This window comes from Eleutherodactylus coqui, chromosome 5, assembly GCF_035609145.1.
Source record: "Eleutherodactylus coqui strain aEleCoq1 chromosome 5, aEleCoq1.hap1, whole genome shotgun sequence".
NCBI classification, from domain to species: Eukaryota; Metazoa; Chordata; class Amphibia; order Anura; family Eleutherodactylidae; genus Eleutherodactylus; species Eleutherodactylus coqui.
In genome coordinates, this window is record NC_089841.1 from 276959413 (window position 1) to 277014687 (window position 55275).

Below are 55275 nucleotides of genomic sequence, written 5' to 3' on the forward strand. Positions count from 1 at the left end.
TCCCAAACCCAGGGGTGAGAGAGCGTCCGTGTCCAAGGCCTGTTTCTCCGCTCCTCGGGAAAAAAAAAGCCGGCACTTGGTATTTGCGCTTGACGCAAATAGGTCTATTTCTGGTACCCCCCATTTCGTCACAAGCAGGCTGAACACCTCGGGATGGAGCTCCCACTCTCCTGGATCCACTTTCTTTCTGCTTAGAAAGTATTTTCGGCTGTATTTTCGGCTCCTTTTATGTGAAAGGCCGACAGTGACTTGGTTGTGAGTTCCGCCCACTGAACGATTCTTCCCGCCAACTGCTGCAGTAGAGGATTCCTGGTGGTACCCTGGTGGCGAATGAGTGACACTGTCGTCATATTATCTGAAAAGATCCTCACATGCTTCATCCCTAAGAGCGATTGCAGGCTACGTAGGGATTTCCACACCACATTAAGTTCTCTAAAGTTAGATGAACCAGATCTCTCATAAGCGTCCTAAGTACCCTGTATATGACCGCCTTCAAAGTGGGCCCCCCACCCTTTGGCGCTGGCATCTGTTGCGATTATTATTGCAGGGTCCAAGTTCCATTCGGATGCCCGTGACAGGTTGTCCGATGACAACCACCAGCGGAGTGAAGATCTGGCTTTAGCAGAAATAGAGATTGTCTGGTCAAGTGAGGACTGTAACTTGTCCCAATTCTGAAGGATTAGTGACTGGAGACCACGACTATGGAACTGGGCCCAGGGAACCACACCAATACACGAAGTCATTAGCCCCAGGATCCGCACTGCGTCTCTTACTGTTACTTTAGATTTTCTATATAGAGTGGAACATTCCTCCAAGATAAGCTGTTTCCTTAGAGGAGGAAGGGACGAATTTTGGAGACTGGAATCCAGAATGACTCCCAGGAATTTTTTCCTGGTTTCCGGTTCCATGTTGGATTTTAGATCATTAATAATCCAACCCAGGTCCTTAAACAGTTGAAGCGTGAACCCAAGTGTGACCTCAGAATAGTCGGGGAATCTGCCACCAACAGGAAGTCGTTCAAGTAGGGGACGATAATAATCCCACGATTGCGCAAAAAGGCAACCATTTCTATCACCACCTTGGAAAAAATCCGCGGAGCAGAGGAAATTCCAAATGGGAGGCAAATAAACTGAAAGTGACAGATTTCCCCTTCCATTCTCAGCGCAAACCTCAGGAACTTTTGCGAGTTGGCGTAAATAGGGATGTGAAAGTAAGCATCCTTTAGGTCAATTGTAGCCATTACATTATCCCTGGCAATTAGGGGAGTTGCAGTTCTGATAGTCTCCATTTTAAATTTCCTATACTCAATGAATTTATTCAGTTCTTTGAGGTTAATTATTGTGCGGTGGGAACCATCTGGTTTGGGAACCAGAAAAAGGGCGGAATAAAATCCCTTCCCCCGTTCCTTCTTGGGGACGGGGATAACCGCGCCAAGATCCAGCAGGTTCTGTACACCTCTGAACAGAGCCTGCTCTAGGCCTGGAGACTGGATTGAGGTTACAATAAATCTGTCAGGGGGGCAAGATTCTAGTTCGATCTTGTACCCCTCCGCCACCAGGTGTAGCACCCACTCGTTAGTCGTTATGTTACGCCAACTAGTGGCAAAACGAGTCAGTCTACCGCCCACCGGGTACGAAGATGCGGGCTGAGAGACAACAATAAGAGTCTTACCCCTTCCACCCTTCGGATAGGACCATCTTCCGGTCTTCCCTTTCCCAGCGTATGTTGTAGACGAGGGACGTGGAGTGAAGGGTCTCTTGGGCGGTCTGATGGCTGGCAGTCCCTGGTTCTTGTCAGCTGCTTTTTCCAGCAGGCGATCCAGGTCCGGTCCAAAAATGCGTGCGCCCCGAAAGGGTAGGGTACACAGCTTGTTTTTGGATGTTAAGTCCCCTGACCACTCCTTTACCCAGACTGCCCTTCTGGCGGTGTTGGATAGGGCTGCCATGCGAGCTCCGAAGCGGACCATTTCCATAGAGGCCTCCGTCAGAAACCCCGTTGCCATCTGTAGCAGAGGGATGCCGCTCGCAAACTCTTCCCTGGAGGCTTTTTGGTCAATTAGGGACGCAAGCTGATCCAGCCAGACCGCCATGGAGCGAGCCACAGAAGTGGCCGCGATATTGGATTTTATAATAAGGCTGGACGTGGACCAGGCCTTACGCATGGTCATGTCCACTTTATTGTCCAAGGAGTCCTTTAAGTGGGACGTATCTTCAAATGGTAATCCAGACTTCCTGGACACCATAGCGATAGCCGCATCTACTTTCGGCATTTTGTCTCCCGCAAATAAAAGGCGCTCCTTGAACTCCCTAGGGATTAGCGGAGCCTGATCCACACAATCCCACTCGTTCAGGATTAGTTGTTTGAGTGTGGCATTTACAGGAAACGAAGATTTCCGTTGTGGAAGCAATCCCGCAAACATATCGTCTTGCGCCGTGCGGGGTTGCTGATCATCATCTTCCACCTGCATGGTTCTACGTACAGCTTTTAAAAGTTGATCCATGTCAGCGGTGGAAAAAAGGTACTTTTTCTCCTCCTGCAACACTTCCCCAAGATTATCCAACTCCAAATCTTCCGCCATGTCATAGTCGGACTCTGACACAGCCGGAGCAGACCTTCATGTAACCCCTGAGGGCCCAGGTTGGAGGTCCGAGAGGGAGGACTGAACTTCTTCCCGGACGACCGACCGAATTTCGGACATAAGGGAAGATTTTTCCTCCTGCAGAACTTTTGCAGAACAAACGGCACATAATGTTTTGGTGTAGGAGTCATCGAGTTTGGCCAAGTACACTGGACACTTTTTACTCCTCCTCCAAGCCTCCCTAGGTTTTTGAGTATCCCTGTCCTGAAATGACCAGGGACAACTCTGTTAGTCAGGAAGTGTATGTAGTGCATGTGTCTGTAGGTTGGCCCACTGGACCACTTACAGTTTGGAGATTCTCTTGGTCCTCTCTGGCAGACATCCTGCGCTTGTGGGATCAACTCCTGTACTTAGGATCGATTCCCCGGTGTGAAGAAACACCAGCCGTCTTCCCTGGTACAGAGGAGCTTTTAAAATTGAATCCGGGGCCAGCCGCACTAGGCCACGCCCCCTTACAGAGCGTCTGACATCACTGCGTCACTCCCTGTGCTCCACCGAGGCCACGTCCCCTTGAGACACGCCGCTGATTGGCCATGAACGCAGAGATGACGGCCACAGTGGTGCTGGAAAGCCCGTACTTGGACCCAGGCCCACGCAGTCCCCGGTTAGCTCCCAGATGAGGTACTTCCCACTGGGGCAACTGGGGCTGCCAGGAGAGATGCCGCTGCTCACCGGTAAGCCATGGAACCTCCGGCATGGGACAGCATCGCTGGAGCTCTGCCGCTGCTGTCCTGAAGGGACAGGAAAAGCACTGGTGTTTGGTGGAGGGGAAGTTTCTTTTATGCTCTGCCTTTTCCTGTCCCATCAGGTCAGCAGGTGAGGGACCTCCAGGTGTATGCCGTCATGATGCCGGAGGGAAAGTATTATACTTGACATTTCGATATACATTTTCAATTAGCAATGTGTACTTCGTTACCTTTTATTTGTATTTTTTATAAGGGTCCTTTTAGACAGGATGATTGTCGAGTGCTTAAGTGCCCAACAGTTGTCACTCCTGTACTTTCACACAGGAGCAATATTGATTTAGTGAATCAAGGCGGACCGGGCCAAATAGCTCTTCCAACCTCCGGCAGTAAACAGGCCAATTGTCTGTTTTTCAGTTGCTGGCAGCATTTAAAACTGAACAATTATCATTATGCTTTGCTTGTGCAAGAAACTGATAATCGTTGCGTGTAAAAGGGCCCTAGGTTCTCTCATTAAGTGGCTACTGGGCAGCTCTTCTGTCATGCATCTCCCAGTGGAGGAAAAGGAGTTGTACGGGCTAAACAGACTTGTTCTCTGCAGTCACACCTCACATCAGCAATAGCTGACAAATCTAAAGCATATGGATAGCTTTGCTGTACTTCAATTACTTATTTGTAGGATAGTGGTCTCTCGAGTTATAGTACAATATCAATTTATGCCAAATTGCACATTTTAAGTTGAAAATATTGTAATTTGAGGCCCATGAAAAATGATTAATTGGTTCAGAAAGAACAAAAATATTCTAAAATAAGAAAAAGGGGAAAACTAAAAGACAAGTAGACTAAATCAGACGAAAAAGAGCTGCGGCAGCTGTAAGTTACTGCGTATGGAGAGGACAGGAGCTTCAACATCCTGTATAGAACACACAATGTACCAGAATGTAAGTCGAGCCACCGTCACCTAGTAAAAAGCAGTAGAGAACATGTAGAAATGGAGAGGCGCTACTAGACAGCCAATTAGTGCAAACACTGGAAGCTAAACAAGAGTTTAACCACTAAGATGCCCGTGCCGATTGGCTGATCTTCCAGCTCAAATCACCCGTCCCTGATTGGTAGTGTGTGGTGAATGTGGTTTACACGACGATGGCCCATGAACGACCATTGTATGTAGGAGATATTGTAAATTCAGCAACTTGAGGGATCCCTGAACTTGTAGTGTATTACATTTCTTTACGCTCTACATGTGAGACTAGTACAGTAAAACCCCTTAGGACATCCACCTAAAATTGCAGTAAAACCAAAAAAAAAAAAAAAAGTGTTCTAGAGGGGAGGTGCTCTAGAACATTGTTTCTCAACCATTTCAAGCCAAGTAGCCATAAGTGATTAAAACATCCACGTGCTCTCGAGGAGGTGTCCACAGCCTCTATCAGGACTTCTGACAAAAAGAATGGAGCGGATTGCAATGCTTCCCAACAAGGCACTAGACCCCAAGAATCAAGATCCAACAATGGTAAACCCCATTATAAGGGAGTCTGTCTAGGAAAGAGGACAGTGCTCAGTTGTCTGGTATACGATGGACCTGGCATTGCATCATGGCTTCCATTCAGTGGTGGGTAACAAAAAGTGGGACATTTAGCATGCCAAGGAGGATTGTTTTTTGCCTTAAGCACCTTCGGTAGAGCCCAAAAGAAATACAACCCCACAGACCTACTAAATGCATAGGCTATAGGGGAGACCCTGCTATATACAGACCAGCACTGTACTGTCACACTTATGGCTCAGGGATCCCAACTGCCAGAGATCAAAGGATCTTGACAGTCACAAACCCTGAATGCACAGATGGACAATCTGGTATTGTGCCTATTCAGAGATTATACCAGACACCAGCATAAGCATGCTCATCCAGGGGTCTGGCCCGGCATAGGTAATTTCAGTACAGCCTCCGCACTGACCTGACAGGTCTTCAACAGCTGATCTCATTATTGGGTAGCAGGTTGATAGCCATCAGGCTACTTTAGCATCTTCCATTTGGTCCAAGTGTTCTGCTGCTCAATGTACAAAGGATAAGACTGGGTGCCAGTCTGCCAGGAGTTGCGGTGGTTCGTCCGTCAGGACAGCGGTGTGACACCCTAAGAGTTGTGTGGTGGACATGAAGGAGGCCCAGCTGCTGCAGCCTACTAGTGATGGATGCCCTTTTCAGCCACAGGGTATTGTATGTGCAATGCAGGCCGAAAGCCACTGTTCTGGAAGAATATGGCCGGTATGCAGAGTGCATGCTAGCAGGGAGAATCTGTTGCAGGAGACATGGTCTACATCAGCGTTTCCCATCTCCGGTCCTCAGGGACCCCCAGCAGGTCATGTTTTTAGGATGTCCTCAGTGTCGCACAGGCGATGTGATTATTGTTGGTGCCTCCGACATTGTCAGAGTTGTTCTTACTATAGCATATCCTGAAAACCCGAGCTGAAATGGTCTTTTTTGGCTGGTTTCCTTCCTCTGCCATGACCTGCGAAGTAAAATATTGATAGGACTAGGAGAAAAATAAAAAGCAGAACCCGTCACCTCTGTGTAAGTTATCTTTATTAGGTTTTCCATCTGACATTCCTTCTTTGGCAATACTCCTCCCACCAATTTTTGGCATTAGCAGAATGTTTATACACACAAGGTTGAGAGCAGGAACACAATGGGCATCGCACAAACACAATAACCTTGGTGCCCACTACAGGAAAACGGCGTCAACATAAGCATTTACTGATTTTTAATCTTTTCTGGTGCCAAAACGGCAAAATCCAGAATCCACAAGTTAGGAGCAGATTATCAAATTACACAGAACAAATGGTTAGAAAATCAATAAACGAAATCTGCAATTAATGCAATCAACACAAATAATAGGTCCCGTTTGGGACAGGCCGGGCGCACCGAGTACCAGTGAAAGCATTAGGCATTTTGTTTTCCCATTCATTTTTTTGTTTTCACAACAGCACGGCCGCCTTTACCGCAGTTAGCGCAGAGTCCTGAGCGCCGCACTAGTCGTGGTACAATTGATATCAATGGGCTTTCGCAGACCTGCGCTCCAACATCGTGCTTTTCTAGCGTTGTCCGTTGCATTTTTCTGCATTTTCGTGTTTAATGCACCACCTCACCCATCCCAATTATGGGGTGCATTAAAAAGCGCTGTCAAATGCCACGTTTTGAGCAGTGCATCTGAACGCATGTATGAGAGTGGTCTTTGGGTTGTTTCACATCTGCGTTGGAACCTTCAGCCAGAGGTTCCTTTGCAGATCTGGTTGCAACTACTGGAAGAGAAAGCACTGCATGCAGCGCTGTTTCTTCCATCCCAAAACCTGGCAGCTGGGTGGACCCCATTATAGTCAAGGGGGCCACCCGGTGCTGTTCAGTTCCATCCAGAGAGAGTCCTGGAGATTCCTCTTTCCTACCCCGAATGGAGCAGCAAAGCAGAATCTCTAGTGCAAGTGTGAAACCGCCCTTACCAAATTCAAAGTTTTCTGCTCTTTTATATGTATAACTAAGGGGAGGGAGAGTCGGCCATATTTTTCACAATAGGTTTCACATTGGGAGCTTTTTATAAATCATTAGGAACCCAACACGGCAGACTTTGGATGCCCCTCATTAGCATGCTTCGAATAACCCAAACGTGACTTTTACAACATGTACCAGTGTGCACGATGTCATCCAGGCCTGCACTTCAGTTTTGGGTATTCAGGTTGTACAGTATTCTATGTATATAGGAAAAAGCTAACGTTAATTGAAAGTAGTCCAGACATCTACATTACATGTCAAAGAGAAGACCACTGAAGTAACCCAGAAGTGAAATGTGTCAGGGTCATCAAGTTCTCGTTGATGCAAGCAAAGTCTAAAATTCACGATGAGCCCTTAAAAGGGGTTTCTCATAGGAAGTTATGGCACACGAGTACGTTATGGCATGTCAAAGAGTGAAAGGCTCGGCTGCTGGACCTCCAAGGATAGGGAGAATGAAGCCAACATGACCATCCCAGCCTCCATCAGGCAGCAGCTGCACAACATGGGATGAAAAGTGTCAGCTTTGTGTAGCAAACAGCAGAGGAGCCAATCAGATTGGACCTCCACAGTGAGTGATGGCATATAATAGTGCTATGCCCTAGCTTACTATGGGGGAGGGCGGACACCCGCTAGTGGACCATGGGGATAGAAGCATAATGTATATACCCACCGCCGATTCTGCCAAACGCAAACATTATTGCTGTAACATAAATGGTACTTCCTGCCAGACTTCACACTTATTCTGTCCAGCACCATAAACCATTAAAAACAAAAAGACAAAAACAGACAGAACTTACATTAATTTCTTCATTTTCTTAAAATGTAGAGAAGAAAAAAAATCTTACAAAAAAACATTAAAAAAAACACATAAAGACGTAATTTATTCATTGAAAACCATGAATATAACGGGAGTCATTTGGGTTGTTGATTGGTTAATCAGATGCTACAACATAAGGAAGTGAAGATTAAAAAAGGAATAAGAAGCCGTCACAGCAAAGAGGGACAATTAAAGAGACAGTCCCGTGCGTCACAGGAGGTCGTCCCGGTCGCTGTTAAATAATGGGGTCCAATGAGCTGCTTTTTGATAAATGCCTAAATTGGCAGATTTTTAAAACCTTTTCTTGGACAGTAAATGTAGACATTCAGGAGGTAGAGAAGATGTAGGTTGAGCTAAATACTCAATATCAGGTAAAGCGCCTCGGGCCGTCACCGGCGCCGTTCGTTCTAAGTGTGATCCATTTAGTGCCTATACAGATCGGCTCACAGAAGGGCTCCTCAGACGGCCTAAATATATTCGGAAACCTTTCTGGGGAAAATTGTAAAACCACTTCTCCCTTATTTCTGGAAGTGCCTTGATAATCCGCAGGAGCAGTGGATAGAGCCAAGTGTGGTGAACTGCCCCTCGTAGTGTAGAAGCTCCGTCGTGCCGGCGGCGGCTACTGACCAGTTGAGTAGGGCCAATTGAAACTACTTCCAGAAAGAAGCATGTCCCGAATAAGTGTCTCTATGGGAGTTTTTCCAACAAGCCGCATAAAAAACAGCTGGGAAATGAGGGACGCAGGTACAGCTCTGAGGGCCGGCAAGCGCAGCAGAAGCCTTCCAAAACGCTGAGGTTGGGAGGGGTACTGGGCGCGGACATACTCCGTGAGGGCCACTTGGGCTTTTTCTTGCAAGCTCTCCACATGAGCTGGATCAGTAAGACCACAGGCATCTAGGGGAAAAAAAAGTTTAATATGACAAGTTCTGAACACGAGAGATTGTCAAGACAAGATGATAAGAATTGCAACAAGTTAAAGCAAATCAGGCCGGCTGCACACGACTGGGTCGGATTTTGCAAGCAGGAGCCCGTGTCCGCGCGTACCTGTCTCTCCTTCCTGATCTGTACTGCAGATGGCAGTGGCGAGCCGTCAGACATGCGCAGCACTGGTTTTTTTTATCTGAAGGTTTCTTTCTTGCGTCGCTAGGCGATGATACGGGTACCTGCGACTTATCTGCAATGTAAATTGCGGATGGGCTGCAGGTCAGACGGCTTCCATTGACTTCAATGGAAGCCATCCATGTGGAACCCACGCTAAAAGAACATGCTTTCATTTTTCCTCCGCTTGCAGAAATCGTAATTAGTTTCCGCAAGTGCGTAGGAAAAAGCGTTTGTGCACTGAAGGTTGAGAACAGTATTTGCTGTGGATCCGCAGTTCGGACGCCGATCGCAGATTCCGCAATGCAAATCCATTCGCATGCAGCCGGCCTAAGAAAATAGGAAATTCTTATCTATATGTATAAAATTGAATGTATGTCTGTGTGTCTGTTTGTCCTTTATGCGCTACTACACCATTCATCCGATCGCCATTAAACTTTGGGAAGTTGTTGAGTACACTCCTGGGAAGATTATAGGCATAGTACAACTATCCTACGATAAATGGCGCGCATGCGTGCGTCGTCAACAGTTACGACCCCCCACGTAGATCGTTGGATTTCCATCATTGCCACGAATTCTCTCACTTCCCGATGTTGTAGAAACATGAAATTTGGCCCGAGCATTGATTATGTCATAAATAGGAAAAGTTAATAGGTCCCAACTCGATTATTCAATTGTAAGCGCCAAAGAATTAGCGTCCAAATTTTACGTATAGAATCTAATTTTCTCACTTCCCGATGTCATCGAAACTTGAAATTTGGCACGGGCATTGATTATGTCATAAATAGGAAAAGTTAATGGATCCCACCTCGATTATTCAATTCTATGCGCAAAAGAATTAGCGTCCAAATTTTATGTACGTAATCTAATTCTCTCCCTTCCTGATATCCTTTTTTATAAAGGAAACGTCGCATGGTTGCCTCCCCGTGGTGTTTCCTGGCTAACGCAGAGAACTATGCAAAATGGTGAATATATTTTTTTTCCTGGTATCTCTAAAGTAACCACGACTTCATAAGATTTTCCGTGTGAACACCAGATAAACACCAGTACCAAATTAACTCGGGCGAAGCCGGGTATATCAGCTAGTTTCCAATACATTTTTTTCTTTGTAACGGGAAGAAGTACTTTACCGGAAGTGAAGAGTGCAATGGCTTTCAGACAAGCATACTCTGCAGAATCCACTTGGAGACGATTTAGCTTTTCTACCTGGTCCTGAAAAACACGTATCTGGTCCATAAAGGAAACCACCCGGTCGGCAGACATAGGAGACGAATGGAATCCAGCAGCAGCCAGCAATGGTGCCATGTGTAGCGGAAGGGCTGACTGGGCCGCATTTAACACAAACAGTTCACTCCAACTCAATCTCAGCAGTGACACTTGATCCGCCATGGCAAGCTCTGGGAAGTAGGGGATGTTCCGGGACCACTCCACCGTGCTAAAGAGTAGCCTGGCAGCCAGTTCACAGATGTTGTCAATGCCCATAACACTGCCCTGCTGAGCATACTGGGAACCATAGCGGGACGTAGGGTAAGGCTCGGCTCGAAGCAGCTGGGAGATGAGTTCAGAAACTGGCTGTCCATTAAAATATTCTGCGCCTCCGGATGCTGTAGTGGGGCTGGCGCTGGAGTGAGTCGGTGGGATTCTTCCCCGCTGGACAGCTGGAAACAAATAGAAAAGGGGAAATGGAACAATGTCATCAATTGGTAAAACAAGCTCCCATTTTATTTCATTTCAGGTAGAATGAAGACCCCCTTGGAGCTACTTTACACAGTTTATCATTCGTGTCATGGTGTCTCCTCTATGGTCGCCGTTGTAGCTTAGTCCAATTGCTTCTGCTCATAACTTAAATAATTCCTAATACACTGCGATATGTGATGAGAGTCTGATCAGTGGGGGTGTCACAAAAGAGAATGGGGGTCCAGTCCCAGTATCCCCCCTCACTGCACTCCCCGAGTAGAGCGAAGGCCGCTCCATTCATCTTCAATAAGACTTCCAGAGTCAGCGGCGTACAAGTGCTCAGCTACCTCTGTGGCGGCAGCGGCCATGCATGTGTAGTTGTCGCTCCATTCAATGTGATTGTGCTGTGGGTGGGAGAAACATCCCTGCAGTGATGAAGAGGGGGATACAGGTCCCTCAGAATCAGTGGCGAGACCCCCAACCAGACTTAATCACCCATCTTATAAGAGCGAATTCGGTTACCCCTTTAAAAGGTATATCTCAATCTGCAAAGGGTTTCCAGTTCTTCGAGTCTTACCATCCGAAAATGAGACAAACCACCGTCAGAGAACTCCAGTAACTGCGCTAAAACGACACATTTCATCCCCAAAGTGAAAGCCAGTTCTAGGTAAGATTTGCAAGCAGAGATTTAACACCCAAAAGAATTAACAGAACAGTAAAAATTGCACTTTTTGTAGAATGAGAATTTGTTTTGTTGCAGAGACTGAAATGATGAATGGACAGCGGCTTCAGAGCAGATCTCATGTTAGAACTACCTAGATAACGAGGCGTCACAGCCATTTAATAAGGAATTGAATAAAAAGGCATTTCCCTTGAGTTCCGGCAGTATTTGTGGCATCGCCCCTCGGGTGGGATCTACATGAACAAGCCCACGGCCCATCAGCGCTCCGCCGCACATCCATGACACCCAGAAAGCCCCTGTTAATAGGCCACGTCTGCATTGTCAGAGGATTACCACCAATGAATAAGACTGGCAGAAGGATTTGGATAGACGTAAGCGGATTATGGCAACAAACAACTCTAAGCTGACCTCCGCCTGCACAAAGTCCAAGCAGCAGCAAGAGCCAAAGGCTTCTTGTAGGTTCCATAATATTGCATTCTGTCTCCTCCTAGCGCTACCAACCCAAGAATCCATCTGAGGAGCAAAGAAGCAAACTGGTATAAAAGACAGATGTGTACTCAGGACTAAGAACAGAAGTGTAAGAGTCCCGGCAGCACGAAGGGGGCGAGGCCGAAACGTCCTTTATAAGGGCAGGATGAACCGCCTCTTGGACCTGCACCCTTCGTGCTGCTGGGACTTTTACATTACTGGATTTTTCTGAGACTTGGGGCTCCTTTCCACTGGCGAGGTAATCGCACGTTTTCAGTGCGAAGCGAGAGTGCGAGCTCGCAGGAAAGTCCCACACATGTTCCAGGACAACCTTTCCACCAGCGATGTTTAAGGGTAAGCTGCGAAAAAAATAAAAAAGCGCAGCAGGAGGATTGCTTCAGCGTTTTGCACTTTTCTGTCGCCCATACGGTGCAATGGCACAGATTCTCGCATCGCAGCGTAAAAACTTGACATTTTGCAGCATTGCGATGCGATTTTAACATTGCGATTTTCTTGCAGCAATATCACCATCGCCAGTGGAAAGGAGCCCTTAGGGTGGACACCCACTTGCGTTTTTTTTTCTCACACGATTGTCTATGGGACTTTCTAATTTTAAAAACGCATCGCACAAAAATTGCAAAGCGCCAATCTGTGATGCGTTTAACATTAAAGTGTCCCATTGACAATCGCGTGGAAAAAAACACGCAAGAAAGACGCAAGTGTGTCGGAGCCCTAAGGATTCGGTCTCTCCTATAACTCGGCTGTTGCGTTATTTCTGCCCAGCCCCATTTGATTGGTGGCGGTCCGGGTGCTTAATGACTATTCTCAGTCCTCCCCCCTTCCTTTAACCCCTTAGTGACGGAGCCAAGTTTTGGAAATCTGCCATGTGTCACTTTAACATGGAATAACTCCGTAAAGGTTCTGCAGATCCCGCTGATTCGGATGTTTTTCCGCCACATGTTGTACTTCATTTAGGGGGTAAAAATAGACTGATAGAATTTGTGTAGATTTATTAAAAGTGCCAAAATTGGGAGAAATTTGAAAAAAAAAAGTCATTTTTTCACATTTTCAACTGTAATCTCAAATATATGCAAACATACTGTACAAATTGTTGATGAGATATACATTTCCATCTGCGTACTTTATTCTGGAAGCACATTTGAAAAACTTTCGTTTTTTAACCATTTAGGAGACGTACAAATTTAACATTACTTCTCAGCATTTTGAGGAACACTTTGTTTTCCTGCACCAAGCCAAAATTACAAAGCCTCATCAGTGTCAGAATGATAGACACCCCTACAAATGACCCCATCATAAACTCCACCCCTTAATGTATCCACTGAGGGGTCAGGAGGATTTTAATGTCAGTTTTTTTCAGGAATTAATTCAATTTAGAGGAGAAAAAATAAATTTCGTATTTTTGCAAATATGTCATTTTAAAGACATTTTTATTCCTATAGTGCACATAAAAATGAGGATTGACACCCCAAAATGGATCCCCGTTTCTCTTGTGTTCAGAAACACTCATTGTGGCCCTTATCTTATGTCCGGATGCACAACGGGGCCCAAAATGTAAGGAGCAGCCGGTGGCTTTCAGAACAGACATTTTGCTTGAAGGCCTTTGCGAAAGAAGAATCCACGGTAGCAAAGAAGATGCAGATAAAATCCAACGTTTTATTCCTCAACGTTTCGATCCGTGTCAAGCAGAGTTACATCTTAAAACACACCCGTTATATTGCCAATTAAAAACAGATCTACTGCAGCTGGATCTAGCACCCGATACCTGCAAAGCATAGGCTTCCATTCTCCATGGAGTCCGGCTCCTCCAGCGTCATAGACTAGATACAGAGCATGCGCGGGAGTGTATGTATCCCGCGAGACTTCGGCCCCAATCAGCTGATGTGACATCATAGTACTCAGAAGGCCGCTGTCTCCTAATCTCATAGTGCGCAAGTGTGGGCACTTCTGGATCCCGCGAGACCATAGCAACAATGGCCAAACAATACATAGAAAGAGTGCACCTCTGGAGTGACGAGCCATTAGAATACCGACCAGACATGCCATGTTGGAACATGGGAATAGCTCATATGGAGTATCTTTAAATATGGGTATTCTAGTAGTATAAGGATCACTGAAATGAAGATAATCATAGGTAGATATAGTGTATCCTAGAGCTATGTGTAAGAATAATCTCTTACATAAAAGAACCACCATAGTCAGCCAATATGCAGAGTCCCATGGAATATCCACAACATATAGTGAGACCTTATATCATAGTTTAAACCCGACAATCAAATTAAAAAAACCTTTTTTTTTTTGTACTGCACACATATAAATGAAGACTTTCACCCCAAAATGGATCCCCTGTTTGTCCCGTGTTCAGAAACATATCCATTGTGGCCCTAATCTACCTACAGGACACACGGCTCGGGCCTATAATGGAGGGAACACCCGTTGGATTGCAGGGCACAACTGAATACATTCCGGGCCCCATTGCCCACTTGTGCAGAAAAGAAATTGACTCCCTAAATATAACCCCCCCCCCCCTCTCCTTTTTGGCATTCCCTAAATATTAGATAAAAGTAATAATGTGAACTGTGTGGTGTGTCCGAAGACAGGGGGAATTACGGAGGCTGGTTGGGATGGGTACATGGGGCAATAACACCGGGTATCCCCCTCCTCATGCTTTTTGGGGGTATTTCGTGACCTCAGTGGCTGGGATGGGGTGTAAAAAGTGGCGCTCTGTGAGTCTCCGTAAGCTTGCTGAGGTGCGGCGGTCTCACATAGAAGGCGCTCAACAAGCTGCTCCTGGAGCTGCAGGAAGGCGAACGTTCCCGGGGCTTCTTGTAAAATACGTATCACAGGTAGCGGTCTGAATAACGCCGGGCTCACATGGCCGGATGTGGAATCTGCTTGCGGAGGCCTGCAGCGGATCCCAGCTGTGAGCCTGGCTGTGACCCTGCGTACGGCCACGTAATGTACTGCGCATAACTGCCTACTCACACAGGCGGTCATGCGCAGTACCTTTTTTTTGTTTGTATTTCCCGCACCATCGCTTAGCGATGACGCGGGTACCCGCAGCCCGTATACAACGTAGTAGCGTATGGGCTGCGGGTATATCCGTGACCATGGAGCACAATGGGCTCTATGCTGCAGATATCCGCGGTAAAATAGAACCTGCTGCGTTCTCTTTTCTGCGAGTGGATTACACAATTCCGACCCGTTAATGTGAGCGGAATTGTGTAATCCAATGCGATTGATCTGCGTATTACCGCGGATCAGACACATGCGGAATCCGTAATTCCTATCTGGTCATGTGAGACCGGCCTAAGGTAGATCGCTACCTTTTTATCACGTGACCGGGGACCGCCCAATGAGGCCACCCGTCACTGCCCCAGGCTCTCGGCCACCGTTGGTCGCTGGGAGTAAGATTTTAAGTGTTCTGGGCTCCCCGACTCCTACGCATGTGTCCGGTGTTTTTCCGGCGGTCGCATGTGCAGAATCCGGGAAAGTTCACATAGGAGGATCACGTCGGGGTTCAAATACGGAGGCCTCCGGTAAAAAGTTTCATCCCCTCTCGCATCGGTGAGGGGAGATGAAGCTTCACCTTTTTTTTCACTTTTACGTGATCGCCATTATCCATTGGATAACAGCAAACACGTGACCAGGAACCGCTCACCGCGCCCGCCGTGAAATCTCCAGGCTCTCGACTAAGTTTTGTAGCCAGGAGCAGGGATATTTAAATTACCCTGGTAATCCACGGCTTTTGCGCATGTCTCCGCCATTTTGGCGACGGACGCATGCGCAGAAGCTGGGGTAAGGTCCGCGGATAAATCTGGGGGTCTTAGGTACGTCATTTCATCCTCCCTCACGGATATGAAACGTAAGCTTTTTAAACTTTAAAACTTTTTTTTTTTTTAACACCTTTTCTTTTTTTACACTTTAGATCCCTGTTCTCCATTGGATCACGTCCCCGGTGACATCTCTCTGCTCCTGGCTACACATGGTAGCCAGGGGGAGGGGGAATTTAAATTTCCCGGGGCTCGAGCCCCTCTCTGCACGCGCCTGATAATTGACAGGACATCGCATGGATCCATTAGGTAAGGTGACACTGGCACTTTAAAAAAAAAAAATTTTTTTAACTTTCTTGCGATCTCCGCTATCCATTGGTTTGCGGTCCTCGGTGACTTCTCCTGTTTTCCGGCTACCTTCAGTCGTTGGGAGCCAGGAGATTTTAAATTTGCCGGGGCTCCCAGCCTTCTGCACATGCGCATGACATCATGCGTCTGGCTCGCAGGCGCAGAAGAGCGGCGGTGGGTCCTGGAGGACCAGTGCACCGCGGGACACCTCTGACAAGGCAGGTGAGTAATCTCAGCTGCCCTGATGGATCCGATCTATCAGGGCAGCTGAATAACTTTTTTCCACTTTTCTTGCAATTGGCGCTATCCATTGGATAGTCCTGCCCGCAGCCCAGGATGACAGCTCCATGCTGTCGGCTACCTGCGGGCACCGATAGAATGGAGCGGTCACGTCCTCAGCTAAGAGGGCATTAATCCAAAAAAGATGCATGTTTTTACGTCCTCTAGGATTAAAGCCCACTTAGCTAGGACGTAAAAAGGCAATAAGGCCATCACTAAGGGGTGAATAGGCCCAGATGTTTCATTGCATCTCTGATGGATACGGTCGTTGCTTGAGATAGGGACAAGACTAATTGGCTGAGGTCCTTACTCTTATACGGGGGAAGCCGTGATTCCTGGGTGCAGGAATCTAGGAGTACTCCTGGATAGATCTTCTGCGTACCAGGATTAGGTCTGACTTCTATCTGTTTAGTATCCACCCCAAGTTGTCAATGTGGACAAGTCTGTGTGGATGGTGTCTGCTGATTTTGGCACTAGCAGGAAGTCGTCCAGATAAGGATTTGCCTTCTCCTAAAGTAGGCTATCATTTCTCTCACGACTTCCGTGAAGACTCGAGAATTTTATCCCGGACCGGGCCGAACATGTATTCTCCCTGGAAAGGAATTGCGCAGTTTGTTCTTCGAAGTCACATCTGCCGACCATAATTTAGCCATAGCGCTCGCCTTGCGGTGTTACTCAGGACTGCGGTTTTCGCGCCACATCTGACAGATTCCGCTGATGCGTCCGCTAGCAATCCTGTAGCCATCCTTAGGAGGGGAAGGCAGCTGGCTAATTCTTCTCTTTTATTGAGGTCTCCATCCCGTTCAGGACCATAGACCTGGCTACTGACATCGCCGCAATGTTGGCTTCAATGGTGAAGGAAGTCGTTTCCCATGCTTTCTTCATCAGTCTGTCAACCTTCTTGTCCATAGGATCTGAATGTTTTGATGCATCCTCAAAAGGGTAGCAGGGTTTCCTTAGCCACTTTGGCTATCTGCATATATGTGGACATCTTCTGGTGCAAATGCCAGCCGCTTCTTGATCTCTTTTGAGACTGAGTCTCTTTTTGGCTCCTGCCATTCATCCGAGAGGACTTGCTGCAGAGTCTGGTTTATTGGAAAACTAGTTTTCCTCCTGGACCGAAGCCCCCGAACATCTCGTCCTGGACGGTTCTGTGCGGACGGTCCTCTTTAACCTGCATGGTGTCCCTCACTGCTTTGATGAGATGTTCCATATCATCTGAAGAAAAATATTTTCTCTCATCCTCAGCTTGTGGCAGCGGGTCCTCCAATCCCCCATCTGATAGGGGATCCAGGGACTCTGCGACTCTGCCGGCCTTGACCTTTTGGAGGGTCTTGATGGCCTAGGCGGAGGATGGGGAAGGGACGCCATAGAGGCCTGTAATTCTTCCCTTATTGTACCCCTAATATCCACCCTTTCTTCTGCTCCAATTTCCCCCGGACATTCTTCGCATAGAGATTTTTTATAGTTCTCTTCCAATCTCTTTTTGCAGATAACGCATTTCCTAGCCTGTTTTCTAGGGGCCGCTTTACTCTTCGGACCTTCTTTATCAATCTAAAAGAACCCATGCACAGAATGGGGTGGGTGGGGTTGGAGGGGGGCATATATGCATTTAAATCCACCGCAGTGACAACTGCATATCCTTTCTTCACATAAAGCCACTCAGTTTGCAGGGGGTCTGCCCCTCCTTCCAATACTGACGTGCTGTAGCACTTCTCTGGGTCTGCAGGGTAACCTCCAGCAGACGTTCAGCCTGTCAGTGGACGCAGGATTTTAAATTTGGCGCCATTTCCGGGTTTGTGCCGGTAGCCACGCCCCCACATCGTGCGTGTGACATCACCACGCCAGATGTCATCGCTGGGCCACTGGTGCTGTGAAGGACGCCCCTGCCAAGAGGAACAACCTGAGGCCGGCAGCAGCAGCGTCCAGTAAAGAGCTGACCCGCTCATGGAGACCTGCACTGCTCGGCAACTGACGGCTCCATGGCGGCGCAGGCCGGGCATGCAGGGACCACAGTGGTGTACAGACCCGGCCTCTTCCCTCTAGAGGATCTTCGGCACAACATGCCCTTTGGCGAGTAACCCCCCGGAGCTTGCATCTGGCCACCGTAAGGACAGGAAGACACTGAGGAGATGGTGGAGGGGAGGTGCTTTAAGGGCTCTTCCTGTTCCTAACGAGGTCAGAGGGCAACCTCCATATGTAATGGGGCCGTCGGGATGAGGACCGGGAAAAAAAGGGATTTCAGGCGATTTACACTGAACTCCATGCTGGAATAGTCAGATGCAATTTACAAGCAACGATCCAGAAAGTGGCATCAGAGCGTGCGGGAGGGCATCACAAGTGGCGCTGGCATGACGCACATCTACAAACTCCTCTTTTGCCTCTTGCTGGTTTTCATTTTAGTCCGTGTTACAGGATTAAAGAGAATCTCTAAACAAATTCTGGGCGATTCCACAGAGAAAAGTGGCTTCAAAAATAACCGAATGACAAAGTAGATTGCGGGGTGTAAAGGAGCCGTCAGACCGAACGATCAGCGCGCAAAGATCACGAGCGAAAGCGAACGAAACTGGTCTAAAGGCGGCCAGCGACGGAATGAGGAACGGTAAGTACTTCATGCAGCCATAAAACCCATCGGCGGCTCATTCACTTATCGTGCCATCCCTCAGTCGCGAATACTGACCGACGGACGAGGCAGCGGCGCTAGCGGGGGGTCAGCAGTCGCCGGCAGTTTAAACAAGATTAACCGCTTATTATCCAGGATCCTTCAGTCGGCTGTTCCAGGGAACGAGCGGCTGAACGATCGCGTTTAACCCAAACGATGAGGCAACAATTCTGTTTCCATGCACTGAGCGATAAGTCAGCAGCGTTCACACGGAACGATATTCGCATTCAAACCATCCAGTTTGTAATCGTTCCATGTAATAACCCTCAACTCTCTGCGCGAGATACGGGTATATCTGCAGCTTCGCGTTACTACGTACGGCCCCAGCGCTGGTTCCATGGGTCGGGGCGAACTAGACAAACTATACCGATGTTACAGTGGGAACTTCCAGCAACTCCTCACCCCAGCAAAGACTTCTCACGGCTACATCGCACTTGTCCCATAAGACTCATCCAAGCCCCAATCAGAAGAACAGAAAATCTACATATAATGAGGACAATAAGGTGGTAGTTTGAGGGAAGGCCGTTGGAAGAGCAGCTGCCCCGCCGTCACCCCCTCTAATCTACTGCTTTCTGAGATGACCTTCCACCTCCCTGTCTTCGGGCAGATGCAAACAACTCCCCCTCCTTCCCATGGTTACAAGTAGTTCTTTCCCACCACATTATATGCAGTTACGGAACTCATCCCTGAATGGATACAATGCGCCCGCTCAACAGGGCTTCAGGCCTCTCCATAAACACAGGCAAACAGTGCAGAGGCCTTTTTCATTCCATGCAGAGTTAAGCAGCGGCTGCCCACTCCCCTCCGCACACATAGAGCTCATACCCCCCTCCTCTCTGTACACAAACAGCAATGACCCCTCTATCCTCCTCTGTGCTGCTGAATGCAGGCCTGACCTCCTCCACTCCCTGCACAGAATCATGGTACAGCCTGAACCATCATGTTGGCCGCAGAGCCGGGCAGCGAGTCTCTGAGTAGAGATGCCCATTTATGCCATCCTGTCTATACATAAAAGCAGCTCCCAAATAAACGGATTATGCAGCGGCTACCATGACAGGTTTGTATCCATAATGCAGAATATACGCTTGGTATTACATAACGGTGTAGATACAAATGTATCAAGCGGTGCTCCTTCTAGTAACGCAGGACCTCCGTGCCCACGACACGCCAATGTAACCTAGCAATCCGGCATGTGGGTACAATGGTTGTTCTTGGCGTCTGCCTCATCTCATGCATTATGTCCGCAGCCGTGTTCATTCAGGTCATCCGTGTGCCCCTCCCCGACTCGGCACTTGGTTCACTCCATGTTTGCCCAGCGCCTGCGAGGAATGTGCTGAAGTGAGAAGGTGGCGGCAATGAGGGAGCCGAGGGGGAAGAAAGCTGTTATTTACTTTCTGATGCCTGAACGGCCGCTTAGGATTCACTCAAGCAGCAAAAGGACACCGAGTTAAGCTCATCAAAAGAAGGGCACAAGGAAAGAAGATCAGGGGGCAGAGACGCGGGCCAATGAGGGCAGACCGAGGAGTGGCAAGGAAAGAAGGATGAAATGCTGGAAGAGCCAGCAGCGGGCAGGAGGTGGTAGAAAGCACAATGCAGGTAGTGCAGGCCTGCCAGGAGGTCCGGCATCCACAACATATAGCGCCATAGTATATGTAGATGGATTATGTCATGGATGTAGAGCGCTTCCTAGCAGGGTATATTGTCTACAGTAGGTCCAGCAGCGGCTCCTGAAGCCCAAGAGCTGACGTTGGCAGCTCCTTCGCACTCGGGCAGCGTGTGTAAACCGTTCCATTCCCATTGAGAATCATGCAGTTCTCGCGCGCCAATTGTTCAGTGTTTCACATGTGAACGATCGGTGTCTAAACTGCACAAGTGCCAAGCTGCGCTGGTTGTTATACCGGATGAATGAGCAGCACACGATCCTCGGACGCCATTGGCAGTGTTTAACCTCAACAGTTTCGCTTGCCGGCCGGCGCACGTGTGCAGTAGATTTTTTCCCCCTTAAACTACTGCTTTTCCTGTGGATTCCGCAGCCCATCGCGGTCGGGCCACGGATTGGAGGGCTGCCATTGACTTCAAAGAAAGCTGTCCGAGCGGGAACCGCAATTGTTTTCTGCTCATGTGCATGAAATATTTCCATAGCGTGCTATGGAGAGTTATTGCTGCGGAACCCGGAGCGGAACGCCTGTTCTGGAATCCACAGCAAAGATCCGCCCGTGTGCATGAGGCCTAAACGCAGCATAACGCTGTCTGACGCTTATCACTCGCTCTGTACAAAAAGATACTGCAGCTCTAGAAGTCCATACACCACGCCGCCCCCCCTCCTCCTCCACATACACCACGCCGCCCCCCCCTCCTCCTCCACATACACCACGCCGCCCCCCCCTCCTCCTCCACATGCACCACGCCGCCCCCCCTCCTCCTCCACATGCACCACGCCGCCCCCCCCTCCTCCTCCACATACACCACGCCCCCCCCCCTCCTCCTCCACATGCACCACGCCGCCCCCCCCTCCTCCTCCACATGCACCACGCCGCCCCCCCTCCTCCTCCACATGCACCACGCCGCCCCCCCTCCTCCACATGCACCACGCCGCCCCCCCCTCCTCCACATGCACCACGCCGCCCCCCCCCTCCTCCACATGCACCACGCCGCCCCCCCCTCCTCCACATGCACCACGCCGCCCCCCCCCTCCTCCACATGCACCACGCCGCCCCCCCTCCTCCACATGCACCACGCCGCCCCCCCCTCCTCCACATGCACCACGCCGCCCCCCCCTCCTCCACATGCACCACGCCGCCCCCCCTCCTCCACATGCACCACGCCGCCCCCCCCTCCTCCACATGCACCACGCCGCCCCCCCCCTCCTCCACATGCACCACGCCGCCCCCCCCTCCTCCACATGCACCACGCCGCCCCCCCCCTCCTCCACATGCACCACGCCGCCCCCCCCTCCTCCACATGCACCACGCCGCCCCCCCCTCCTCCACATGCACCACGCCGCCCCCCCCTCCTCCACATGCACCACGCCGCCCCCCCCTCCTCCACATGCACCACGCCGCCCCCCCCTCCTCCACATGCACCACGCCGCCCCCCCCTCCTCCACATGCACCACGCCGCCCCCCCCCTCCTCCACATGCACCACGCCGCCCCCCCCTCCTCCACATGCACCACGCCGCCCCCCCCCTCCTCCACATGCACCACGCCGCCCCCCCCTCCTCCACATGCACCACGCCGCCCCCCCCTCCTCCACATGCACCACGCCGCCCCCCCCTCCTCCACATGCACCACGCCGCCCCCCCCTCCTCCACATGCACCACGCCGCCCCCCCCTCCTCCACATGCACCACGCCGCCCCCCCCTCCTCCACATACACCACGCCACCCCCCCCTCCTCCACATACACCACGCCGCCCCCCCCTCCTCCACATACACCACGCCGCCCCCCCTCCTCCACATACACCACGCCGCCCCCCCTCCTCCACATGCACCACGCCGCCCCCCCCTCCCCCACATGCACCACGCCGCCCCCCCCTCCCCTACACATGCACCACGCCGCCCCCCCTCCACACAAACCCCACGGACCCCCCTCCTCCACGTACCCTTCGGAACAAAGAGAAAAGATAAAAGACTATCACCAGCTTTTTGCCCCCCTCTCTGAGAGCACCATCAGGTAGTGCCTGTCACTGTGTGGATCTGTGCAGTAGTTTGGGAGAAACTTGCATTTTATTAGTAGCAGCCAGACCCAGAACTACCTTGTGCTGCTCTCAGAGAGGGGTACATATACATGGGGACAGAGTCTCTTTAAGCATGTGCGACCACCTTTGAAGCAATTACTGAGGACACAGAAGGGAAACAGCAGGGGGCGCTATTCTAACATTTGTCCCGGAATAACAATTATTAACGTAATGCACATTACAATGGAGGTGGTCAACGGCCTTATGGGGCTTACTAAATGAGCAGAATTATCAGCCCAAATTGGAAACGTCAAGTTCGTAGCAGCCAGTAGCAGGACAGAAAGGTCTAGAAAGAGGGGAAAGGAAAGTGACGGAATGGGGGGGGGGGGGGGGGGGGGGGGATGGAAGCCCTTATTCGCCGCCTCAGAGTCCGCGAGTCTAAGCCAGTCTATGTGCTCAATTCCATCTATCGCCTCCACCCACGCACTCCTGGGCACTTCTACACCTGGGTATTACCTGCCTTGTTGCCATGATGAAAAACTTCAGTAAGTCTGATTTGAGTGACAGGGCCCAATGCTTCTTCCCATGCCCCTATCCACCTGGGACGGTGACTGACCAGTAATGAGACCATGTGCCTAGGCACCTCCAAAGCACAGCCTCTTGAAGGTGGTAAGCCTCAGGTTCCAGTCCTGTTCCCCAAATAACTGCGCATCTGGAGGTATTCCATCCAAGAGCCCAGGGGCATCCCATGTGTTCCACACAAGTCTGTCAGAGGCTGCAAGCCCTCCGGTCCCATCAACTTCCCCGCCCTGGCCTACGGTCCCCCCGGCATGAACCCCAAGCTGCGCAGAGCCAATGTGGATGGGAGCTGTGGGTTCCCAACTAAAGTAGTAAGAGGCCCCGGGACAGAGATCCCACACACACCATTCCAGGCTCTGAGCAAAGTGACCATCGTAGTCGATGCCCCCAACCCTTCCCAGTTGGTCATTAACATTTTTTAATAGTGTAAATACAAGAAAGGTTTATAATTATGAGCGGGATTTATCTTTTCATGGGACGACCTCTTTAACCCTCAACAGTTCAGGTACACTTGGTTCTTTCTACTGTCCCCAGTACAGCAGTCAGATGTGATTCCCTGCCAGGACCTTAATCCGGGGTCACCTGACAGCCCATAACATTAGCAGCTCCTTAATCTAGTCAGGTAAAGTAAGAAGGAACAGAACTATGACCAACACTTATTGTTCAAGACAGTCATTTTTAGGTTGACGAAGGTTTGCTGCATCCAGCCTTTCCTTCGGGGCTTTTGTCTAAACCGGAGAAAATGGCCTTCAGACAGAACCATGAATGGAACCTTAGGCTCCTCATTAGGAGACCAGAAGGTGCAAACTTTGCTCTCCACTTCAGCCGCTTCTTTTCTGGTATTCCTGTCAGATAATAGCGTGGTCGACTAGGAGAGGAATGGAAGCCTGGGAGAACGGAGACCAAAGTGGCCTCCATGTGTAAGCCTTGCGCTCCGCCTGAATACCACTTACAGCAATTCAGAAGGGACTCTAGGGCAAGAAGGCCGGACATGGCACAACACGATATGAAGCTAGCCCAACAAACAGCATCACACCATGATCTCTGGGCTGTCTACATTCTTAGGCCGATCTCACATAACCAGATCTCAATAGCAGAATCCGCAATAGTCATGCGCTCGGACGATCCGCAGTATTCTGCGCACATTGAAAAAAAAAAAAGAACATTCGCAAATACACTCAGATAAGCGGATAGAGATGGTGATTTCCACTAGCAGATTTAAAATCCACACAGACAGCTTCCTTTGAAATCAATGGAAGCCGCCTGACTCATCTGCAACTGGCATTGTGGTTAGGCCATGGGTACCTGTGTCATCGCCCAGCGACAGCACACGAAAACATAAAACAAAATCTGTACTGTGCATGACAGATTGTGAGTGTCCGCGGTCATTCAGGATACAGAAAAGCGAAGGTACGTAGGGTCACCGGCTGCAGCAAGAGGATTGCCCATGTGAGACCGGCCTTACACCAAGTACCACCTAACGAAATACGTTACATGACGGCACCCCCACCACTATGTTCATACACTATGCCAACAGAGACACAAGCACAGTGTGGGACATGGCATGTACCCTTGGGTGCCCCTACATAGTTTAAGAACCCAGGGACTTGAGTAAACCTGCTTTCACAGAGCTCTCAAGTGAACAGGTTAGTCCTTCTAACCACTCACATGCTCAAGCCACTACGTGCTACTACTACCCTGCTTCCCCTAAAATAAGTCCTAGCATGATTTGTCAGGATTTTTGGGGAGGCTTGAAATATAAGCCCTGCCCTGAAAATAGGCCCTACTTAGTCCTAAAAAAGGCAATAAGAATTCTTTAAGTATGTGAAAAGGACCGTGAAAACACAATTGCTGCATTTTTACAGCGCTTTTCAAGCAGATCATCCGAGTCACTTACCCAGTAGACTCGGTCCAGATCCTTTCTGCTACTCTCCAGAGCCCTGGCGCGGTTTTTGCAGTCCGTGGCTCAGACAATCAATGCAGCTCTCCAAGAACCAATCACAGCCATTGCTTTGTGCAGGCGGGATTTATGACTCCTGTAGCCATGAAGTGATCCTGTGTGGGCAGCCCAGGGGCGTTGTCGGGGTTTTTACTGCTCAGAGTACGCATTAAAAATGCCAACAAAAAAGGTCTGCGCACTTTGACATTAAGGGTTGGAAGTGTCGGGCTCACACACAGACTGGGATCTCCTGCCGTCATCAAAATAGGACATCCCCTGAAAATAAGCCCCTAGTGCACCTTGGAGCAAATATTAATATAAGACCCTGTCTTATTTGGGGGGGAAACCAGGTATCATGCAGTATTTCTAGGTTACATGTTGGCTGGATTAGGTGGCCAAATTTATAAATACGTGCACCACTTTTCCCTCATTTTTGGGACCAAACCTGTTCATTTAGCACTTACACTAGTATTGAGATGTCACCAGGGTGAAGACCTCTCCCCAAAGTCAGGTAGTCCTTTTTTATATCCCACGAATACTATTAAATACTAAACTACTGAAGACAAAGTAGAATCCTTCCAAGTCTCCTTATAAGTTTATTAGTACAAAGTACCCGACGCTGCGCCCTCCTGCTTTACCTCCCAAAGTGGATTTAATGACTGCAGAAAGAAGTGCGATGGTTCTCAGCAAGAGAAGCCGAGTCATCTTGTAGATGGGAGACCCTTTAATTGCCAAACATACATGATGTTATAGCGAGCTTTCGAAGAACCCCAAGCAGGTTGGAAAGCTCGCAGTAACACCATGTATTTTTGTCTCCCATCTACAAGACGACTCGGCTTCTCTTGCTGAGAACAATCGCATTTTGCTTCGGACCGGACCAAACGTTTGAAGAAAGAAGTGTTACAACTTGATAGTCTAGTGTGGTAATATGTAGTACATGACTGGTATAATATAACAGCTAGGAAATAAGGCTGCCAATACATTACCCTCTTTCCTCATGCCCACACGGAAGCATTTCTTTAGTCGGCAGTACTGGCACTGGTTGCGGTGATGTTGGTCTATTTGACAGTCACGATTTGACCTACAAACATATAAAAGGAAAGTTAACAAGAAAATTATATCTGAGGTCTAATCCCATTATTGATCCTAAACAACTGGAGCGCCGAGTGATAGAAGAGACCTGCAGCCAACGCAGCCGACTCCTGACAGCTGCTGAGGGATAAATAAATAACTATGTGGCTTATTAAAGTTTCATAGATCATGCCTGCTAAAGACATCCCACACAGTCAGACAATTCACCGACTCGCCCGCAGAAGGACCCTGCAAGAAACAGGAGTATTTAACCACTTGCAGAAGCGGCGTTCCTAGTACTGATCAGCAGCACATACAATACAGGGACCGGCTGATACAATGTGGCGAGTTATTTACCATCCCAGCATTGTAAGCCTGAGGTCTCACAATAAACAGGCGCCACATATCTGTCAGCATCAGCTTTGCCTGTGAGGTTCTTGAGGGGGTTAATCCACCCTTCCATGTGGGTACGGGCAAACAGAAGAGCGAAGGGCGGCGTTATGTCTTAAATAAACACTGCAAAGGTCAAGAGTAATAACGCTGCTCTTAGCGGAGCGCACAGATAGCTGCCCAAGACAACCCAGCCTCGTCACTTGGCTTCCTCAGACCCGGATTGTCAGTTACAGCACCAATTTCTAGCATGTATTTATACATTTTCAACGTTTGCATATGAGGGCGGTCATCATATACTATTCCAACTCTGCACCCCTGGGAGATAAGCGGGTGCCAGCGGCGCCTCATCCCTCTCTGCTGAATTGATGCATGTGCCTCCATCCAGCGCTGCATGACAGAGGCAATGCTACAGGGGCAGAAGAGCTGCACTATATGGCAGCTAATGGAGATGTGAACACACCTCTGCAGACCGCAGCGCCCGACATCCCTATATAAAGGGAACGTTATGTACAAGCCTAATATACAGTACTTCAGACATCAGAATATTACTGTTTAGTGGGCCACTCCAGCAAAAGCACACTTCCATCCCGGCAGCCCTCAAACTGATTGCCTGTCACACTCTAAAGGTGTGTGTGTGTGTGTGTGTGTGTGTGTGTGTGTGTGTATATGTGTAATATAAATATATATACACACACACACACACACACACACACACACACACTGCTGTGCAGGCTCCTGTCTGATGCTCATCATGCACCATATAGATGCGGAAATTTGGCCTGACTTTCTTTCCCTATTCTACACCATCAATTCCATGATGCATCAGCACATTACTGCAGGTTTACAGCACAGTTACTAATATTCATCTACCTTCTGTCACCAGCAGGTATGTCCCATCACCCATCGCTTCACTCCATCTGAATGACTGCTCCGCCTTCCCTCTGCGCGGGGTATGTGCCATTGCTTCATACAAACTGAAGTGACGATTTGTTACCATATGTATCTGCCTCCCTCTGTCTCATCTTAGTGTTGCTGGCCCATTGTGTTTATTTAGGAGGGTAATAACCCCCCCATCATGTAACAAGCCGCTCCCAGCTGAAGTCCTGCAGCCAGAACTTTAAGACCTGTTCTATCCTCCATCATGCCTCGCCTGACGTGTCCAGAAACAAGTGTCTTATGCAGTCGAATGATGCAGTTTTACAGAGCAGGAGACGGGTAACATCCACAACTGGCCAAAGCCTGGAGGAAAATACTCCCCTCTGCACCGCTCTCCACCACTATCCTCTTTCAAGCCTTAGCACTTTCTTCCAGTGCCCGGCGCCAACACACTCCATCCACATCAGGCCCTCGCTGCTCTCCTCACCCAAGCACTTTTCAACTTCTTCCTCAGATGCCTCAATCCCCCCCCCCCCCCCATACCACCAAGAAACACCTCATCCACCAGCACAAATCCCCTAACCCCCTCTCACCCTGCTACTCCTTGCCGCAGGGGTCATATCCCCCAACCCAGGCCCTCCCCGTACTGCTCTCTACCAACATGCCCCCCCCCCGCCCCATTCAAATGCGCCCTATGGAACTCCCAATATGCATGCAACAAACTCCCAACTATCCATGACCTCTTCACCAAACACTTGACCCTGCTCGCCCTCACCGAAGCCTGGATACAGCGGTCCGATTCTACCTCCCCCGCGGCATTGTCCTATGATGGCCTGCAGTTCTCTCACACCCCCAGATTGGACGACAGGCGCGGTGGAGGAGTAGGCATCATCCTCTCGTCTAACTGTACCTTCCAGGTCATTCCCCCAGCTCGCTTGCTTACCTTCCAGTCCTTGGAAGTCCACACCCTGCGACTCTTCCGCCCACTGCCCCTGCGTGTCGTAGTTATTTACCGGCACCCAGGTCCCACCCGTCTGTTCCTAGACCACCTGGCTCCTGCACTTCCTATTCTGTGAAATCCCAACCCTCATCCTTGGTGATTTCAACATCCCTACTAACCACCCCAGCACATAATCTGCCTCCCGGCTTTTAACGCTTACCTCCTCCCTCGGACTATCACAAATCTCAGACTCCCCCACTCACAGAGATGGCAAAACTCTTGATTTAATCGGTACTGGTGTACCTTGACGCCACCGGACGTGAAGGGTAGAGCCTGGGTGACAGTGTGTTGACAGCCAGTACACGCCCCCGGCTGCAGGATCATTCCACAGTAGCTGAAGCAGCGCTGAGGAGTTACATGTACGGGTGCTGGGAGTCGTTATTGGTGGTCTGCTGCTGCTGTCCGACACAGGGAGGTTGCAGCCCCGCGGTGAGCCGCTGCTTGCAGGGAGACGCCGCTTTCACTGTCATGTGCAGGCGTCTCACTCCCCACACCGCTGTCCTGCACTAAGGAGTCAAGGGCTCCACACAGGAAGGGGCGACACAGGTAGCTTGGAGGGCAGCAGGGAGACGCCGACTGCTACAAGACGCTGCGGCCACTGTCCTGTGCAGGCGGCTGTGTGAGTGGGGGAAAGGGTGAGTGGGCGGGCCGGACAGCAGAGAACCGGCTGCCGGCACAGAGCACACAACCACCGCCCGTGAAGCACCACAGAGCCGGCGGCCGGGCAGGACGCAGCGAAAACCATCATAGCACCAGCGTGTGGATTGATTTGTGCCTTCCCTGCAGGGTTAGGGTGAGGGGAAGTTTACCTATTAGGCTTACATTATTACAGGCATCTATGCAAGTCTAACAGGTCAACTCTCCATCAGGCAACCCAGCATCTCCCCTGACCCTCCTATCGATCGCACCTCCAGTCCGTCCGCACCCAACAGTATGCCGAGACCATTCAGTCCTTCCAATCTCTCTCCTCCCCTGCCCTAACCTGGCAGCCAAACACTACCACACCACCCTCAGCCATGCCCTGGATGAAGCGGCACCGCCCATGACCCGTGCCGTCAACCATAGACCACGGCGACCTTGGCTCACTTCCCAAACGCGCTTCATCCGGCGGTGCTCTAGGTGCGCCGAGCGGCTGTGGAGAAAATCAAAGCTGCCCACAGACTTACTCCACTTCAAATTCATACCTAAAACTTATAATCATCCCTTCACCATGCCAAACAAGTTTATTTCACCTCCCTTGTCTCCTCACTATCCCACATCCCCAAATGACTGAGACCTTCCACTCCCTCCGCAGCCCTAAAGAACAGGCCCTGTGACAGACCTGACTGCTGGAGAACTAGCTGCCTATCTCAAAGAGAAAAAAAAGACATAATCCGAGGAGAAATCTCCAAAAACTGCACGGTTAGCCCCGATCCCAGTCTCCTCAGCACTGTACAGCACTTACTATCTACATTAGAACCAACGACAGAGGAACAAGTCTCCACGCTGCTGTCCGCTGCTCGCCCCATCACCTGCGCTAGAGACCCTCTCCCCTCTCACCTCCTGTGGACCCTCTCCCCAGCTCTCATTACTCACCACACCACAATCTGCAACCTCTCCCTAACCTCTGGCACTTTCCCCTCCTTATTTAAACACTCCATCATATCCCCTCTGCTTAAAAAAACAAGCCTGGACCCAACTGATGTTGCCAACTACCGACCCGTCTCAAACCTCCCCTTCATCTCCAAATTACTAGAACGCCCGGTCTACTCCCGCCTTACGCGCTTACTCTGACAACTCACTCTCCAGCCTGGTTTCCAGTCTCTACACTCGACCGAAACGGTCCTCACAGAAGTATCAAATGACCGGATGACGGCAAAGTCTAGAGGCGACTACTCCCTACTAATCCTCCTTGACCTGTCTGCTGCATTTGACACTGTCGACCATAATCTCCTTCTCACTATGCTCCGCTCTATTGGTCTAAAGGATACTGCTCTCTCCTGGTTCTCTTCCTACCTCTCTGACCGCTCTTTTAGTGTTTTCTTTGCTGGTTCTATCTCTGCTCCACTTCCTCTCGCTGTTGGGGTACCCCAGGGCTCGGTCCTTGGTCCCCTTCTTTTCTCTAGCTATACAGCCCCAATTGGACAAACCATCCACACATTTGGCCTCCAATACCATCTCTATGCTGACGACACCCAACTATACACCTCGTCTCGTGAGATCTCTGAACCATTCCTACAAAATATCACCGACTGTCTGTCCGCTGTCTCTAACACTATGTCCTCCCTTTTTCTCAAACTAAACCTCTCTAAAACTGACCTCCTTGTCTTTCCGCCTTCTAACCGACCTCCCCTCAACATCTCCATTCCAGTGTCTGGCACCATCATAACCCCCAGACAGCATGCCCGCTGACTCTGACCTCTTTTACACCCCTCACATCTAATTTCTGGCCCAGACATGCCACCTGCACCTCAGAAATATTGCTAAAATACGTCCGTTCCTAACCACGGACACGCTAAAGACGCTCGTGGTTGCCCTCATCCACTCCCGGCTTGACTACTGCAACTCGCTACTCATCGGCCTCCCCCGCACTAGACTCGCTCCGCTCCAATCCATACTAAATGCAGCAGCTAGACTCATTTTTCTATCCAGCCGTTACTCAGACGCCTCTGCACTATGCCAGTCACTGCATTGGCTGCCCATCCACTGCAGAACTAAATATAAACTCCTCTACCTCACCCACAAAGCTCTGCATGGCGCTGCACCACCATACATCGCCTCCCTACTATCAGTACACCACCCAGCCCGCTCACTCCGATCGGCTAACACCCTCAGACTAAACACCCCTGTAATACGAACCTCTCATGCTCGCCTACAGGACTTCACCAGAGCAGCACCCATCCTCTGGAACGCTCTACCCCAAGGCATCCCGACAATTCCCGATGCACGAAATTTCAGACGTGCCTTAAAAACGCACCTCTTCAGGGAAGCATACCAAATCTCCTGACCTAGTCCCTCGCCCCTCCCTATGGCTCCGCATACCTTCACCCTGCCTAACACATACGACCTCTACCCCTGCACCTCCTTACTGCCCCACCTCGTTTGCTTTCTAAATAACTGATTTCCACATAAAATCCCCTACTGCCTGTGTTCGCCATGCCTCACCTGCCCCCCCTTGTACCTTCTGTACCAAACTGAATGTACCTCACATGGTAATTGTATTGTTTGCATTTATCCCATGCTTGAAAGCGCTGCGGAATAAGTTGGCGCTATACAAATAAAGATTATTAATTACTACTTTTACCACCACTACTATTATCTGAGCAGCTAGAGCCGGTACCATCTCTGCCTGCTGGGAGGCCAGTGTAAATATCATTAACCTCCAATAGTTTCATCATAGAGGTAGCCCTGGTGACTGTAGTAGTGACTTTATGAGGGAGCACAGAGGCAGTTAGTTCTGGTCACAATGAAAGCACATAACCACCTGAAGAGAAGGACTCTAGCTGACACATACTGGGGGACTAGTTACAAATTTCCCATCCGAATAGCTATACAAAAGCCGGCTTCCTGCACAGGGCACGCCTAGAACACAGTCCCACAGAAGTCAACGAGTCCTCTTCGGACTACGGCTTCCTATTCTCCAATTTCTATAAACAGGGGTTATTGCTTGGAGATTTTTTTGTTTTTAAAAACTTGCTCACTGTGCAGTAATATCACGAAAGACGACATCCACCCCTCCAGACGACACGTCTACCCCTCCAGACGACACGTCTACCCCTCCAGACGACACGTCTACCCCTCCAGACGACACGTCTACCCCTCCAGACGACACGTCTACCCCTCCAGACGACACGTCTACCCCTCCAGACGACACGTCTACCCCTCCAGACGACACGTCTACCCCTCCAGACGACACGTCTACCCCTCCAGACGACACGTCTACCCCTCCAGACGACACGTCTACCCCTCCAGACGACACGTCTACCCCTCCAGACGACATCCACCCCTCCAGACGACATCCACCCCTCCAGACGACGTCTACCCCTCCAGACGACACGTCTACCCCTTCTCCACCGCAGTCATTCTGCATACTCAGTTTGTTGCAGGGAATCGAGACGACCTCACCAACACGGGTCACGTGCCACCGCAGCGAAACACCGGCTCCCTTCAGCCGGAGGTCAGTTGCATGGTCCCATGACCCGGGGTACGGACTCTGCGCTTTCCACAAGGAGGGCTTCTATGTTACTACTGCATGCAGGGCCAGTGTTCTGTCTAGATGAAGCATAATCTATTTCCTCGTAGTTTTAAAGAGTTGCTGTCAGTCAACTAATACTTGGCTATTTACGTTCGGCTGTTAAAACCCCGTCCAGACCAAGTGCCGCGCCGTGGGGCCGGGACGACCCGGAGCACTGCGGCTCTTCAGGCAACAGAGTATCCTCTGTGTTCATACACTGAATCAAACTTCATCTCTGCAAAAGCAAGGAAAGGTCAGGCCAACCTCAGCTTCTGGACAAACAATGGCGCTCTGTTATCAAGAGGGTCTAAAAGTCGGCCCTTCTTGCCCGCATCAACCTCGGCACAAGCTCCTTGTCTTAAACTGCTCTCAAAACTGGAAAGCTACGCTGTGATTGGCTGCCAGGACAGTCTTACCGCTTAGGCACCGGATAAACGAGGACCATTGTTTCCTTTCATTGTCAGCAATCAAAAGATAGTGAGATTGTATAAGCTTACATTGTAACCATTACACCGCGATGAGAGGGAACCAACGCTCCAACGGCTGCCCACCCCCAGTAGGGTACAGGCCAGCCAGCATTAAGCCGAGGGCACATGGGCATTATGGCATTCTGTTCTCCTGCTCCATCGTGGATTTGCAGCCAGGCATAGATGCGTCCCACAATGGAAACAATCAGCGCCGGCTGACTAGAATGGAGGCCGTTGGGCTATTGCTATGCCTCCCAGCAATCTCCTAGACACTAGCACTGCCTGCTGCGCTGCCTCATCGTTACTCAGACCGGCACTGCCGATGCCAGCGGCTCAGGCGGGGGCCAGAAGTGCCGCGTCCGTCCCCAGTCATAGGAGTCGCCTACCACATAGCCAGCTGAAAGGCAAAGTGCCGTCCCTCTCAGCGAGGCCGGGCTCACACGGGCGGATTCCAAGCTCACGCTTGCAGATACGAATTACACAAGCAGAGACAAATAAAAACCACCATCATGCTCTATTTTGCAGCGGACTCCTTTAACGACAATGGAGGTGGCCACAATTAGCTTGGCGTATGGGCTGCAGGTACTAGCATCAGCGATAGCGTCGGGAATACAAATGTGCTGCGCATGACCGACGTTGAACTGCCGCGGTCATCCGCAATACGCAGGGTAGCCGGCCGGGCTCATGGCTGCATTCTGTGCGGCCCCCCGGGACAGTTATTCAGTTTCAGTCCTTGAAATACACTGCAGTTTGACGGAACGAAACGGTGCATCTTCACTGCGGACTGCGGGGTTTTGGCGCGCACTCATTGCGCTTTTTCTCAGACAAGGCGGTCCTATTGATGTCACGTGTAGTCGCTGCGCAGCGACCAATCCCACTGACTTCAATGGGCTGTTTGTCTGCAATACGAACACAAATAGGGCACACCGATTCTGACAAGCACGCCCGACGTCCCCGATGACCAGCAGTGGGGCTTCAGCCTTCCCCATTAAGTTCACCCGGAGGCATGAGGCAGAATAGCTCAATAAGGTTGAAGACACGACCGCTGATGGCCAAAGGAACAATCCATACTGCTGAAGCGAGGGCCACGCCAGAACCAACGGAGTCACGGAATTAGGAGTCTAGGAGGATTCGGAGAATCTCCCCGCAAGTAGAAAGGCTGTTTTTCTGAACTCCCAAAAGGACGCAGAGGAACAGAAACCCAAATGGTCCCCAGCCGACACTTTAGGGGCTCCGCTTCCATCTGAATACAGTTTCCAGCAATTCAAATGGAACCCGAGATAGAAAAAAAGGGTTTTGCCAAAAAAGAAAAGGATCGCAGTGGCAACGGTCTGCCTGTAACCTGCAGAGCTTACATTCCATGGGGGAGGGGGGGCTCTTGTGGGGTATTTACACTTCCCAATCCACTGGAACCATTAAGGGTATTTGGACCCCTACAAGTAGTGCATGGATTTGAGACTGCTGCAGACAAGTGAGGTTGGCTTCACCTCCACTGGGGATTCCACTTTCCTGATTTGTATGGGAAACAGTAAAGGGGAACCCCTGCAGCTGAAAGGCTCCATCTCTGGACAGAACAGCGCCGGACCCCACTGACTATAATGGGGTCCACCCCACTGCCAGGCTTCGAGATGGGATAAGTGGCTCTGCATGCAACACTTATTCTTGCAGTGTTTTGAGCTGGGGCGTGCCGCGGGCCCTCCGGGCCGGGGGGCGTGCCGCGGGCCCTCCGGGCCGGGGGGCGTGCCGCGGGCCCTCCGGGCCGGGGGGCGTGCCGCGGGCCCTCCGGGCCGGGGGGCGTGCCGCGGGCCCTCCGGGCCGGGGGGCGTGCCGCGGGCCCTCCGGGCCGGGGGGCGTGCCGCGGGCCCTCCGGGCCGGGGGGCGTGCCGCGGGCCCTCCGGGCCGGGGGGCGTGCCGCGGGCCCTCCGGGCCGGGGGGCGTGCCGCGGGCCCTCCGGGCCGGGGGGCGTGCCGCGGGCCCTCCGGGCCGGGGGGCGTGCCGCGGGCCCTCCGGGCCGGGGGGCGTGCCGCGGGCCCTCCGGGCCGGGGGGCGTGCCGCGGGCCCTCCGGGCCGGGGGGCGTGCCGCGGGCCCTCCGGGCCGGGGGGCGTGCCGCGGGCCCTCCGGGCCGGGGGGCGTGCCGCGGGCCCTCCGGGCCGGGGGGCGTGCCGCGGGCCCTCCGGGCCGGGGGGCGTGCCGCGGGCCCTCCGGGCCGGGGGGCGTGCCGCGGGCCCTCCGGGCCGGGGGGCGTGCCGCGGGCCCTCCGGGCCGGGGGGCGTGCCGCGGGCCCTCCGGGCCGGGGGGCGTGCCGCGGGCCCTCCGGGCCGGGGGGCGTGCCGCGGGCCCTCCGGGCCGGGGGGCGTGCCGCGGGCCCTCCGGGCCGGGGGGCGTGCCGCGGGCCCTCCGGGCCGGGGGGCGTGCCGCGGGCCCTCCGGGCCGGGGGGCGTGCCGCGGGCCCTCCGGGCCGGGGGGCGTGCCGCGGGCCCTCCGGGCCGGGGCTTCTGACAGATATGAAATACACATTTCACAGAGTAATCAATAGTCGCTGATAATGATGATCACTTCAAGAGTAAATGCTAATGGCAATCTAAGTGTATAAAGAGATAAGCCCCAATGTGTCGGCTGTCCTGGCAGACGCTGCGGATGTCACCTTTTGCATCCAGAGGGTAAGATCAGGGCTACATGAGGACTCCAGCTGAACTCCAGGGTGTCAATGGCAGTGCGATGTCGCAGCGATACACCGCAATCTTACGTCACGTAACGAGACTGAAAACCTGCAGCATAATGATGTGAATTTAAAGCAACGCTCCGATCCTGGACAAGGAAAGATGGCCGCACCACGTCTGATTAGTATGCATTGGCCAATGCTGTGCACATAGGCAACACTGGTCAATCAAATCCGTCTTACACCAATGCACAAGACTGGCGGGTCGCTTTATGTCACCCGCCAATACAATACGGATGCTTCAGTGGCCGCCAACTGGCCTTTGTGTCTAGACTGCCAGCAATAGAGTCCACCGCAGCCAAACAGTGGCGTCGGCAGTCACGCACCTTACACACTGAATCACCAAGGCTTGTTTGGTTCTTTGATACACCATATAACCCGAGAACCCCCAAATATAACAGTTTACGCTAAAATCAGGGGCACTCCTCAGAAAGTATACAGCATTACATTAAAAAGCACGAGGAGTTTCACCCGAGGGCCAATGTCCATGGGCCTTTGAATGGCAGAATCCGCGCAGGTATTGCAGGGCACCCGTGCGGACCATCTGCAATTTCAGCTACCCATAGGGAGACACGGGCGGCCGCAGCTGAACTGCAGACCATTTGCTCTGGAAAACAAGTTGCAGCACGCTGCATTTTGCTGCGGTTCCTGTACGGACGGCTTATATTTAAAACAATGGAAGCCGTCGGAGTCGCGGCCCGTTCACAATTGGATTACAGACGGGTCGCAGATTCTACTGCACATGTGCGCCGTCTGGTGCATCCGCAGGTAAGCAGGGTCCTCGGCTGCGGGCAGGGTGGCATCCCACTGCGGGCTCCCAAATGTGGTATCCGACCCGCCAGGGGACATGAAGCCTAATAGGAATCAAGAGCAGAAAGAATACATGACCTTAATTACCAACGAACATCCTCCCTGCGCAGACAGAAAACGGACTTCTGTACGAATAGCAAATCCAGAAGGAATCTCGGCGGTCAGATTGGATACAAATCCATCAGCAGAAACAAGACAGACTGCAGCAAGGAAACGTGATGCTGCCTTCACATCTGCGGCAGGGATCAGGGAATCCCCTGTCTGAACGGATCCGTCTTATGATGGGACCCAACAGCTCCGAATGCCTGAGGGGTCCGTTCGGTATCCACTCAGCTGTCTAGCATTTTACCGGAAGACTAAGCGGTGCAGCGCTATTTCTTCTAGAACTTTGTGCCGATTCTGCGACGGAACCTCCGACCGCTGGTTCCAGTGCGGCTGTGCCGGCGGCCTTACTGACCTACCCATACTACTGAAGAGTTATGGAGCGCAGCGGCAGGATAGTCTATACTACTGAGAAGAGGCCGCGTACGTCTAACCGCAGGGAGAGATCGATCACATTGCGCTGTGGCCTCATCAAGGCGCAGCGACCAAGATAAGGAGATGTAGGCGACCCCGAGCAGCATTAGGGGACAGACCTGCACGGCCCGGGCTTTCTGTAGCAGTTATGTTGTTGCACTTTGGACTTCAGTTACAGGTTTTTTGCTACTTTGGGAGGATGTTGATGGATTTAATCCGGCTTTGGTCTTCTGCCGTGTATCCCAGCTCGTATTGATCATCTGGATTCATGTTTGATGATGCTATTCGCACACCGCGAGGTTTCTGTGCGCGGCTCGGTCTACTCCACGAGGAGGTTTGTATATCATCAGGGTCATTATTATTTCTGCTGCTGCTTTTCCCACTTTTTGGGTTGATTCCTTGTGTTTTTGGTGTATTGTAGCAATAAACGTGCTTTTTACGATTAGTACACTCGGGCTTTTTGGCGCCGCGTTCTATGTATTTGAAGCACACTTGTTTAAGAGTAATGTTAGGATACTTCTGGGTGTATTACTATCCAACGCCAGCGGAATGGCGCGGCTTCGCACGGTCTGTGTTGTGTAACGGTTTGTTGCTTGTGCGGCCATAAACCTCACTTGCTACAAATATGAAGCCCACATTCTTATACACCAAATTAGGAACAAAGGCAGATCTGGCGCGTCGGAAGGTTATGGGCCCGCTCCAGCGCATCCTCTATACTGACCGTAGAGGGATTTTTAGGTTTTGCTACTTTTGCACAATAACCCCCTCCCCCCTCCCCCCCCCCATATTTCAATAATTCAATCTACATAGTTGCGTTCTGAGATTCAGAGCCACTGAACATTTTTTTGGCGCTGCGGCTCTGTGCAGAGCTGTGGTCTTTATGGTAGCGGTCTGTTTGCCTTCTATGGCCCCCGGCGGACATTCTGCGCTGGAGTGCCCACACGATGCATTAGATAACACAATCCTAGACAGACGTGATTTGTCCATGTGAAATCACACACGGAAAACAAGTCGCAGCATGTTCTACTGTGCGGGGCTCGCAGAGGGCCACACCAAAATGTCAGCAGTGCCGGGCCGGCTCCGCACATCAGAGCCAGAGCCGCGGGAGCAGGTAAGACCCGCGCTGGGCCCTGCAGGGCCACAGGTAGGATCCCGCCGCGAGAATGCAGGCGGCCTATCGTGGTTGGGGGGGGGGGGGGGGGGGGGGGGGGAATTCTTTTTAATGCGTTTACCCTGTGTAATAAAGGACCAAAAAGGGGCATTGTGTGGGTCGTTGTGATCGCGGTCATGTGGGGGGGTTGGGGGTCCCTTTGGTATTTTATCCTTTAAAAAAGGCTTTTTAAGGGGAAAAAGAATTTAACTAGATTTTCTTTTAAATTAAACTTTATTGAACTTATTTTGAGACTATATTGATTCCCTCGAGGAGACTTGAAGATGTGATCGCTAGGATAGTACACAGCGCATTTCACTAACCCCATTAGACTCTGCGCGAGCCTCCACAGCGGGCGAGCCCCCCCACAGCCGGCGGCCATGCCAACATGCCATGTACTTGTGCTTCTTCCTTCACACTTGTAGAAACGAGCTGTGATTTCCACGGGCACAGGAACAATCGCAGCATGCTTAGAGTCAGTGGAAGCCATCCGGCACACAGCCCATGCGCAAAAGACATTGCGGTTAGGGCCCAAGCTCCCGCAGCTTCGCCCAGCAACGGCACGGAAAAGTCTAAATATTTGGAAAAAAAAGAAACAATCTGTACTGCGCATGACTGACGGCGACCGTCCGCAGTACACCAGAAGCCGGCCGGTGTTAGAGCAGAATTTGCTGTAGGCATGCGGGATCCAGCTCTGCCGTGTGCAGCCGCCTTACAGGGCAGACATGGAGGTCTGGGTCAGGCTTCTGGCTGCCATGGGAACCCACTGACACCTTACAATCGCACTTCAGGATGCCGATGGGTGACAGAAGGAGCCCCCTCCCCTGTCTGTAGCATGTAAGGGGTTAACTGCCAGGATCTGGGGTTTCTCCGTTCCTGGCGGTTAGAGCAGGAGCCCCGCTGTCAGCAGTCAGACAAGCTTCCGCCTTAAAAAGGTGTACATGCAGGTTTAAAGTGAGGTCAGTGAAAAGGCGTATAGTGCGCACCAAGACATATAAACAGAAGTGACCAGTATGAGGCCGGCGCCAGAGATGCCAACTATCATCTACCCGACACAAAGTAACGATATATCCACTGAAATACATTCTGCACGGCTGACCTTGTGGCTGAAAGAGGTACTGCGCCCCCTGGATGCGTTCTATGCCAGTCTAGTCTCATCCGCCGTAGGGGCACAGATACAGGGGGGCGTGCCGCGGTGCTGGAGACCTTTCTATAATATCCTCCAGCGGGACACAGCGGCCGACATAATTACGCCATCTTGGGTCACACCCACTGTCACAGCTGACAGTTACCTACAGCAGTTCTTTCTATACAACCGGATAGACCGGTTGTATCCGTCCGCCTGCGACCGTTCAGCAGGTTGTCGTGTATGCCATATCTGCCGTGAGGGTTACACTACTGATCCTTCGTCTGCAGAGCGCCAGCAGGTCACGTCCACGCTCACACACCGCCAGCTCAGGCCGAGGCCGCTCTCACACACCGGCGCCGGCGGTCAGCTCAGCCCGAGGCCGCTCCCACACGCCGGCGGTCAGCTCAGCCCGAGGCCGCTCCCACACGCCGGCGGTCAGCTCAGCCCGAGGCCGCTCCCACACGCCGGCGGTCAGCTCAGCCCGAGGCCGCTCCCACACGCCGGCGGTCAGCTCAGCCCGAGGCCGCTCCCACACGCCGGCGGTCAGCTCAGCCCGAGGCCGCTCCCACACGCCGGCGGCCAGCTCAGCCCGAGGCCGCTCTCACACGCCGGCGGCCAGCTCAGCCCGAGGCCGCTCTCACACGCCGGCGGCCAGCTCAGCCCGAGGCCGCTCTCACACGCCGGCGGTCAGCTCAGCCCGAGGCCGCTCTCACACGCCGGCGGTCAGCTCAGCCCGAGGCCGCTCTCACACGCCGGCGGTCAGCTCAGCCCGAGGCCGCTCTCACACACCGGCGCCGGCGGTCAGCTCAGCCCGAGGCCGCTCTCACACACCGGCGCCGGCGGTCAGCTCAGCCCGAGGCCGCTCTCACACACCGGCGCCGGCGGTCAGCTCAGCCCGAGGCCGCTCTCACACACCGGCGCCGGCGGTCAGCTCAGCCCGAGGCCGCTCTCACACACCGGCGCCGGCGGTCAGCTCAGCCCGAGGCCGCTCTCACACACCGGCGCCGGCGGTCAGCTCAGCCCGAGGCCGCTCTCACACACCGGCGTCGGGGTCAGCTCAGCCCGAGGCCGCTCTCACACACCGGCGTCGGGGTCAGCTCAGCCCGAGGCCGCTCTCACACACCGGCGTCGGGGTCAGCTCAGCCCGAGGCCGCTCTCACACACCGGCGTCGGGGTCAGCTCAGCCCGAGGCCGCTCTCACACACCGGCGTCGGGGTCAGCTCAGCCCGAGGCCGCTCTCACACACCGGCGTCGGGGTCAGCTCAGCCCGAGGCCGCTCTCACACACCGGCGTCGGGGTCAGCTCAGCCCGAGGCCGCTCTCACACACCGGCGTCGGGGTCAGCTCAGCCCGAGGCCGCTCTCACACACCGGCGTCGGGGTCAGCTCAGCCCGAGGCCGCTCTCACACACCGGCGTCGGGGTCAGCTCAGCCCGAGGCCGCTCTCACACACCGGCGTCGGGGTCAGCTCAGCCCGAGGCCGCTCTCACACACCGGCGTCGGGGTCAGCTCAGCCCGAGGCCGCTCTCACACACCGGCGTCGGGGTCAGCTCAGCCCGAGGCCGCTCTCACACACCGGCGTCGGGGTCAGCTCAGCCCGAGGCCGCTCTCACACACCGGCGTCGGGGTCAGCTCAGCCCGAGGCCGCTCTCACACACCGGCGTCGGGGTCAGCTCAGCCCGAGGCCGCTCTCACACACCGGCGTCGGGGTCAGCTCAGCCCGAGGCCGCTCTCACACACCGGCGTCGGGGTCAGTTCAGCCCGAGGCCGCTCTCACACACCGGCGTCGGGGTCAGTTCAGCCCGAGGCCGCTCTCACACACCGGCGTCGGGGTCAGTTCAGCCCGAGGCCGCTCTCACACACCGGCGTCGGGGTCAGTTCAGCCCGAGGCCGCTCTCACACACCGGCGTCGGGGTCAGTTCAGCCCGAGGCCGCTCTCACACATGCAGCAGAGAGGCGGAAGCCCCGAACTGACCCCCAACGCGGCGGCCTAAAAGATGCCATACTGTCAAGCCCCAGGCGACACTTCTCTGGACGCACACGTTACGGTAACACGGACGCAGTGGGGGCGGTACTCACCGGCACGTGTAACTAAGATTCCTGCGAATGCTCCTTTTAAAGAAGCTCTTGCATCCCTCGCAGGTGAAGACGCCATAATGCTTGCCGCTGGACTTGTCGCCGCACACCACACAGTCCACCTGGATCCCGGGCCGCTCCTCGTCCCCCTGCTCAGGGTCACTCATCCCTCCGGGCGGGGACGCCTCGTCCTCCTCCGAGTTCCTGGGGTATCCTTTCCCCATCCCATTAGTGTCCCCATTGGGATCTCCCCAGCCGCCGGACACCATGGCCATAACCGCGCCAGAGACAACGCCAGCCACACCGAGTCCAGAAGGTGGCCGAAGGGTCTAAGCGGCTCGGAGCATCATGTGTGGAAACCGTCAGCAAGGAGGAGAGCAGCGCCGGCGGCCGGGGGGAGTAGTGCCGGCGGTCAGCCTGGAGGTGGCAGCACTGCCCCTCTGCTCTGCCCGGGCTGGAGGAACAGGACAGACCGGTTGAGGGGGCGCTAACAGCCGGAGTGGCCGGCGGAGGTCTGCAGCTGACAGCCGGCTGTGCAGAAGTTTGCCCGCGGCCGTCAGCCCGTTGCACGGAAGGTCCTGAGTGCGCGGAGGGGGGGGCGCGGTGTAGCCCGGATGTGCCGGACCGTGCGGCGGACTACAAGGCGCGTGTGTGCCGGACCGCCGTGCTGCAGACGGGCATGTAGGAGAGGGTGGAGGGACCGGGAGTGCGGGAGGCCCCCTGCGGGGTGCAGTTACCCGGCGAAGCCCCTCTCTGAACGCCCCATGCCCAGTGCCCGGTCCGGAGTGCGGCCGACGGGAGCGTGGAGGGCGGAGAGCGGCCGTCCCTCCTACCATGTGACAGCCGGGGCGGGGCTAGAGGAGGCGGGGCTGAGCGGCGGAGGAGGAGCTGCTGTGCGCGGGTCACCTCCCGCCGGCTGCTGCTGAGAGGCAAACTGTGGCGCTATCGAGATCTGAGCGCAGAAACCAGTGCAGACATGGCGTCAGGCAGTCGGGCAGCAGAACTGGGGGACCCCGCAGCAGGCTTACGGCTACCTGCTCGGGGCTCGTTCACACCTGCGGCTCAGTAGACGCTGTCCTCTCCGTGGCTTACGGCTGCCTGTTCGGGGCTCGTTCACACCAGCGGCTCAGTAGACGCTGTCCTCTCCGTGGCTTACGGCTGCCTGCTCGGGGCTCGTTCACACCTGCGGCTCAGTAGACGCTCTCCTCTCAGTGGCTTACGGCTACCTGCTCGGGGCTCGTTCACACCAGCGGCTCAATAGACGCTGTCCTCTCCGTGGCTTACGGCTGCCTGCTCGGGGCTCGTTCACACCTGCGGCTCAGTAGACGCTGCCCTCTCCGTGGCTTACGGCTGCCTGTTCGGGGCTCGTTCACACCAGCGGCTCAGTAGACGCTCTCCTCTCAGTGGCTTACGGCTGCCTGCTCGGGGCTCGTTCACACCAGCGGCTCAGTAGACGCTCTCCTCTCCGTGGCTTACGGCTGCCTGCTCGGGGCTCGTTCACACCAGCGGCTCAGTAGACGCTCTCCTCTCCGTGGCTTACGGCTGCCTGCTCGGGGCTCGTTCACACCAGCGGCTCAGTAGACGCACTCCTCTCAGTGGCTTACGGCTGCCTGCTCGGGGGTCGTTCACACCAGCGGCTCAGTAGACGCTCTCCTCTCATTGGCTTACGGCTGCGTGCTCGGGGCTCGTTCACACCAGCGGCTCAGTAGACGCGGGCCTCTCAGTGGCTTACGGCTGCCTGATCGGGGCTCGTTCACACCAGCGGCTCAGTAGACGCTGTCTTCTCCGTGGCTTACGGCTGCCTGTTCGGGGCTCGTTCACACCAGCGGCTCAGTAGACGCTGCCCTCTCCGTGGCTTACGGCTACCTGCTCGGGGCTCGTTCACACCAGCGGCTCAGTAGACGCTGTCCTCTCCGTGGCTTACGGCTACCTGCTCGGGGCTCGTTCACACCAGCGGCTCAGTAGACGCTTTCCTCTCAGTGGCTTACGGCTGCCTGCTCGGGGCTCGTTCACACCAGCAGCTCAGTAGACGCTGTCCTCTCCGTGGCTTACGGCTGCCTGCTCGGGGCTCGTTCACACCTGCGGCTCAGTAGACGCTCTCCTCTCCGTGGCTTACGGCTGCCTGCTCAGGGCTCGTTCACACCTGCGGCTCAGTAGACGCTCTCCTCTCCGTGGCTTACGGCTGCCTGCTCGGGGCTCGGTCACACCAGCGGCTCAGTAGACGCTGTCCTCTCCGTGGCTTACGGCTGCCTGCTCGGGGCTCGTTCACACCTGCGGCTCAGTAGACGCTCTCCTCTCCGTGGCTTACGGTTGCCTGCTCGGGGCTCGTTTACACCAGCGGCTCAGTAGACGCTCTCCTCTCCGTGGCTTACGACTGCCTGCTCGGGGCTCGTTCACACCTGCGGCTCAGTAGACGCTCTCCTCTCAGTGGCTTACGGCTGCCTGCACGGGGCTCGTTCACACCAGCGGCTCAGTAGACGCTCTCCTCTCATTGGCTTACGGCTGCGTGCTTGGGGCTCGTTCACACCTGCGGCTCAGTAGACGCTGTCCTCTCCGTGGCTTACGGCTGCCTGTTCGGGGCTCGTTCACACCTGCGGCTCAGTAGATGCTGCCCTCTCCGTGGCTTACGGCTGCCTGCTCGGGGCTCGTTCACACCTGCGGCTAAGTAGACGCTGTCCTCTCCGTGGCTTACGGCTGCCTGCTCGGGGCTCGTTCACACCTGCGGCTCAGTAGACTCTGTCCTCTCCGTGGCTTACGGCTGCCTGCTCGGGGCTCGTTCACACCTGCGGCTCAGTAGACTCTGTCCTCTCCGTGGCTTACGGCTGCCTGTTCGGGGCTCGTTCACACCAGCGGCTCAGTAGATGCTGTCCTCTCCGTGGCTTACGGCTGCCTGCTCGGGGCTCGTTCACACCTGCGGCTCAGTAGACGCGGGCCTCTCCGTGGCTTACGGCTGCCTGCTCGGGGCTCGTTCACACCTGCGGCTCAGTAGATGCTGCCCTCTCCGTGGCTGACGGCTGCCTGCTCGGGGCTCGTTCACACCTGCGGCTCAGTAGACGCTGCCCTCTCCATGGCTTACGGCTGCCTGCTCGGGGCTCGTTCACACCTGCGGCTCAGTAGATGCTGCCCTCTCCGTGGCTGACGGCTGCCTGCTCGGGGCTCGTTCACACCTGCGGCTCAGTAGACGCTGCCCTCTCCATGGCTTACGGCTGCCTGCTCGGGGCTCGTTCACACCAGCGGCTCAGTAGATGCTGCCCTCTCCGTGGCTTACGGCTGCCTGCTCGGGGCTCGTTCACACCTGCGGCTCAGTAGATGCTGCCCTCTCCGTGGCTTACGGCTGCCTGCTCGGGGCTCGTTCACACCTGCGGCTCAGTAGAGGCTGCCCTCTCCGTGGCTTACGGTTGCTTGCTCGGAGCTCGTTCACACCAGCGGCTCAGTAGACGCTCTCCTCTCCGTGGCTTACGGCTGCCTGCTCGGGGCTCGTTCACACCTGCGGCTCAGTAGACGCTGCCCTCTCTGTGGTTCCCATGTTGTATTATAATGCCGGATTGTGAAAACGTAAACGGGTGCGCAACTTAACAGCCGTCCGCCGAGAACACGCATATATACATACATACATACACACACACACGCACATCTATATATATATAAAATTGAATGTATGTGTATGTCTGCGTGTCTGTTTGTCCTTTATGCATTACTACACCATTCATCCAATTGCCATGAAACTTTGGGAAGTTGTTGAGTACACTCCTGGGAAGATTACTGGCATAGTACAACTATCCTACGATAAATGGCGCGTGCGCGAGCATCGCCGACAGTTATACCCCCCCCCCCCCACGTAGATCAATCGATTTCCATCATTGCCACCAATTCTCTTACTTCCCGGTGTCATAGAAACGGGAAATTTGGCACGAGCATTGATTATGTCATAAATAGGAAAAGTTAATGGGTCCCAACTCGATTATTTAATTCTAAGCGCAAAAGAATTAGCGTCCAAATTTTACATACGGAATCTACTTCTCTCCTTTCCTGATGTCTATATATATATATATATATATATATATATATAATGACTGTCTGTCCTTTATGCATTACTACTAGGGATGAGCGAACGTGTCCGTTACGGACACATCCGCACCCGGACACCGGCTTTGCCGAACACTGCAGTGTTCGCGCGTAAGTGTCCGGGTGCCGCCGGGGGGCGGGGAGATGCGCGGCGGCGCGGGCGGCAGTAGCGGGGAACAGGGGGGAGCCCTCTCTCTCTCCCTCTCCCCCCCACTCCCCGCCGCACCCCCCCCCCCCGCGCTGCCACGGCGGCCCCCGAACTTTTTCGCCCGAACACTGAAGTGTTCGCAAAGTTCGGTGTTCGGGCGAAAAAGGGGCGGAGCCGAACGTGTTCGCTCATCTCTAATTACTACACCATTCATCCAATCGCCATTAAACTTTGGGAAGTTGTTGAGTACACTCCTGGGAAGATTACTGGCATAGTACATCTATCCTGCAAGCATCGTCGACAGTTATGCCCCCCAGACAAAGATCGTTTGATTTCCATCTCAAGCACGAAAGCAAAAGGCATTATGATCAACGGGATGAGTGTTCAACTACAAAATGATGCATCCCCGAACTGTGATTGGTGATTGGTTGCTACTTATTATACCACTGAGGTTACATGAAAGCTGTGCTGTGATTGTTTGTTATATATTATACTGCTAAGGTAACATGAAAGCTGCGCTGTGATTGGTTGTTATATATTATACTGCTGAGGTTACATGAAAGCTGTGCTGTTATTGGTTGTTATATATTATACTGAGGTAACATGAAAGCTGTGCTGTGATTGGTTGTTATATATTATACTGAGGTAACATGAAAGCTGCGCTGTGATTGGTTGTTATATATTACACTGAGGTAACATGAAAGCTGCTCTGTGATTGGTTGTTATATATTATACTGAGGTAACATGAAAGCTGCGCTGTGATTGGTTGTTATATATTACACTGAGGTAACATGAAAGCTGCGCTGTGATTGATTGGTTGTTATATATTATACTGAGGTAACATGAAAGCTGTGCTGTGATTGGTTGTTATATATTATACTGAGGTAACATGAAAGCTGCGCTGTGATTGGTTGTTATATATTACACTGAGGTAACATGAAAGCTGCGCTGTGATTGATTGGTTGTTATATATTATACTGAGGTAACATGAAAGCTGTGATTGGTTGTTATATATTATACTGAGGTAACATGAAACCTGCGCTGTGATTGGTTGTTATATATTATACTGAGGTAACATGAAAGCTGCGATGTGATTGGTTGTTATATATTATACTGCTGAGATAACATGAAAGCTGCGCTGTGATTGGTTGTTATATATTATACTGAGGTAACATGAAAGCTGTGCTGTGATTGGTTGCTATATATTATACTGCTGAGGTAACATGAAAGCTGCGCTGTGATTGGTTGTTATATATTATACTGAGGTAACATGAAAGCTGTGCTGTGATTGGTTGTTATATATTGTACTGAGGTAACATGAAAGCTGTGCTGTGATTGGTTGTTATATATTATACTGAGGTAACATGAAAGCTGCGCTGTGATTGGTTGTTATATATTATACCGCTGAGGTAACATGAAAGCTGCGCTGTGATTGGTTGCTATCTAGATATATAAAAACAAATGTAAGTATATCTGTCTTTGCAGCAACGCGTGAGGGTTAAGCTAGTACACACACACACACACACACCGCATATATATATACACACAGCAGATATATATTATACATACATACATACATACACAGCGCATATATATATATATATATATATATATATATATATATATACATACACAGCGCATATATATATATATATATATATATATATATATATATATATATACACACACATTAGAAATGAGCGAACGTACTCGGATAAGCACTACTCGTCCGAGTAATGTGCTTTATCCGAGTACCTCTCTGCTCGTCCTGAAAGATTCGGGACGCGCTGCGGAGCGGGGAGCTGCAGCGGAGAGCGTGGAGGAACGGAGGGGAGATCTCTCTCTCCTTCTCTGCCGCCCGCTCTGCCCCGCTCCCCGCTGCGACTCACCTGTCAGCAGCGGAGCGCCCCGAATCTTTCAAGACGAGTACAGCGGTACTCGGATAAAGCACATTACTCGGACGAGTAGTGCTTATCCGAGTACGTTCGCTCATCTCTAATATACATACATACATACACACACACACACAATGTGTGTGTGTATGTGTATATATATATATATATATATATATATATATATATATATATATTCACTACCGTTCAAAAGTTTGGGGTCACATTGAAATGTCCTTATTTTTGAAGGAAAAGCACTGTACTTTTCAATGAAGATAACTTTAAACTAGTCCTAACTTTAAACAAATGCACTCTATACATTGCTAATGTGGTAAATGACTATTCTAGCTGCAAATGTCTGGTTTTTTGTGCAAAATCTACAAAGGTGAATAGAGGCCCATTTCCAGCAACTATCACTCCAGTGTTCTAATGGTACAATGTGTTTGCTCATTGGCTCAGAAGGCTAATTGATGATTAGAAAACCCTTGTGCAATCATGTTCACACATCTGAAAACAGTCTAGCTCGTTACAGAATCTACAAAACTGACCTTCCTGTGAGCAGATTGAGTTTCTGGAGCATCACATTTGTGGGGTCAATTAAACGCTCAAAATGGCCAGAAAAAGAGAACTTTCATCTGAAACTTGACAGTCTATTCTTGTTCTTAGAAATGAAGGCTATTCCATGCGAGAAATTGCTAAGAAATTGAAGATTTCCTACAACGGTGTGTACTACTCCCTTCAGAGGACAGCACAAACAGGCTCTAACCAGAGTAGAAAAAGAAGTGGGAGGCCGCGTTGCACAACTAAGCAAGAAGATAAGCACATTAGAGTCTCTAGTTTGAGAAACAGACGCCTCACAAGTACCCAACTGGCATCTTCATTAAATAGTACCCGCAAAACACCAGTGTCAACATCTACAGTGAAGAGGCGGCTGCGGGATTTTGGGCTTCAGGGCAGAGTGGCAAAGAAAAAGCCATATCTGAGACTGGCCAATAAAAGAAAAAGATTAAGATGGGCAAAAGAACACAGACATTGGACAGAGGAAGACTGGAAAAAAGTGTTGTGGACGGATGAATCCAAGTTTGAGGTGTTTGGATCACAAAGAAGAACGTTTGTGAGACGCAGAACAAATGAAAAGATGCTGGAAGAATGCCTGACGCCATCTGTTAAGCATGGTGGAGGTAATGTGATGGTCTGGGGTTGCTTTGGTGCTGGTAAGGTGGGAGATTTGTACAGGGTAAAATGGATTCTGAATAAGGAAGGCTATTAGAGATGAGCGAACACCAAAATGTTCGGGTGTTCGTTATTCGGAACGAACTTCCCGCGATGTTCGAGGGTTCGTTTCGAACAACGAACCCCATTGAAGTCAATGGGCGACCAGAGCATTTTTGTATTTCGCCGATGCTCGCTAAGGTTTTCATGTGTGAAAATCTGGGCAATTCAAGAAAGTGATGGGAACGACACAGAAACGGATAGGGCAGGCGAGGGGCTACATGTTGGGCTGCATCTCAAGTTCACAGGTCCCACTATTAAGCCACAATACCGGCAAGAGTGGGCCCCCCCCCCCCCTCCCAACAACTTTTACTTCTGAAAAGCCCTCATTAGCATGGCATACCTTTGCTAAGCACCACACTAGCTACAACAAAGCACAATCACTGCCTGGATGACACTCCGCTGCCACATCTCCTGGGTTACATGCTGACCAACCGCCCCCCCTCCCCCCCACAGCGCACACCAAAGTGTCCCTGCGCATCCTTCAGCTGCCCTCATGCCACGCCACACTCATGTCTATTTAGAAGTGCGTCTGCCATGAGGAGGAACCGCAGGCACACACTGCAGAGGGTTGGCATGGCTAGGCAGCGGCCCTCTTTAAAAGGGGTGGGGCGATAGCCCACAATGCTGTACAGAAGCAATGAGAAATAGAATCCTGTGCCACCGCCATCAGGAGCTGCACACGTGGGCATAGCAATGGGGAACCTATGTGCCACACACTATTCATTCTGTCAAGGTGTCTGCATGCCCCAGTTAGACCGGGCTTTTTAATTCATAGACACAGGCAGGTACAACTCCCTATTGTGAAGTCCCTGTCGACCCACAGCATGGGTGGGTGCCAGGAAGCCACCGGCGGTACATAGAAATATCCCATTGCATTGCCCAACACAGCTGAGGTAGTAATGTCGTGCGTAATACAGGTGGGCTTCGGCCCACACTGCATGCCCCAGTCTGACCGGGGTTCTTTACAAGTGGACACATGTAGGTTACACTCCGTGTGCACCTACAGCATGGGTGGCTCCCTGGAACCCACCGGCGGTACATAAAAATATCCCATTGCATTGCCCAACACAGCTGAGGTAGTAATGTCGTGCGTAATACAGGTGGGCTTCGGCCCACACTGCATGCCCCAGTCAGACTGGGGTTCTTTAGAAGTGTACAGATGTATTAAAAACTCCGTGTGCACCTACAGCATGGGTGGCTCCCTGGAACCCACCGGCGGTACATAAAAATGTCCCATTGCATTGCCCAACACAGCTGAGGTAGTAATGTCGTGCTTAATGCAGGTAGGCTTCGGCCCACACTGCATGCCCCAGTCAGACTGGGGTTCTTTAGAAGTGGACACATGTAGGTTAAACTCCCTGTGGACCCACTGCCTGGGTGGGTGCCAGGAAGCCACCGGCGGTACATAGAAATATCCCATTGCATTGCCCAACACAGCTGAGGTAGTAATGTCGTGCGTAATACAGGTGGGCTTCGGCCCACACTGCATGCCCCAGTCAGACTGGGGTTCTTTTAGAAGTGTACAGATGTATTAAAAACTCCGTGTGCACCTACAGCATGGGTGGCTCCCTGGAACCCACCGGCGGTACATAAAAATATCCCATTGCATTGCCCAACACAGCTGAGGTAACGTCAGCTGTAATGCAGGTGGGCTAAAAATTAATTTGATTACACTGTAGGCGAGGGCCCACAAAAATTGCTGTATCAACAGTACTAATGTACATCCCAAAAATTGGCCATGGCCAGCCAAGAGGGCAGGTGAAACCCATTAATCGCTTTGGTTAATGTGGCTTAAGTGGTAACTAGGCCTGGAGGCAGCCCAGTGTAACGAAAAATTGGTTCAAGTTAAAGTTCCAATGCTTTTAAGCGCATTGAAACATATAAAAATTGTTCTGAAAAATTATTTGAGTGAGCCTTGTGGCCCTAAGAAAAATTGCCCGTTCAGCGTGATTACGTGAGGTTTCAGGAGGAGGAGGAGGAGGAGGAGGAGGAATATTAGACACAGATTGATGAAGCAGAAATGTCCCCGTATTGGATGGTGAGAGAGAACGATGCTTCCATCCGCGGGTGCAGCCTACGTATTGCTTACGTATCGCTGCTGTCCGCTGGTGGAGAACAGAAGTCTGGCGAAATCCAGCCTTTGTTCATCTTGATGAGTGTAAGCCTGTCGGCACTGTCGGTTGACAAGCGGCTACGCTTATCTGTGATGATTCCCCCAGCCGCACTAAACACCCTCTCCGACAACACGCTAGCCGCAGGACAAGCAAGCACCTCCAGGGCATACAGCGCTAGTTCAGGCCACGTGTCCAGCTTCGACACCCAGTAGTTGTAGGGGGCAGAGGCGTCACCAAGGATGGTCGTGCGATCCGCTACGTACTCCCTCACCATCCTTTTACAGTGCTCCCGCCGACTCAGCCGTGACTGGGGAGCGGTGACACAGTCTTGGTGGGGAGCCATAAAGCTGGCCAGGCCCTTAAAGACTGTTGCACTGCCTGGGATGTACATGCTGCTCGATCTACGCACATCCCCTGCTACCTTGCCCTCGGTACTGCGCCTTCTGCCACTAGCGCTGTCGACTGGGAATTTTACCATCAGCTTGTCCGCAAGGGTCCTGTGGTATAGCAACACTCTCGAACCCCTTTCCTCTTCGGGAATCAGAGTGGGCAGGTTATCCTTATACCGTGGATCGAGCAGTGTGTACACCCAGTAATCCGTCGTGGCCAGAATGCGTGCAATGCGAGGGTCACGAGAAAGGCATCCTAACATGAAGTCAGCCATGTGTGCCAGGGTACCTGTACGCAACACATGGCTGTCTTCACTAGGAAGATCACTTTCAGGATCCTCCTCCTCCTCCTCCTCCTCAGGCCATACACGCTGAAAGGATGACAGGCAATCAGCCGGTGTACCGTCAGCAGCGGGCCAAGCTGTCTCTTCCCCCTCCTCCTCATCCTCCTCATGCTCCTCCTCCTCCTCCTGTACGCGCTGAGAAATAGACAGGAGGGTGCCCTGACTATCCAGCGGCATACTGTCTTCCCCCGCCCCCGTTTCCGAGCGCAAAGCAGCTGCCTTTATGGTTTGCAGGGAATTTCTCAAGATGCATAGCAGAGGAATGGTGACGCTAATGATTGTAGCATCGCCGCTCACCACCTGGGTAGACTCCTCAAAATTACCAAGGACATGGCAGATGTCTGCCAACCAGGCCCACTCTTCTGAAAGGAATTGAGGAGGCTGACTCCCACTGCGCCGCCCATGTTGGAGTTGGTATTCGACTATAGCTCTACGTTGTTCATAGAGCCTGGCCAACATGTGGAGCGTAGAGTTCCACCGTGTGGGCACGTTGCACAGCAGTCGGTGCACTGGCAGCTTAAAGTGATGTTGCAGGGTGCGCAGGGTGGCAGCGTCCGTGTGGGACTTGCGAAAATGTGCGCAGAGCCGGCGCGCCTTTACGAGCAGGTCTGACAAGCGTGGGTAGCTTTTCAGAAAGCGCTGAACCACCAAATTAAAGACGTGGGCCAGGCATGGCACGTGCGTGAGGCTGCCGAGCTGCAGAGCCGCCACCAGGTTACGGCCGTTGTCACACACGACCATGCCCGGTTGGAGGCTCAGCGGCGCAAGCCAGCGGTCGGTCTGCTGTGTCAGACCCTGCAGCAGTTCGTGGGCCGTGTGCCTCTTATCGCCTAAGCTGAGTAGTTTCAGCACGGCCTGCTGACGCTTGCCCACCGCTGTGCTGCCACACCGCGCGACACCGACTGCTGGCGACATGCTGCTGCTAACACATCTTGATTGCGAGACAGAGGAGGAGGAGGAGGAGGAGGAGGAGGAGGGTGCTTTAGTGGAGGAAGCATACACCTCCGCAGATACCACCACCGAGCTGGGGCCCCCAATTCTGGGGGTGGGTAGGACATGAGCGGTCCCAGGCTCTGACTCTGTCCCAGCCTCCACTAAATTCACCCAATGTGCCGTCAGGGAGATGTAGTGGCCCTGCCCGCCTGTGCTTGTCCACGTGTCTGTAGTTAAGTGGACCGTGGCAGTAACCGCGTTGGTGAGGGCGCGTACAATGTTGCGGGAGACGTGGTCGTGCAGGGCTGGGACGGCACATCGGGAAAAGTAGTGGCGACTGGGAACTGAGTAGCGCGGGGCCGCCGCCTCCATGATACTTTTGAAGGACTCCGTTTCCACAACCCTATACGGCAGCATCTCAAGGCTGATGAATTTTGCTATGCGGACGGTTAACGTTTGAGCGTGCGGGTGCGTGGCGGCATACTTGCGCTTGCGCTCCAACAGTTGCGCAAGCGACGGCTGGACGGTGCGCTGAACTACACTGCTGGATGGGGCCGAGGACAGCGGAGGTGAGGGTGTGGGTGCAGGCCAGGAGACGGTAGTGCCTGTGTCCTGAGAGGGGGGTTGCATCTCAGTGGCAGGTTGGGGCACAGGGGGAGAGGCAGGGGTGCAAACCGGAGGCGCTGAACGGCCGTCGTCCCACCTTGCGGGGTGCTTGGCCATCATATGTCTGCGCATGGTGGTGGTGGTGAGGCTGTTGGTGTTGGCTCCCCGGCTGAGCTTTGCGCGACAAAGGTTGCACACCACTGTTCGTCGGTCGTCAGGCGTCTCTGTGAAAAACTGCCAGACCTTAGAGCACCTCGGCCTCTGCAGGGTGGCATGGCGCGAGGGGGCGCTTTGGGAAACACTTGGTGGATTATTCGGTCTGGCCCTGCCTCTACCCCTGGCCACCGCACTGCCTCTTGCAACCTGCCCTGCTGATGCCCTTGACTCCCCCTCTGAAGACCTGTCCTCCTGAGTAAGCGTTGCACACCAGGTGGGGTCAGTCACCTCATCGTCCTGCTGCTCTTCCTCCGAATCCTCTGTGCGCTGCTCCCTCGGACTTACTGCCCTTACTACTACCTCACTGCAAGACAACTGTGTCTGATCGTCATCGTCCTCCTCACCCACAGAAAGTTGTTGAGACAGTTGGCGGAAGTCCCCAGCCTCTTCCCCCGGACCCCGGGAACTTTCGAATGGTTGGGCATCAGTGACGATAAACTCCTCTGGTGGGAGAGGAACCGCTGCTGCCCAATCTAAGCAGGGGCCCGAGAACAGTTCCTGGGAGTGTTCCCGCTCCTGAGCAGGTGTCATTGTAGTGGAGTGAGGAGGCTGGGAGGAAGGAGGAGCAGCAGACAGAGGATTCGGATTTGCAGCAGTGGACGGCGCAGAACTGCGGGTAGACGATAGGTTGCTCGAAGCACTTTCTGCCATCCAGGACAGGACCTGCTCACACTGCTCATTTTCTAATAACCGTCTCCCGCGTGGACCCATTAATTGGGCGATGAATGTGGGGACACCAGAAACGTGCCTCTCTCCTAATCGCGCAGCAGTCGGCTGCGACACACCTGGATCAGGAGCTCGGCCTGTGCCCACACCCTGACTTGGCCCTCCGCGTCCTCGGCCGCGTCCACGTCCTCTAGGCCTACCCCTACCCCTCAGCATGCTGTATTACCAGTGATTTGATTTCACAGGCAGCTAATAAATTGGCGCAAGACTGCAGGCCAAATATAATTTTTTCCCTTTTTTGAAAACGAAAGGCCCCACTGCCTCTAGTGAATGTATAATCTAAGTTTAATAACTGTGCTGTTTTCCTGCTAATGTGTCACAGAACGTGAGGGTAGCAGAGTTATTAACTGTGGCAGAGCAGGTATTTTTTTTCCCAATTAAGGAAAGCAAATGGCGAAGCCAGGAGTAAAACGTAGCTGGGTGCGTCTGATTTTTACAGGTTGCACACGCAGCCGACACGTGTCCACCGCCCTTAGGACGGACAGAGGCAGGACAAATAGAATTATTTTCACTTGTTTTACAAGCAAAAGGCAGCACTGCGTATATTCTATGAACATGAGAAGTTTAATAACTGTGCTGTTTTCCTGCTAATGTGTCACAGAACGTGAGGGTAGCAGAGTTATTAACTGTGGCAGAGCAGGTATTTTTTTTCCCAATTAAGGAAAGCAAATGGCGAAGCCAGGAGTAAAACGTAGCTGGGTGCGTATGATTTTTACAGGTTGCACACGCAGCCGACACGTGTCCACCGGCGTTAGGACGGACAGAGGCAGGACAAATAGAATTATTTTCACTTGTTTTACAAGCAAAAGGCAGCACTGTGTATATTCTATGAATAATAACTGTGTTGTGGCCCTGCCTACACAATTCTTTCCCTGTAGTATCAATGGAGGGTGCAATGCTCTGCAGAGGCGATTTTGAGAAGCAAAAAAAAATGCAGCACAGCTAACAGCAGCCTGGACAGTACTGCACACGGATAAATATGGCCCTAGAAAGGACCGTTGAGGTTCTTGAAGGCTACACTCACTCCTAACACTCTCCCTGCCTATGCAGCACTTCTGTCCCTAATGCCGGGTGCAACGCTCTGCAGAGCCGATTTTGAGAAAAAAAAAAATGGCACTGCTAACAGCAGCCAACACACAGCTATCAGTGGCCCTAATAAGGACCTTTGGGGGGTCTTGAAGCCTACACTAACTACCAATTCTTTCCCTACAGCAGCTCCGGTACAAACAGCACTGTCCCTCATCTAACTCACCAGGCATCTGAGCCGAACCGCG

The 55275-nt window shown here is 52.4% G+C and overlaps 1 protein-coding gene across 2 annotated transcripts; it reads right to left on the minus strand.

Annotated features, from left to right (window-relative positions):
- Nucleotides 1-5882: 5882 nt before the first annotated feature.
- NR2F6 (nuclear receptor subfamily 2 group F member 6) lies at nucleotides 5883-42117 on the minus strand. 2 transcript variants are annotated; one of them, XM_066604777.1, is made up of 4 exons: nucleotides 41297-42117; nucleotides 25861-25955; nucleotides 9905-10432; nucleotides 5883-8570 (listed from the first exon to the last, which is right to left on the minus strand). In XM_066604777.1, exons 1-4 carry the CDS (start codon nucleotides 41566-41568, stop codon nucleotides 8296-8298), a joined length of 1170 nt encoding a protein of 389 aa, XP_066460874.1. In that variant the 5' UTR covers nucleotides 41569-42117; the 3' UTR covers nucleotides 5883-8295. The 2 variants fall into 2 exon arrangements, with proteins under 2 accessions (XP_066460874.1, XP_066460875.1); XM_066604778.1 differs by lacking the exon at nucleotides 41297-42117 and adding an exon at nucleotides 39190-39268.
- Between the last annotated feature and the right edge of the window lie 13158 nt (nucleotides 42118-55275).

Excerpts from the sequence above, each read along its gene's own strand:
- NR2F6 (XM_066604777.1), bottom strand. The coding sequence starts at position 41,568 with ATGGCCATGGTGTCCGGCGGCTGGGGAGATCCCAATGGGGACACTAAT. Across the intron at positions 10,433-25,860 it reads TGTGGGCATGAGGAAAGAGG|CTGTCCAGCGGGGAAGAATC; the intron begins GTAATGTATTGG and ends ATTTGTTTCCAG. Across the intron at positions 8,571-9,904 it reads CATTGCACTCTTCACTTCCG|ATGCCTGTGGTCTTACTGAT; the intron begins GTAAAGTACTTC and ends TTTTTCCCCTAG.